General features: G+C 41.0%; 1 protein-coding gene across 1 annotated transcript; it reads left to right on the forward strand.

The window, feature by feature from the left end:
* Positions 1-19,230: 19,230 nt before the first annotated feature.
* SLC27A2 (solute carrier family 27 member 2) lies at positions 19,231-58,169 on the forward strand. The gene is made up of 10 exons (XM_010965297.2): positions 19,231-19,919; positions 31,597-31,806; positions 35,358-35,516; positions 37,718-37,842; positions 49,145-49,339; positions 50,066-50,156; positions 50,799-50,997; positions 52,519-52,616; positions 56,519-56,649; positions 57,700-58,169. Exons 1-10 carry the CDS (start codon positions 19,442-19,444, stop codon positions 57,874-57,876), a joined length of 1,863 nt encoding a protein of 620 aa, XP_010963599.2. The 5' UTR covers positions 19,231-19,441; the 3' UTR covers positions 57,877-58,169.
* The last annotated feature ends 2,779 nt before the right edge of the window (positions 58,170-60,948 follow it).

Here is a 60,948-nt window from a genome sequence, read left to right on the forward strand (position 1 = left end):
GAAGAAATGGACAAATTCCTAGAAATGTACAATCTCCCAAGACTGAATCAAGAAGAAGTAGAAAACATGAACAGATCCATTACCAATACTGAAACTAAATCAGTGATTTTAAAAAACTCCCAGCAAACAAAAGTCCAGGACCAAATGGCTTCACAGGTAAATTTTACCAAACATCTAGAGAAGAGTTAACACCTATCAATCCCAACTATTCCAAAAAATTGCAGTGGAAAGAATGCTTCCAAACTCATTCTACAAGGCCAGCATCACCCTGACACCAAAACTCAACAAAGATACAAAAAAATTACAGGTCAATATCCCTAATGAACATAGATGTAAAAATCCTCAACAAAATATTAGCACATTGACTCCAACATACACCAGGATCATATACCATGAATAAGTGGGATTTATCCCAGAGATACAAGATTTGCTCAATATCTACAAATCAATCAACATGATACACCACATTAACAAACTGAAAAATAAAAATCATGTGATCATCTCAACAGATGCAAAAAATCTTTTGAAAAAAATTCAACATTCATTTATGATGAAAAACTCTCAACAAGGTGGGTATACAGGGAACATATCTTAGTGTAATAAAGGCCATATATGATAAGCACACAGCTAACATCATATTCAACAGTAAAAAGCTGACAGCATTTTCTCTAAGATCAGAAACAGGACAAGAATGCACATTCTCTCTACTTTTATTCAACATGGTAATGTAAGTCCTAGCCACAGCACTTAGACAAAGAAATAAAAAGAAACCAAATTGGAAAAGAAGTAAAACTGTCACTGTTTGCAGATGATGTAATACTATGCATAGAAAATCCTAATGATGCTGTCAAAAAAACTACTAGCACTCATCAATGAGCATGGTAAAGTTGCAGGACACAAAATTAATATACAGAAATCTATTGCATTTCTATACACTAACAACAAGCTGTCAGAAAGAGAAATTAAAGAAACAATCCCATTTACCATCACATCAGAAAGAATAGAATACCTAAAAGTAAGCCTATCTAAGGCTGTAAAAGACCTATACTCAGAAAAGTATAAGATGCTGATGAAAGAAATTGAAGGTGACACAAACAGATGGAAAGTATACTGTGTTCTCAGACTGGAAGAATTAATCCTGTTAAAATGATCATACTACTCAAGGAAATCTACAGATTCAATGCAATCCCTATCAAATTTCCAATGGCATTTTTCACAGAACTAGAATAAATAATTTATAATAAATTATAATAAATTATAAATAAATAATAAAAATTTGCACAGAAATGCAAAAGATCCTGAATAGCCAAAATAATTTTGAGAAAGAAGAATGCAGCTGGAGGAATCATGCTTCCTGATTTCACACTATATTACAAAACTAAAGTAATCAAAATAGTGTGCTACTGGCACAAAAACAGACACACAGATCACTGAAACAGAACAGAGTCCAGAAATAAACCCTCAAACTTCTGGTTAATTAATTTACGACAAAGGAGGCAAGAATATATACAATGTAGAAAAGACAGTTTCTTCAAAAAGTGCTGCTGGGAAAATGGGAAAGCTATAAGCAAAAGAATGAAATTAGAGTATTTTCTCACACCATATACAAAAACTCAAAATAGGTTAAGGACCTAAATGTAAAACAAGATACTATAAAACTCCTAGAGGAAAACATAGGCAGAATACTCTTTGACATAAACTGCAGCAATATTTTTTGAATCATTCTCCTAAAGCAAAGGAAATAAAAGCAAAAATAAACAAATAGGACTTAAACTTGAAAGCTTTTGTACAAAAAAAAAAATCGACGAAATAAAAAGACAACCTACTGAATGAAAAATATTTGCAAATGACATGACAATAAAGGATTACTATCCAACATATGTAAACAGCTCATACAACTCAAAATTAAAAAACAAATTACCCAATTAAAAAAATGGAGACATAGTAAACAATCTTATGGTTACTGGGGAAAGAGGGTAGGAAGGGATAAATTTGGGAGTTTGAGATTTGCAAATGTTAACCACTATATATTAAAATAGATTTTAAAAATATAAATTTCTTCTGTATATTACAGGGAACTGTATTCAACATCTTGTAATAACCTTTAATGAAAAAGAATATGAAAACAAATATAGTATATATGTGCATGGCTGGGACACTGTGCTGTACACCCAAAATTGACACACTGTAACTGACTGTACTTCAATTTTTTTTTTAATGAGCAGAAAATCTGAATAGACACCTCTACAAGAAAGACATAAAGATGGCCAAGAGGCACATGAAAAAATGCTCATCATTAATTACCAGAGAAATGCAAAATAAACCACAATAGGTATCACCTCATACCTGTCAGAATGACTATCATTAAAAAGAATACAAATAACAAATGTTGGTGAGGATGTGGAGAAAGAGAACCCTCATATACTACAGGCGGGAATGTAAACTGGTGCAGCAACTATGGGAAACAGTATAGATACTCCTCAAAAAACTAAAAATAGAGCTACCACATGATGCAGCAATTCTACTCCTGAGATACATATTTCCCCCAAAATGAACACACTAATTCAAAAAGATATGGGCACTCCAACATTCATAGCATCATTATTTACAATTGCCAAGCTATAGAAGCAACCTAAATGTCCATCAACAGATGAATGGACAAATAAGATATGATGCACACACACACAATGGAATACTACTCAGCCATAAAAAAGAATGCGGGTTTTGCCATGAGCAACAACATGGATAGACTTAGAGGATGCTGAGTGAAATTAAGCCAAATACTGTATGATATCACTTATATGTAGTATCTAAAAAATAAACAAACTGGTGAATTTAACAAAAAAGAAACACACTTATGGAGAACAAACTAGTGGTTACCAGTGGGGAGAGGGGATGGGAAAGGCACAATATAGAGGTAGGGATTAAGAGGTACAGACTACTATGCATAAAACAAGCTACAAGGAAAGATACGTTGTAGAATACAAGAAATGTAGCCAATATTTTACAATAACTATAAATGTAATATAACCTTTAAAACTGTGAATTACTGTCGTGTGCCCGTAACATATAATATTGTACATCAACTATATCTCAATAAACAGATTCATGCACTCCCCAACATTGATAGCAACGTTATGTGTGATAGCCAAGATATGGAAGCAACATAAGTGTCATCGATAGATGAATGAATAAAGATGTAGTATATACATACAATGGAATACTGCTCAGCCATAAAAAAGAATGATATTTTGCCATTTGCAACAATATAGATAGACCTGGAGGGTATTATGCTCAGCAAGATAAGTCAGACACGGAACAAATACTGTGTGTTATCACTTAAACATGCAATCTAAAAAATAAATGAGTGAATATAACAAAATAGAAACAGACTCACAAGTATAGAGAAATAACTAGTGTTTACCAGTGGGGAGAGGGCAGAGGGGAGGGACAAGGGCAAAGGATTAAGAAATACAAACTACTATATATATATAAAATAAATAAGCTAAAAGGATATGTTGTACAACACAGGGAATATAGCCAATATTTTATCACTTTAAATGAGGATAACCTATAAACATTTTGAATCACTACGTTCTACATCTGAAACTAATATATTAATGTAAATCAACTATATCTCTTAAAAAAAAAAAAAAAGTCTTTGTATGGCTAAACTGTCCACCATGTCAGAGAAATCGAAGACATTTCAGACATGCAAGGTCTAAGAGAAATTAACTCCCATGTTCCCTTTCTCAGAAAAATAAAACAACAATAAAGTTCCTAAGGCGATTCTAGTGTGCAGGCAGCTTCGGGAAGTACTAACTGAGGTCTTATCTCTCTCAGGTAATTACTAGACTGTTCTCAAAGAGCAAAAAAGCCACCAGTACCTTCTAGAACTCCACCATGGAAGGGGTCAGAAATCCCCACCGCGGGATACTCTCGGCTCACAGCGCCTCCCTGGGCCACATCCTCTATTTCTCTTTTCCCTTTCTCCAAAAGCTGCCTCCCTCTACCCCAACATTTGGGTTCTGCCTCCCCTCACCCCAAAACCAACTGCAGCAAAGGCAGCCACCTCCTTTCCCTCTTCATGCTCTGCTGCCCCTGTAGGTAATAAGCACGCGGGCCCTTTTCCTTTTAAGGGATGTCAACAGACAATTACTACAAAGTAGAGGGAAAACGAAAGTGGGGAGAGAGAAAGCGTCCAGGCTCTCTAGGTTCTTACCGCCACAATCCTGGTCCATGGTTCTTGGTTCCCATCAGAAAGCTTGAGCCAGGCGGGAATTTTCATGGTAAAGAGCTGCGGGGAAGGTTCTGGTTCAAGATGGCGACATAGGAGTCTCTTCGGTTCTCCTCCTCCCAGGAGGAGTGAACCTGCACTACATGTGAAACAACTTCCTCAGGAAAAAGGAAGCAAACAAACAAAACAAAACAACACCCCCCCCCCAAAACTGTCTAACAACGCCCACAAACCAGGCAAACCAGGGAAGGCAAGCATGGAGAGTCGGGCACAAGCCCCAGCCCTGACGCGGCCGCCCACGGTCAGGAGGGAACGCAAACCCTGGGCTTCTCCCTGAGGAGTGACGGGTTTCAACCCCATTATCAGGCACCACACCTTGTAAGACTTGCGCCTGAGAGACGGGCCCCCAACCACCACGGCTTTAAAACCGAGAGACGCCACGCCACGTCCAGGAATCCCACAAGGCCGCGGGGCACAGGGCGCAACTCTTAAAGGGCCCGTGGACTCAGACTCACCTGGAAACCACCATCCATCAGGAGGCGCCTGGACCGTAGGTGAATGAGGCTCAGGTGCTAACACTAAAGCGTGGGCCTGAGGGGTAGCCATCTAATTTAGCACACCTGAGGGGCCTCCTGGCTGGGCCGCATCATCCTTAGGCTCTCTTTCCACCTCACTCTAGCCAGCAAGCGCCATCTTTTTTTTTTTTTTTCTCTTTCTTTTTCCCACCAGGCGCCATCTATACTCTCTCCCTCTGCCTCACTGCGGCTGGTGGGTGCCATCTTCCCGCTGCCCCTGCCACGCTCCAGAGTACCAGTATTTCCTGGAGGGGAGATTTTACATACATCTGATGGCCCAGTTTTTGTGGCTGCCACCCAGGGGATTCTGCTTGATCACCTGACCCCGAAGGGTAGGGGAATTGAGATCCTGAGTCCCGTGAGAGAGTTCTTAGTGTTGAACCACAGAAGAGGGAGTTCTTAGTAGGCTACCACCCCCAGGGCACTGGGCGGCCAGCCAGCTGAACCCCTCCCCACCCCACCACGTCTTCCTGTGAAGGCGGTGTATTGGCTTGTCCAGGAGCTTTGCCCTGGGGGGCAGGCTTCTGGTCTGACACACAACTACAAGCCAAGAGAGGTGCTCGCAGGGAACGTAGACCAGTGGAAACCATCTTTGCGCTCTCCTTCCGCCTCGCTCCAATTCTCTGATATCTCCCAGAAAGGAGTTTATACCCTTGTATAATTTTGTAGCTGCCACCAGGGTACACCTCTAGATCACTTGGCTCTGGTGGCCAATTGGCTTATAACTGTAGGTCCCAAAGGTCTATAACCAACCAAAGAAAAGTTCTTAAATGGCTACCGCAAGAGGAAACAGACCCAGAGCTCAGTCTTTTCTGTGAAAGTGGCCTATTACTTTCTCATCATAAATGCAGCCTGAAGGGCAGGCTTCTAATTAAACACACATCTGAGGGCTGACTGCAATCCTTTGCAGAGACCTGGGAGGCGGGCACCATCTTCAGGCTCTCCCCAGCAGCGCTCTAGAGGACCAGTATCTCTGAGACAGATTTTACATGCATCTGGTGCCCCAGTTTTTCTGTCTGGTGCTCAGGTTTTTGCAGCAAGGGGCACACGGTAAAGATAATGGATTCATCACATATAAAGCTAATAGGAAAGTCTACAGCATGATTTTGGTGGTAGAAACACAAAGGGGGAAAGTGAAAGACATTATCAAATAATTCTAGTGAACATTATAGGTTTTTGCATTTGCAATTAAGCCATGTTTTTCTTTATTTTGTCATGGAAGAATGCTGTAATATGGTGTGATTTGCAGTTACCTGTGTTTTTTACATCTTTCCTCCCATTCACATTGACCACCTTTCCCCAACCAATAACTCATATCTACTATTTCCTTCAGCATTTTTTTCAAAGTTCACCTACTCCTGGAAGACTGACTAGTCCCAGCTGATGGAATCCCTCCTCCCCTCTATACTTATGCAAATAGTTGGTTCCATATCATAACACACTAATGACTACTGTGCTTGGCTTTGCTAGGTCACTTCTGGGGATTGTATTGTCACTTCCTCAAATTAGGATCCCGCATGCCCCAGCCCAATCCAGGGCTATCATGAATCCATGTGTGCACCTCAGAAGCCAGCTAGGAAGTGGGAAGCAGTGAAAAGAACAGAATGAAGAGTAGGGGAACCCTGCAGCTTGGCACCTAGCCTGCAGATCCCAGGCCTGTTCCTAAGCCCTCAAATATGTGGCTTTTGGCAGTAAAACTAATTCTACACCTGCCTGACTACTGAGATGAGCCCGCAAGTGGTCGACGCTTAGTTCCTCTAGCCCAGCAGGGCCACAAAAGTCCATGACTGATATTAAATAGTACATTTTGCAAGGTCTGCTGAACTAATCAGGGGTGTGACATTACCTCTATAATTCCTGAAAACAGTTGCCAGTTCCTAATCCAAGTTAGAGTGAATCTTGCTAATTAGTTTACTTCTCAATTTTATCTTTTTTTTAATTGTTTTTAAAATCAGGATCAAACAAAAGCTGAACTAAGGATAAAGGGGTTAAGATACTTTCAACAAAGAAATTTCAATTAACTTTAGGTTTAAAATACATTTTATTGAATCTTAAAATTATTTTTAATATTTGCTGTTGATAGCATCTTGTCTGATTTAAGACCATCTATAGATTGATTCAGAGTCATAGTCTCTTTTTTTCAGTAACATACTAAATTACTGAGAGGTGAACAGGATTGAGGATGAGTGTTTTTTGTTTTTGTTTTTGTTTTTAAGTTAAATTGGTATGATCTGAAGAGTGAATCCATGTAAAAGATGTCTGCACTGGAGGACTCCACCAGACATGCTCCACAATCCCTTCCAAGTAGGTTTATCCCCTTTCCCAGAACACTCAGAAACCTTATTCCTGGGGTGTTACTGTCACCTAGTGGAAATTTCAGTAAATGCTTTCTCAAGGTATATTTTCCTCCCTACTTTCTCCCTCACCACTCTCACCAACTATTCTTTTCTCCGCCTCTCTCTATGTCATAGGTGCCCTCACTTAGACCCAGAAGAGAAAACGTTTGTCTAGTCATGGGAACATCCTTGAAATCCGGGGCCTTGTGCTAGCAGGACAGCAGTATTTCTATACAGCCAAAAGTGATCTGACAGAACCACATGTAAGAGAAAACTGAAATTAAGATACATTTGTGTGAATAAACAAAAAAAAATTTTAAGTGAAAAATGAAAAGTATATATGGTATGCTACCTTTTGTAAGAAAGAAGGTAAAATTTTAAAATATATACTTGCAATGTTGTATGTCAATTGTAAACATACTTGGGGGAAGTATATTTGCTTATTTTTGCAAAACAAAATGCAGAAATGATAAACCAGAAACTAATGGGATTGGTTACCTAAAAAGATAAGATAGGAATGAGTGGAAAAGATAGAGAAAACAATGAAACAACTCTGACTACATTTTTATAGTTTAGATTTTTGAACCTTGTAAATGTTTATATTTTCAAAATATAAAATGAAATCAACAGTTTGGAGGGACTCTAAACTGTACAGAAACAGAAACAAATCAACCTAAGTACAATTACAGCAATAACATGACTCCTTGAAAGGAGGAAAAAAAAACTATTGCAAGTAATTTTTTAGTGCAAAACTAACTTTCCACCATCATGGGTAAAGGGTAATAAGAACTGCAAGAAAACCTTGAACTTCACCTGGTAAGTTTGTTGTAGGTAGCAATTTTAATGTAGTAATTCTGAAACTATTTTTGTGTATATTTTAGAATGGCAAATAAATATATTGATGTTGGAAATCAGTTTTCCTGGTTCGGGAGTTGTTTTTGTTTTGTTTTGTTTTTTTTTTTTTCTTAAGACATGGAATGTGGGAAGAAGATGCAAACCCTAAAGAATTAGATTAAGAAATTAGGGGTATTATTACAAATTCATGGTTTTTAAAGTTATATATTTCTTAGCTTTGTCCATTGAAAGAGCCTAGAAGCAATGACTGTCCTGTAGCAAGAAGTACACCTTGTACCCTGATCTCAGTATCTTAATACCATAGTCCAATGGAAGGAAGCAGTGTTCTGTGATAAAACTGCTGATTCCAAGTGAGTCAGGGAAAGTACAAGGTGATCCTGGATCACATTCTCATTTCAGTGTATAAAAATGTGCTCAAAGGTGGATGAGGACCTGCAAGAGGACATAGGGGCCAGCCAAGATAAATAATAGAAAACAATTACATGTTGAACTCTAAAAATCTGTGAGTCTATACCTATTCTTAAAAAGAGAGCAAAAGAAAAAGGATGCCAATGAGCATGTAGAAGAAATGATAGAAATGAAAAATCATTATTTTAGAACCATCATAGGAATAATAGATTCAGGCAAAAATCATCAAAAGGTGCTAAAATCATTCAGTGAAAAACTGGGACATAAAGGAACATTTATTGAGTCTGAAAGTATCACTGCACAGAATATGTATTAATTACAAAGAAAAATATACCTTTACAATAAACCTGGCAGGGAGCACTTTGACTCAGGGAAGAAACTTACTGTGAATGATAACAGGACAAATCAGCAGTGGACACCTCTTGCTACGACACACTGAGAAGGATGCAACCTCACTTCTGTGATATTCCTGCCAAAACTGCATGATCGGAGTCAAAGCTTGAGGAACCATCAAATAAATTCAATTGAAAACATTTTACAAAATAACTGGCCTGGACTCCTAAAATATCAATGTCATGAAAGACTGAAAAAGACTGGAGAACTGATCTTGATTGAAGGAGACAAAAAAGACAGATAATTAAATACAATGTGTAATCCTTGATTGGCTCTTGGATGATTAAAAAATACTATAAAAGACATTATAGAAATAACTGGTGACTTTTGAATAAGGACTCCTAAATACATCAGATAATAGAGTTGTATCAATTTTTAAATTCCCAAGTGTTATAACTCTACTGTAGCTAAATTATGCTCTTGTTTCCTTTTTCTTTTTTCTTAGGTTTATTTTTAAGTTTACATCAAGTGAAAAACATCTATTGGTTTTGACAAATGCATAGAGTCCTGTAACCACTACCTCCAGAGATAGAACCCAGTCATATTTCCTGATAGAGCAAGTGCACACCACCTGTGGGCCAACGAACCCCGATCTGTTCCCTTGACCCTGGGGTCTGATTCAGATGCCAGGTAAATGGAGCCTCTCCAGTCTAGCTTCCTTCATTTACATAATGCCTCGAGATTCCTCCGTGCTATCACCCTATCAATAGCTTGTTCCTTTTTTGTGTGGAGTAGGATTCCTTTCTACAAATGTCCCACCATTAGTTTATCCATTCACTGGCTGAAGGACATCTGGGTTGTTGTTAGTTCTGAGTGATTACAAACAAAGTACCTGCAAATATTCATGTACAGGACTGTGTGTCAAAATATGCTTCCATTTCTCTTGAGTAAACACTTAGAAGTCAGATTTGTGGGTCATGTAGGAAGTGTATTTAATGTCACAGGAAATTGCCAGATCTTTCCAAAGTGAATGTGCCTTTTTTTTGGTTTGTTTTTATTTTTTAAATTTTTATGCAATTTTGAAAACTTACTTTCTATTTACAGTTATTATAAAATATTGGCTATATTCCCCATGTTGTACAATACATCCTATTTTATACCCAATTATTTGTACCTCTCACTCCTCCACCTTCATATTGCCCCTTCCTAACCGTCCCACTGGTAACCACTAGTTTGTTCCCTATATCTGGGTATCTGCTTATTTTTTGTTATATTCACTAGTTTGATGTGTTTTTTAGAGTCCACATATAAGTGATATTATACAGTATTTGTCTTTCTCTGTCTGACTTATTTCACTTAGCATAATGCCCTCCAAGTACATCCATGTTGCTGCAAATGGCAAAATTGTATGCTTTTTATGACTGAGTAGTATTCCATTGTGTATGTATACCACATCTTCTTTATACATTCATCTGCTGATGGACATTTAGGTTGCTTCCATATCTTGGCAATTGTAAATAATGTTGCTATGAACATTGGGGTGCACATATCTTTTTGAATTCATTTTGGGGGGAAGGGGGGATATACCCAGGAGTGGAATTGCTGGGTCAAATGGTATTTTTAGTTTTTAGAGAAACCCCCATACTGTTTTCCACAGTGGCTGCACCAATTCATATTCCCACCAACAGCATACAAGGGTTCCCTTTTCTCCACTCCCTCACCAACATTTGTTACTTGTGTCCTTGTTGATGATAATCATTCTGACAGGTGTGAGGTGATACCTCATTGTGGTTTTAATTTGCATTTCCCTGACGATTAGTGATGTTGAGCATCTTTTCACGTGCCTGTTGAGAGAATGCTTTTGTTTTTAGGTGATACATGCTGAAGTTTTTAGGAAATGTCACAACGTCTATAACTATCTCTCAAATGGTTTAAGATATGTTAATATGTATCTCAGAAATATAAGAATGCCTTTAAAAATAACAATTATGACATACTATTTTTAAAGCATCTTTGGTAATTGTATTGTCCAACCATAGATCAATACTGCAAAGATGATAAGTAAAACTAATCTCAGAGATCAAATCTGATAATTTGGTGGTGGTGGCTAAGAGCACCGCGTTAAGGATAATTCTAATATATGATTAGGCTCAGCCCGAGAGAATGCCATGATTCGTTGGCTAGGTCTTCCATGGTGCCCAGAAGTTCCCTATATGTTATCTGGATCATATCACAAGCATAAAACAGGGTAACATGAGACAGCAAGCTATAAGCTAGAAGATAAAAAGGAGATCCCAGCATCACTAGTCAAAGTCTGAACTTTTCTTCAATAGCTGACCTCCTCCCTTTCAAAGAAATCAGGACAGACCTAGTTTTCTAGCTATTATGAGTAACAGTATAATGAAACAAAAGGCAAGTGTGTGGCGGTGTATGCGTATATGCATTTAAACTTTGAAGAACTCTTTGATCATGCCAGAGTCCACTCATGTGCATAAGAGACAACTGTACAGAAGAGCTCTTTAGAGTAACAGCCACTTTTTTAAAAATGCATGAGCAGATGGAGAATATCAGCAAAGATTGAAACTACAAGAGTCAAATGGAAATCCTAGAAATAAAAACATAATGTCAGAAATGAAAAATTATTTAGCTAGGCTGTCACAGCTGAGGAAAAAACTCAGTACATGAAGATAGACCAAGGAATTCCCCAAACTGAAACACAAGGAATTAAAAAAGAGTGAACAAAAAACCATGCATCCAAAAACAGACAATATCAAATTGCCCAACATATGAATAATTGAAGCCATAGAGGGGAAACAGAGAGAAAATAGGGCAGAAGAAATATTTGAAGAGATAATGACCAAGAAACTTTCCAAAATTATGAAAGACATTGCACTATAGATCAGAAGCTCACAGAACCCCAAACAGGACAAATTAAATACCATACCCATGCACACACACCCTAGACTAACTGCTGAAAACCAAAGATAAGGAGAAAATCTTGAAGATAATCATTAAAAAGTTAATTACATTCAAAAAGCAAAGATAAGAAACAAAGCAGTCAGAAACTGTACAAGCCAAAAGACAACAGAGTAATATCGTGAAAGTACCAGAAAAATAAAACTATTCCTACCAGAATTCTTTACCCAGTGAAAATACCACTCAAAAGTGAACGTTAAATAATATTTTTTCAGAAAAACAAAAGCTGTAAGAATCTATTGCCAGGAGAGCTACAGTTCAAGAAATGTTAAAGGAATTTTTCAGACAGAGGACTTGGATCTACACAAATAATCTTGCCACATAAGTAATCACTAAAGCATGGTATTATAATTCATTAGTGACTAGAAGTTAGTTATCCATGACTGCTGTATGTAGTAGTCAGAGAGAATTCAATGGAGACATTACAATCTGAAAGAAACAGAAGAGAATGATGACAAGCTAACTAATGTGTTTTACCATGGCCGTAGTCCCTTTAGAGGAAAACTGCAAAGTCTCTACCAGTGAGTATCTTATGTACGGTAACCAAGTTTTGAATTGGAAGACTCCATCCCCCTCTCTCTTCCAACCTCCATGCATCTCCACAGATACACACAGCTGATCGCACCAGGACCATGCACCCTAACTGCAGTAATCTATAGGCTGGACAGCAGCCTGTGGATATTTGTTTTAAGAATTCCATACAATCATGTATATGTGTGCTTTGTTTGAACTATCAGATTTGTTATTTTAAGAATATAAGCTAGAAGCTAGAACACTGCCTTACACCATACACAAAAATAAACTCAAAATGGATCAAAGACTTAAACATAAGACAAGATACAATAAACCTCCTAGAAGAAAATATAGGAAAAACATTAGCTGACATACATCTCAAAAATGTTCTCCTAGAACAGTCTACCCAAGCAATAGAAATAAAAGCAAGAATAAACAAATGGGACCTAATGAAACTTACAAGCTTATGCACAGCAAAGGAAACCATAAGTAAAACAAAACGACAACCTACAGAACGGGAGAAAATTTTTGCAAATGAAACCGACAAAGGCTTGATCTCCAGAATATACAAGCAGCTCATACGACTTAAGAAAAAAAAACAAACTCAATCCAAAAACGGGCAGAAGACCTAAACAAGCAATTCTCCGAGGAAGAAATACAAATGATCAATAGGCACATGAAAAAATGCCCAATATCACTAATTATCAGAGAAATGCAAATCAAAACTATAATGAGGTATCACCTCACACCAGTCAGAATGGCCATCATTCAAAAGTCCACAATGACAAATGCTGGAGAGGCTGTGGAGAAAAGGGAACCCTCCTACACAGCTGGTGGGAATGCAGTTTGGTGCAGCCACTGTGGAAAACACTATGGAGATTCCTCAAAAGACTAGGAATAGACTTACCATATGACCCAGGAATCCCACTCCTGGGCTTGTATCCAGAAGGAAATCTACTTCAGGATGACACCTGCACCCCAATGTTCATAGCAGCACTATTTACAATAGCCAAGACATGGAAACAGCCTAAATGTCCATCAACAGATGACTGGATAAAGAAGAGGTGGTATATTTATACAATGGAATATTATTCAGCCATAAAAACCGACAACATAACGCCATTTGCAGCAACATGGATGTTCCTGGAGAATGTCATTCTAAGTGAAGTAAGCCAGAAAGAGAAAGAAAAATACCATATGAGATCGCTCATATGCGGAATCTAAAAAACAAAAAACAAAAAAGTACAAAACAGAAACAGAAACAGAAACAGACTCATAGACATAGAATACAAACTTGAGATTGCCAGGGGGACAGAGGGTGGGAAGGGACTGGGATTTCAAAATGTAGACTAGATAAACAAGATTATACTGTGTAGCACAGGGAAATATACACAGGGTCTTGTGGTGGCTCACAGAGAAAGAGAAGGTGACGATGAATGTATGTATGTTCATGTATAACTGAAAAATTGTGCTCTACACTGGAATTTGACACAACATTGTAAAATGACTATAACTCAATAAAAAAAGTTTTTTACCATAAAAAAGGAATGTAAGCTAGAAAATTGGGAATATAATTAAGCAAGGAGGGAGCCAAAGCTGAAAGATTAGCAGGGAGAGGAAGTAATCACATGCCATAAGGTAAAAGAAGACATGATTTTAAGCAGAACATATGAACTGGGCAGGGGGAAATGGTTTACAGAACTGAGGGTATATGTGGCTGGAGCTACACGACAGTGATAGAGAAAAGGTGAATCACCACAACAGTGAATGATCAATGAGTTTTAGGTTCTGGGATCAACAAGATGACCCTAAACTTCATGGAAAACCTCAGATTCACAGATTATAATTTTACTCTCCATGAGATCTATTACCTGAGGAGTCTTATTGTTCCAATGAAATTGGTGGAGCTTACTTCAGATCTCTGTCTTTTTTTCTCTTTTGTCAACTTCTGGACTTTTTGGTCCACTATGCATCCCAGTCTTGAAGTAGGAATCCTAATTTATTTGAAACACCATGTGGCTTAGTGTATTTATTTCCTAGGGCTAGGGTAACAAATTACCACAAACTCATTGGCTTAAAACAGCAGAAATGTATTCTGTCACAGTTCTAGGGGGCAGAAGTCTAAAATAAAGGTGTTGGCAAGACTGGTTCTTTCTGGAGGTTCTCAGAGAGAATCTGTTCCAGGCCTCTCCCCTACCCTCAGCAATCTTTCACCTTCCTTGGCTTGCAGAGGTATCACTCCAATCTCTGCCTTCATCTCCATATTGCCTTCTTTTCCATGTGTCTTCTAATCCAGGGTGATCTCATCTGGAGATCCTTAGCTTAGTTACATTCAAAAGACCTTTCTTTCCAAATAAGATCACGTTCACAGATTTGAGGTGAAGATATCCTTTCAGGGGAGGAGGAGGCACCATTCAACTCACAACACTTTGTACACCAGTACCTAACTAGGAATCAGAAAACTTGGGTTACAGTCCCTGTTCCACAATTTACTTGCTGTGTCTGACCTTCAGCACATTGGTTTAACTTCCTGGATCTCAATTCACTGATCTGAAAATGAGGATAATAATACCTGCCCTTCCTTCTTCACTGTGAAGTAGTGTGCACCCAATACTCTTTAAATAAATGCTAAATGAATAAATTAATAAGTGAGTGACTGAATAAATGAACTCATGTGGAGGTATTAGGGACACCACATCAAGTCAGATCTGGAACTCAGGAGAAGGTTAGGGCTGAATATTTAGACTTGGGAGTCCTTGACATCAATAGAAATAAATGAGGCTACCTAGAGAGAGAAACAGAAGAAAGTTGAAAACACAGCCCAAAGAAACAGTTACATGTAGAGTCACTCTGGAGCAAGAGTAGGGCCCCAGAGCCCCCTTTCCATGTTCTGCGATGAACTGTCCTCAGTAGCTCTTCAGAAGCCCCAGGCTATGCTGAGCCATTGGGAAACCAGTGTCTGGGCTCAATCAGTAGTTCTCAAAGTGTAGTCCCTGGAACAGCAGCTGCAGCATTATCTGATAACTTCTTAGAAGTGTGAATTCTCTGGCCCCACTCAATACTTATTAAATCAGAAATTCTGGAGGTGGGGCTTAGCAAGCTGTGTTTCAGCACATTCTCCAAGTAACTTTGTTGCCCATAAAGTTTGAGAACTTTATGTAGTGGGCCACTTCATCTCCATAAAGTTGGAGGGGAGACCACCCACCTTCAAAGACCACTTGAGGTTGGGACTGGGGACACTGAAAGGAGCTGGGAACTGCCACTGGGAGCCTCTTCTAAGACACCAGCAGAGATGGATGAATGGGGGTGAAGCAGCAGGGAAGGCAGGACCAAGGCTAGCAGGTGTCAATATGCACTCCAGTTATCACATCTATGCCCTGAACTCCTCCTGCGATGCCTCAGAATAGGTGCTTGCAGTAACTAGTGATCTGGGTAGAAGGTTTAAGGAAAAGAGGAGTCTAGGAGGTTGTGTTGAAGTGACTGGCAAGGAAGGGATTAGAATCTTGATGAATGTAACAAGTCAGCTCAGTGGATGTGGGGGCATGGGAGAGGTGGAGACTGGGCAGCTTCACTAAGGGTATGGGGGTGAGGAAGCTCCATGTTTGAAATCTCAGTGAGGAAACAGTCCTAAGTTATACCAAAGCCCAAGAGATTCGGTTCTACTTCAGACTTCACTATTGAATTTATACTTCTAAATGGACAAACTTACACAGAAACAATATGTATATGTTATAATAAACCAAATAAAATTTATATGTTTCTGCATTCAAAAATATTTTAATTTCTATATTTTTATATGTTGGTATAATGTTGTCTTCATCATTCTTTGAAAAGGACTGTATTTTCCTTTTTGTGTGGATTTTCCCTTTTTTGTGTGTATATTTTTGTGGTAAAATATGCATAACATAAAATTAACTATTTTAACCATTTTAAAGTGTACAGTACAGTTATACTTTCCTTTGTAGTGCAAAAAAATGTCATTCTTGTATGAAATAATAAGAACAGACTGTAGTTGGTTGGAGGGAGCTGAATTTCCTTAAAAAATTAAAAAGTTGATACTTTATTTTGAAATGCTGTTGGACTGAGAAAACCAGAAATCTGTGAACCACTGCCTTAAAGATGAGCTGGGATTTAGAGAGGTGGCGAATTCAGGGGTAGAAAAAGGCAAAAACAAAGTCATATAGGGAGGAACGTGCAGGGCATTTTTAGAAGAGTGTATATCAAACCCATTAAAACAAAGTGTTCTTGAAAAGGAGTAGTTGAAATTAAGTTTTGATTCATTTTTGAATACTTAGTGCCTAATGATGTTCTGCTCATAGTAGAAACTCAATAAATATTTGTCAATTGAGTACAGTGAAAGTTCAAGTCAGCATCAGAAGAGCCAGAAAATAAAGTTTGAACTTTATTTTCTAAACCATAGCTTCCCAGCAGATGTTTCTAGAACAGATAACCAATGTGCTAAACTACTAATTTTCTCCCTCCTGAAGGGTGCCAGGCAGAACCAGGGCATCTGGTCAGCTCCAGCCCAGATGTGTTCTAATATTCTGTACAAATATGACAATTATCTTTAGATGCCATGACTGGAAGAGGATGGGAGGCAATGAGGGGGTCACTGAAGATAACTAAGTGCTGGAGATGTAAGATGATAGCAATATTTACCACAAAAACTATTAGCCTGGTGGCAGAGGACAATGTGGAGCCCAGATTTGAAGATAGAATCATTGGGAAGAAGAGTTCCAAGATATGTATAACAAATATTTTCAAACTGCCTCCCCAAATTCATTGTTTCTCCCCAACTCCCCTTTGTAATAAGACCCTGATATTTTCCACAACATGATATAGGTGGAATTGACCTACACCGTGGGTGAGCCCTGATTGACTTAAACCAATCAGCATTTGTCTTCCCCCAGCCCACAAATATGGGCACACAACCCAGGGATGAGCACATAATCCAGTAAGAGGTTGCTTTTCTTTTTTCTTTTTCTATTTTTTCCTTTTTAATGAGGACTCCTAAAGAAAAGATTCTGATATTTCTGTTCAAAATTGACATGGGAAGATGTAACCCTAAGGGGTTGGCAGCCATCTTTGGACCGTGAGGGGATAGCCTACATGAGAGGGGAGGAGGTGGAGCAGAGAAATGGTGAAAGGGAAACTGGGCCCAGGTCCCAGCACCTAAGCCATACTTGAAGGCTTACCTGAAGCCTATCCTACCACTAGGTTCCGAGTCTTAAACGCCTGTGTCTGTTTAAGCCAATTTGGGTCTCGTTCTCTTTCATTTGCAACTGAAAAACTGGGATGCACAAGGCTAAAGTGGTCCTTAGAATAAGAGAGGAAAAAGTGGGCATTCACGGCATTCCAGCACTCTGGAGAAAGAGTAGCTGTTAAAGGACAAGACAAAAGGGGCCTAAGATGCTATACTGAAGTGATTAGTCATGAAGGGACTGGGTGGCATTGGGAAAGAAAAGGACAGCTGGTTCTAGGCTCGACAGGAAAAAAGAGGTGAGCACCAAAATGGTTTCTGTCCTGACCGCTACTTTAACACTACAGCCTTCGCTTCAGGGATAACGAAGGCCCCTGGTTCCTCCCCAGGGAAATGATGCAACCAGTCACTAGAGAGTAGCTGGATTAGCCAAGAAAAAGTCAGGAAAAGGGAAAGGAGCAGGTCCCAGGGATAAAAAGAGGGGCATTAAAAAATGGGGGAAGGAGAGATTGGAAGTCGAAGCGGGGGCGGGATTGCTAAAGAAAAAAGGGGAACATGAATGGAAACCTAGAGACTAGGAGAGCAACAGAACATGTTGCTTAAAGAGTGGGCCCCGGGGCCAGATACCAATTCCAAAATTCCATGCCTCACTTACTAGCTGTCTTAATTCACCTCTCTAAGCGTCCCGTTCCTGTCTATAAATTAACATCAAAGTGCCATCTTTCAATGACTGTAAGGCTCCAAAAACAGACAGGGAAGCCCCTAACAGAGCTTTTGGCAGGGGTAAAAATCCATTACTTGTGGTAATCTCACAAGAGTAAGACGGACGAAAGCAGGAAGACAGAAGAGGAAGAAAGTAAAACGCTGATTTTCTTAAATCCTGAGCCTCCTCAGTAGCAAGTAGCCAGCATTCACTCTATAGCAGCAGCACTAAGGGAAATTAAAAGAAAGACTCACACTAAAAGAAATGGCTTCTGAGAAATGCCAGTAACGTTTGCTTAATTTCCTCCTATTCTCTCACAGAGCACCTTAGTACGTGTGTGTTGAACTGGACTGACAATACTTGGGAATTCTCAACATACAAGGGGAGGAATCACTTAAACAACAAAATACTAAAACAAGTCAAAACCTCGCCGGAGCTTGATTTCAAGTGACAAAGGGTGGCGCTAGCGCACACCTAATCTAGGCTAGCTGGCGAACTGGGATTAGCCCGTCCTGTCATGCATTCCTCGGGGGCTGGGATGAAGTGGAGGCGGCAGTCGCTGGCGCTTTTGTTTACTCGAATTCTTTGTCACAAGAGTTCGCTGGGCAATTAGGTTGGAATTGGGCGGGGGCCGGTTGGCTGGGAAGGTGGAGGAGAACAAACGTGAGAAACAAAGAGGGACTAGTCGGAACCCCCCTGGGACCAGAAAGGAGAGATGGGATTCTGGTCTATCAGTGGCACCTGTTACCCGCTCCCAATAAATAAATAGTCTCCCATCTATAAGGCACTTTATTGATACTGACAGTCATCTCTATAAGGCACTCTATTCGTGTAGCAATAAGTAACAATAGCCCTACACCTGCATTATCTCCTCTAATCTTCTCAACATCCACTAAGTCGTCTTAAGGTCATCATTTTGATAAGGTCACAATGCCAGGGAGCCCAACCTTGTCCGCAGACCTCCGTACTCCGGCGGAGCGGTTGCCCAGCCCTGGGAGAGCCGCGGAGCCGCCTTCCCGGCCTGGGAGGGCCGCAGGGGCGGGCCGGGAGCGCAGGTGGCTGCACCCCCACGAGGGGGCGGGCTCAGAGGGGGGACGCACCCGGAACCGCCGGCAGCCCAGACACTACTCCACCTGCTAGAGCCCGCGGCGCACTCTGCAGCCCAGGCGCTCCGCCGTCGCCCCTGCCTCGCCGTGCGCCCCCGCGCAGCCCGCCCGTCGTCCGCCCGGAGCCAGCCCAGCCGCCGCGCTGCACGCCCACAGTGCACCCTCTGCCCTCGAGGGGACTGGGGGCCCCGCCGCCATCATGCTGCCCGTCATCTACGCCATCCTGGCGGGAGTGCTGCTCCTGCCGTTGCTGATGAACCTCTGCTGCCCCTACTTCTTCCAGGATCTGAACTACTTCCTGCGGCTGGCCAGGGTGGCCCGGCAGGTGCGCGGCCACGGGCAGCGCCGGCCGGTGCACACCATCCTCAGTGCCTTCCTGGACAAAGTGCGCCAGATCCCGAACAAGCCTTTCGTGCTCTTTCGCGATGAGACGCTCACCTACGCGCAGGTGGACCGGCGCAGCAACCAAGTGGCGCGGGCGCTGCGCGACCACCTTGGCCTCCGGCAGGGAGATTGCGTGGCGATCTTCATGGGCAATGAGCCGGCTTACGTGTGGCTGTGGCTGGGGCTGGTCAAGCTGGGCTGTGCCATGGCGTGCCTCAACCACAACATCCGCGCAAAGTCCCTGTTGCACTGCTTCCAGTGCTGCGGGGCGAAGGTGCTACTGGCCTCGCCAGGTGAGCCTGGGGACCGCCTCGCCCTGGGGCTGGGCTCCTCCGCGCCTTGAGGAATCCGCCACAGCGTGGCTTCGGGATTAAGAGAGGGAGGTTCTGATCCGAACTAGAGGTGTAAGAGAGGGGATGGCAACCCTTCCTCAAAATTTTAAGTAATGATCCTTAGAAGCATTTGTTGTGGAAATTGACCGGGCCAGACACTCGGCTAAACATTGTATCTACAGTGTTGCTGTTAATGTTCACAACAGGTAGGGTTGACTGTTAGACTTTATAGACGGGACCAAGCGGGCCAGAGAGTTGAAGCCTTATGCCTCAGGTCACAGAGTTGGGAAGAGGGGGTTAACCAGGTCTGTGTACCTCCAGAATCCAAGCTCTTACCCAGTGCTGACAACATATGCATTAAAATGCAGAGGGTCTTGAGTGTAAACTCCAGAGGATCCAGAGAGACGTTCTCTGCCACTTGATTGGCTATGTGGTCATGGGAAAGTCACTTCTCTCTGTACCTGAGGTTCCTCCTCTGTAATAGACCTTCAAGGCTGCTTCCAGCTCTCACTGCAGAGAGAAGGTGACCCCACCTGATCCCCAAGGAGAAGAATTTGGGCATCTGCTATGGTGCCCCATTACATATATAGCAACAGTGACCTTTAGTTCTGTAGTTACCTCCTGCCATATTTCAACATGAAATGACAACTTCATGCTCCAGTGGTAACCAGGTCAGGAAGAAACTGAGAACCTGTTATCCACAGGGCTGTTGTTTTCCCTTCCTAGAAAGCTTGTTCCTGCACTTGAATAGGACCAGGGGATGCTTCTCACTCTATCTGCAGGAGGAGGCCTAACCAAGTGTAGGCTAAAAGACATGGAGGAATAGGGAGCCAGGAAATCGCACCTCTCTGGGATGTCTTTCTGTGCTAAGCCCTATGCTGGATGCTTTTACTAACTTGAACTAACGTATCATTACCCCCTGTCATACAGCTGAAGAAACTGAGGCTTCAAATTCCAACCTAGGTCAGTCCAGTTTCAGAGCCCATGACTTTCCCTACATCATGCGACCTTCCTTTACAGAATGGAAACTGTTAGAGCTGGAAGAAACTACACATCCCTCTGCTCAACCCACTTCATTTCAGAGCTCAGGAAATGAAAGCAAGCTAAGGATTTTGCCTAGTATCACAGAAAGATGAGATGTCTGTTCACTTGTGGGAAACCAGGAAACCTGCACACCTGTTCACCTGTTCCATGTGGTGCAAAATAAATAATCCCGGAGGGAAAGTGAAGGCTTTGTATAAAAGTTTAAAAGCAGGGAAACAATCTTAAAGGCAGCCAAGTTATTTGAAGGGGTCAGTTCTTTCAAGAAAATCCCCAACAATTTCTAGTTGCCTGAGAAAAGAGAAAACGTCACCATTTAGTAACTGGAAAGCTCTCTTAAACCTATTACTTCACCAGTTGATTCAGAAGGAAGTTATTAGCAAAGTGATCTTTGTACCACTTCAGGAGGGATTTAAATACTTTTTACCTGCATATTATCCCAGGCCCCCTGGTGAGGGAGGTCAAGGACTGGGTGCTTTATTAACAAAGAAGCTTGGCTTTAAATGAGTATCATAGAATTTGGTTCTGGAATCAAATCAGAAATACAGCCAGATATCTCCTTTCCTGCCTGGGCAACAGTCCTCAGCCATTGAGCATTATACTTTGGTCAATATACTTGGAGAATACAATGAAATCTCGACATTCAGATCAAATTTGAACTTTCCAGGGGACCTATGGCACTCTCTGGAAGTAAACTGACCTTTGAGAGAGGACACACATCTGAAAAACATTCTGTTTTTCCATATCACTGAGAGACCATTACACACCATGCAGAATTACACTCTGATCTGAAACAGTTACTGCTAAAGTTGCATGCTTATTAGTAACTGTACCCATGCGTAAATGTGTTGAATGGACTAATTCTTAGAATTCTTTAAAGTTTTAAGGAAATGTTAGAGCTATTCTAAGCCTATAATCCGCCAACTCTTAACGAGTGTGTTATACTTCAATAAAAACTTTAGAAGAGAAACTTTAATGAACATAAGAATCACCTGGGAAGCTTATTTTAAAAAGCAGATTCCTGAGCCTCATCCCCAAAAAACATTGATTCAGTAGGACTGTGGCAGGGCCCAGGAATGTGTATTTTATAGCAAGCACCATCCTACCCCTAGACGATATTAAAGCAAATGGTCTGAGGACTAGGCCTTTGAGAAACAATCAGCCTGGTGCCCACTTGTTTTATAGTTGAATAAAAAAAGGCCCAGAGGGGTAATATCAATTGCCCAGGGTCAGAGAGAGCAGAATCCAATTTTTTTTCTCACTTCCAGGAGACTTTATATTCTGTTACACCATCTGAACATGGTACACAAAGGTGAGAAATTTTAGAAATCTTGGAGGGGTGACAATTCAAAAGGGTTTGATTCTTTACTTCAAATTTCTGCCTCAGCGCTCATGGGCTAGTAAGAGCTCTTAAGTTCCAACTGTGAAGGAAAAGCCGGACTGGTCTAACAAGATAACTCACAAATCTAAGTATTGGAATACTGATCTGAGTTCTGCTGGACTAACTTGTAAATCTAAGTTAATTAGTGTTGGTTTGCTGTTCATGATTTTTTGCTAGCCAGCTGGATTTTCAAAGAGATATATTTGGCTTTGGAATGTTGGTTTGCTGCCTCCCTGCCCCCACTTTTGTGATAATGATGCTGCTAAAGCTGTTCCATGCCTATTGGCGAAATACCCCAAGCTTGTACTTTACCCTATAAAACCTCATAAGCACGTCTTGGAGGTGCTCAGAGCTTCGGAGCAGAAGCCCCTCTGAGCCTGCCGGCGTAATACATCTGAGTACTCCAACCCTCCGAGTGGTGCTTGTTTCTTGGCTGGCCTGTCATTTCCGTAACACAACTGTCTGTCAAATTCTGGAGCCTAGGCAAAAGAACAGTACAGTGGTATTTATCATGAAGATTGATCCACTTGTCATGAATTTGGGGGACTCTTCACAAAGCTTAACAGGTCTCAACCCTATTGGGAATTTCAGTAACCATTTTTTTAAACTGTGAGGTGGTGAATCTTTATTTTCTGATTCTTTGCAAAGAATAAAGCATTTAACTTTTCCCCTAGGTCATTTTTCCTACCACTAAAATTGAAAGCGTGATATTTGCCTTACCTAACCTCCAATGGAGAATTTCCAGAGGTCTAGAGCATGCTGTAAAATTATCTCCAAAGCAAGAAAAAAGATGAGTTGTACCTTTAAAATGCCTGATGGTTCATTTTGGATTTTAGAGGCAGAATGTATGACAGTTACGTGTTTCACACTAAATCTTTCAAAGGATAATTCTAAAAACTGCCATTTTTGTATGTGAGTAACCAACTTTTTTGGTCAGAATTTACTATATGTAGAGAAAAAAGACTCACAAATACTTCCCTGACTCAAACAGTAGCACCCATCTCCCAGAGAACATAATTTTCTCTCTGTAGTACATTTCAGGATCCTTCTCCATAGAAGGGTGTGACATAAGCAATCACATGGAAGAACTGCCTTCAGCTACTACCTGCATCAACATTGTAGTTGATAGAAACCAATTTGTTGGGCTGGTAGTTTTTCTAACAACTTCCCAAACATAGAATATGGGTAAGTTAGGAAACCATATTTAATTTCACACAACATAGGCTGTTTTGTAAGAACACCCAAACGAGGCCCTGAAATAGTAAATTTGCTTTGTTTCCATTTATGAGAGCATTAAGATTGTTGCTAAACTAGCTCTTCTTGGAAGGGTAACTCCTTCCTCAGCTCACTGTCCAGGTCTACGTTGCATGGCTCCACTTAACTGTGCATGGCTCCCGTGATGTGGGTACTGCTCTTGTACAAGGCTTTAGTAACAGTTAAAGATACTCTGTATTTCAAGGCTGAGACCCAGAGAGGTTATAAAACATTCCAGATTATCTTTGACCTGTTTTTACAAGGTTGTAAAAAATAAAATTGGACACTCGAACCACCTTTAAATAACACGATAAGAGAAAATGCTTCCGTTAGCTTTCAAAAGTACTGCATCACTGAAAGTTTAAAACAGGAGGACTTCTTTATAAAACTAGTGTCAGGATCAAGGAGAACTCTTGTCAAATAAACTTTTAAGGTTAGATGGAGAAAAGCAGATGGTACAACAATTTGATTTCACATCAGGAAACACTGAGAGAGTCCCCATGAGATCCAAGCTAGTTGTCATGATGGGTTGGGGAGAGAAGAAGCTAAATTAGTTCAAGGACCTTAGAGTCCAGCAGAAAAACTAAGCCTCTTACACAAATGGTTGTGACACCCAGAAGAACATGGTAAGTATTCTGGTAGAGCTAATAAAGCACCGTGGGGGAAAACAGCAGAGGGTGAAGCCTTCTTGGGGGCGTCCACAACTGAGCTGGGCAAATGCAGTTGGGGAGGGGGCATTCCAGGTAAGAGGAGCCCAGAGGAAGTTTTCATCAGGTCCCCAACACAGTGAGATGAGTGAGATGCTTCATTTAAGAGCTTTACTATGTAAGGACAACAGCAGGCTGACCTTAAAGAATAGTAATTTTTTAAAGCTGTTTACTGAAGAAACTCTACTGTAGAGAAAATAGGGACTCAGAGAATCCAAGGAATGGCCAACAGTAGCGGCCTCACTTCCATGCAAGCAGGTAATTTTCAAATGCCAACTTTAGTCAAGGATCAGGGCATAGAAATATCTTATCTCCACTCCTCTCATCTCTCTGAGCCGGCCAAGGAGTCACTTTGATATGTCATTTCAATATGTTGTTTGATTGTCTCAAAGGCTTACAAGTCTCTCATATATCTTTGAGTAATGCCATAGTAATACCTAGCACATGGTCGTCACTCAGTAGATGTTTGTTGCATTAACGAGTCCCACCATTCTGGTTGGTTGTAATAGGCTTTCTTTCTCTGAAGTTTAAGAACCGTAGGAATGGGTGTGAGGGCGTGAAAAATGATGTTTAAAAAAATCCACTATATCCTGATTTGAGAAAATACATTTAGACCCAATCTTCCTGACCCCAGGCCCAGCCTCTCCCTCCTACAGACTTGTTTTACCTTCCAGTTTACCTCTGGCAGTGGGCTAGGGGAGACAAGTGTTCTCTCTGGGTCTCATTGCCAGAGAGGGAACTGGTGATGAACACAGGATGGGCTGGGGAGAGTCTGTGCCTAGGATGGCAGAGGACGGAAACCCAGACATCAGATGAGTAGTGTATTCAAGGATCCCAGACAAGTAGCCCAAGGTCTGAATAGAGAGCTCGCTTAAAGATATTCTCTAAAATTTTTCTTCTTGCCCTGCTCAGAACTAAAGGTTGCAAGGAGGGTAGTTGCACATCTCCTTTCAAAAACAAACTAGCACTTTACTAGCATATTGGGAATGTTTACCAGTTCATTTTCTTTAGAAACAAGAAGGGAGTGAAGAGGTTAAAAACAAAATAAACTCTAAATCAGCTATTAACATTATTGAATCCTAAGAAGGACAGAGTTTGGATTATTCTGAATAATGAGTGTAAGTGGCCAGTATTTGAAAAGGACTGTCCACAGGGTCCTTTTCTACAGAGAAACAGGGAAGTAGGTAGTTGGTAGATAAGTCCCATGGTTGCTTGTGGATATCAAATGATAATTATGTAAGGCCTGGTATGAATTGGTAACCTCATGACAAGGAATTTCCCTTGATTCCAGGGCTACTTAGAAAGCAAGATACTTTAACTGAGCAAGAACTTTGAGAGAAATGAAAAATAATAATATTAAGAAATTGTGTAATTATATAATTGTAAGATGAGTATCTCCCTGTTAAAGATTTACTACTCCTGGTGAGACTTAACGTTGACTAAACATCTTTCTGACCTCAGGGTGATTTGTGTTGTGGGGTGAGGGGAAGAGGTATGCATGACTACCTAAAGGATGTTCTTACCACATCTAGTCTGATATACAGACTAGACAATGGGTTATTAATTAGTATAATTCCAAACTGCCTGTGATAGATACAAAATCAGTTATAATTTAAAACAATTTTTTAAAACAATTTTCAGACTGTCTCCAAGAGCTGTGTTAGAACCAGTTTGTTTCAGTTGCCTTTCTGAATAAAGAAGAGATAAGTCTTCAATCCTGCTTGTTTATCCACCAACCATTTCACATCATCCTGAAATTCTGATCAAAACTCATTTCCTTTCACTGCTCTCTTTTCAGATCTTACTTCATTGGTAAACATTTCTGGGTTGATTTATTTAACCAACTCGGTAAGCTACTCATTCAATGAAGCAATCTAATAGCAGAACAAGATATTAGATTAAATGCTTTTCCTATTAAAAAGCTACAAGTTTAGCCAGTAGCATCTTGCCACCTTGTTGATGCAGACTGATTCAGCTCAACACCCGCCCTCTCTCCCTGCTTTCTAGGAATGGGTCTGTGTACTCAGAAATTTCTCTTCTTTCTTTCTTAAAAAAAGGCTTGTGGGATGTAGGAGGGTAGGAAACCTCATATGCTACCCTAATTTTTTTTTTATTTTCCTTTTAACAAAACGGATTTTCAAGGGGAGCAGGGATTTTGTAATCAGTCTATTTTCCATCACCCAAATATGTACTGCTTTCTCTGAGGTTCTATTTCCAACCATAACTCAAACCCAGACTAATGAATTGACAGATCTACACTCTTCAGGTAACTTTCCATCCATACTATTTCTCATACCCAAGCTATTCACAAAGCTTGAGGCTGGGCTCTTCATCAAAAAGATGAAGAAGAGAGCATTCATATTACCATTCTTAAAGGCAGATCCACTGAGCAGGTCAAGTAGACAGCATCTTCCAAAAAATCATTGCATACCAAAACCTGAAACTGAATGTCTGGAACAAGATGGTGGGAATCCCAGAAGCCTGCTATAACTCTTTTCATTTTGTATGTAGCCTTCCATACATAGATTCACTGAGTCTCTGTCCTCACTTATAGAAACAGGGTTGCCATTATCTATAACGCAGGGTCATTGTGAAAATTACATCAAGTATGCAAAGCTACTATACAATTTTTTTAATACAAATGAGATTTGTAAATATTTATTATCAGTAAGAACAAAAGGTGTGGTGAATGCTGTGATGTGCTGCCTAAATCCCCACTCCAGGACCAAGATACTCATTCCTCAGCTGCTGGAAGCAGTGGCAGCTGACAGCGGTCAGCCAAGAGGATTTGTCCTCTGTTAAGACAGCTCTGCCCAACATCGAGCACTACCACCCCTAACCTGTACCCAAAGGCTGGTTGGTGGGCAAGCATGAAGGTAGAAGCCACTTTGCTTCATTTGGGATAATGTGAAGGGCCATCCCAGGCCCAGAGTCCCCATAGGATCAACTGAGGGAGGCCACCGTGTGACTACAACACAGTGCAGCTCTCCCTCTGTCTAACCTACCTCCCTGGAAACCCCACAGGCGTCGTTCCCAAGAAGACTCCTGCACACAAACCCCGGAGTCCCAGGGAGCTCAACCTGTGACAAGTAGAATTATTGGACATTACGTGTCCCAGTTGATTGCCACTTTTATCTTAAGGAGGCAGACTTTACAATAAGAATTACCAAAAAAAAAAAAAAAATCCATGTGTGAAGCAGAAAACACGGGGCCCAATCACATTTATGAAAGAATGAAGAAAAGACACTAAATATCAAATCCAGAGTTAGTGAGTTTCATTCACATCTATAATTTCCCTTCAAATTTCAGTTTATAAGTGTGTGGATTGATTTATTGATTAATTGATTTAAACATCAGCGTCTTTAGTTTAAGGGAAGAGAGGCTGCTACCATAGGACATATGAGGTGTGCCCTGGAACCTCAAGTCAATGTCCAAATGCAGATCCTACACCAACAGCCCAGATGACATGGAGTGACATTGTGTTGTGCAGGGACAATGGCCTTCTCTTCAGATGAGATGACCTCTCTGAAAGGTCAGGGATCATAAACAAAAAGCCTGCAGAGGGCCAGGTGGGAACATGAGAGAAATAGAAGACAGAACTCGCCAAATTGCTTGAACTGTGAACCAGCATGACGCCTGCTTAACTACATTTCCTTTTCCTGTCATTACTACTGTTACTAATTTTAGATTTCTCACTAATGGCTGAGCATATTTTCTTTTAAAAAATTAGAGAAAAAAGTAAAGTCCCTTTTGACCTATAATATTTCTCTCTTCAAGACTGTTAACCAAAATCTGTGTATTCTACATCCCAAACATCTCCTAAATACTTCTCTTTACCCTCTGCTGTACTTAAAGAACTGAGAAATCTCTCTCGTTGGTGCAAACAAACTTAAGCTACCAAATAGTCTCCCTACCTCTATCTGGTTTTACCCCCTCCAACCCATTTACCTGACTTAAGCTGGGGACCTGGTCCCTACCTACATCCCAGCCTCTTCTCCCAAACTTTGTCCCCTCCCACTCTACCCTCCTGTCAGCGTTAGCCTCCTTTATTTACTTTGGCACCATGCTGTTTGCCTCTGGGTCTTTGCAAAAGCTTCTCCCTCTGCTATAAACAGGCAGTCAATCTCTGTGGATCTTTATCTTGCCAACTCCCGCTTTCAGATTTCAGTTTAGATATCATTCCTCTAGGTTGTGTTTGTGCCCATCCCACGTGCCTCCAAATCGCCACCTCCTTCTTCTGTTGTGCCACCTATGACAGCTTATTTTAATGGATTATTTCTTTGTCTGTTTCCTCCCCCATTAGACCTGGGCTTTATGAAAACAAGGACAGTAGCTGGTTTGCCCACTTTTGTATCCAGTGTTTAGAACCATGCCTGGCACATAGGGACACTCTTGAAATAGATGTTGAATAAATGTCGGGAGAGACAGGAGGGGAGGAAGAGCTAATCCAGGTAATTTATGAACACACCATTTAACTATACAGCCTCAGTCTCAGGTGCAAGGGAGGGAAGGAGAGAGATTTCTTAATTCTTTAAGTTGTAATAGTAGTTTTGTTTTGCTTTGTCTTTAATTTACTTCCGTGGGCCCTTACTTGTATGCAAGGCAGACCTGTATCACAGATATGATTTCATTCTGCATTTTATTTTATTAGAGGTTTATTAACTCACAGTATTGCAATACCTAAATCCTTTAAAATCCTCTTCCACACTGACTAATACAATACTTTGTGCAGGTTCCTTCAATTAGATACATTCACTGAGCACTACTGGTGAGGATGGGGGATTACTAAAATGATCAAGTTATAAATCCCTTAATCTCAGTTTTCACTGTCTAATATAGGAGAAAAAGAACTGAAGCCTGTCACACTACATACTAAATACCCTGATAGCAGCATGTGCAGGCTTCTTTGGGAAGACCACAGAGAGAAGTGTCATGGAGGCTGAGTCTTGAAAGATGAGCAGTTTTCCCGGTGACCGGGGGGCTGGAGAGCCTTCCAAACAGACAAAACCACCTGGACAAAGGTTGGAAGATGTGAGACACATGGGTACATTCACTTCACGTAGACCAGTGTGGGGAGAGGAAAAGGGGACGAGAGTCGATAGTAGGAGTGGACGTCAGAAAAGCCAGCAGGGGTGGACTAAACGACCCCAGGACCTCACATGCTGCATAAGCAGAGTGGATTCTATCACAAGGGATGAGCAGCCATTGAAGGATTTTAATCAGGGCAGGAACAAGAAGTCGGGCAGTGGCATAGCTGATAAACTGGAAGCACGGAGAGGTTAGAGGCAAGATCAGTCAGGAGGCAACAGCGATGATCTAGGCAGGAAATAATGACCCAAACTAAGACACTGGCCAGGGATCGGACATTAGCACTCCAGTTACTGTTTTTACAACAGTATTTTTTTTTTAAACCAAAGGAGGTATTGGGGATTGAACCCAGGATCTCATGCATGCTAAGCAGGCACTCTGCCACTGAACTATACCCTTCCCAACAACAGTAATGTTTTTGATGATCTTCCCAAAATGCTGAAGAACTGGAGAGCAACCAATCAAAGAGTAGAGGAAAGATAAAAAGAGAGAGAGAAGCTGATCTAATGGAGGTTGAAAATGAATTGAGGCAAGCAGTACATTAAGGAATGAGAGCCAATAGAAACTCCAGGAGAAAACTGTTCAAGAAAGGAATGATGATTACAGTGTGTTACTTGGCTCTACAGTCATATCTACAGATAATTACACTGTCACAATCTCGTGGATCCTGGTATTGATTCTCGAGCTTCTATAGCCAACACACAGACAAAGCTCAGAAGACAGAATTGTGGTCTCAGAATAGATGCAAATGTCATTAACCCAGACAACATAAAGTGAAGATCATAACCATTGGGGGTGGTCAGGGGTAAAATGGGGGTGGGATCAAAAATGATAGGTCAAGACATAGCAGGAAAAACACACAATTTGGTGACGGAGAGGCGATTGCTAGAAGAAACAGCTAAAAAACAACTGAAAGTCATTGCCTTTAGGTAGCATGTTTAGTTGTGAGGTAAGGGGCTGTGGATTTTCATTATAATTTTATTTCTTTTGTCCTATTTGATTTATACTGATCAGGTGCATGAGTTCTTTGGTTAAATGTTTTAAAACTTTTTATATGCATCTATCCAGATTTTATCTCTTGTCTTGATGGAGACATTATACATAAATATCTGAAAAACAAAGCATATAAGATGAATCAGGTATAGCCTCCCCAAGGTAATTCCCTGGGCTACTGAGTCACCTTCCTATTAAGAATGTCTGTTCACTTCAGTTATCACAATTCAAGACAAGGAAGCCTAAAGACCATCTCATCTTTTGGATGGACACAAAAATCCAAGCAGCAAAGCTGAAATGTGGTTTGCATAGTAAATCAATGCCTTTAAAATTTTTTGACCTTGACCCACTGTAAAAATTACATTTGTGCATAATCCAGTACCCACATACTCACATAACTGAAACAAAACTTTAAAAAATAATACTTACAATACATACCTTTAAAGAAAAACTTTTAAAAAATATGTTATGTGTGATATGCTCTAAAAAAATTCTATTTCATTCTATTTGTTTAGACTGATGGTCAGTTTAAATGAATTTAACAATCCACTACTGTGTTGTGACCCACAGTTTGAAAAACATGCTAATCAGCCCTTTTTTTCTTAGACCAGAGAGTGTAATTATGAAATTTGGAGCTCATTTCTCAGCTAAACCTTCCTAGTGGGACTATTTGTTACTGATATGTAAAAAAATGTGTTATATCAAGTTGGCTTCTATCATCTTTGTCAACATAGCTCCCTTCTTTTCATTTCTCTTCTTCCTTAAAATTTTTTTTAACACTAGTCCTATGGGGCACATATTAGGAATAACTAAATTCATTTCTGGAGTATTGTGAGACATATATATCAGAGATGCATATGTCATATATTTATATAATCTTGGTTTTTACCCATATGTCCATTTGTTTGCACTTGCCATGGAAAGTACAGATTTCAACCAAACATCTGCTGCTTATGAAACCATCAAAACCCAACCTTCCCTCAAATACTGGGATCCTGTGATATTTTCAAATGTGGTAAATCCCATGTTAAAAATGCTAACTAACTATAGGCATCACTGTGTCTACACGTTTTAGCAAAAAGTTCAGTGGAAGCAAAATCACTGTGAAATTTACCACACAAATAGAACTTGAATGGGCTAATTTAGTTTGTTTGGATTTTTTTTTCTTATTAAGAACTACAAGAGGCTGTTGAAGAGGTGCTGCCAAGCCTGAAAAAAGATGACGTGGCCGTCTATTACATGAGCAGGAGTTCTAACACAGATGGGGTCGACTCTTTCCTAGACAAAGTGGATGAGATGTCAGCTGAACCTACCCCAGAGTCCTGGAGGTCCGAAGTTACCTTTTCCACTCCTGCCTTATACATTTATACTTCTGGAACCACAGGTAAAAATAAAAAGAGAATTCTCAAAGAAGCAGATCTATCATGAAGAAGTTAAATCTTGGGTTATGTTTTCAAATGCTCTCTTTCTTTGGCAAAACTTATCAGATAACTAATAGTTTAGGGGATTTATTTAGCTCTTTGCCTGTGGAAACTGATCTTATTTCACAGCATATGATCCCATTTGGGTTTCTCTAAGCTACACGCATTTCCCCCTAGTTGGTAAACAAAACAGATAAAGAGGTTAACCAAGAACTACAAAAATAGTTACGATAATGGATAAGACTGGGCACTGAATAGGTTGTTGGAATTTTTTTAAATGATGGTGTATTTTGATTATATAATATCCACAGTCCATCTATAATGTATAACCAATTATAAATGGACCGCCAAAGAAAACTGCAGGACAATAATGGGTTGTATTTATACAAATGTTTTGATCGCTATCTTCCCATGCAACACTGACTTGGAGCTGTTTGGTGCTGTGGGTGTAGGATGGCTTTTGGCTTAGAGCATAAAATAGTATATTTCATCAAATCTAGGATGCCTTCAACTGTAAGCTGTACCATTATTTTATAAGCCACTAAGAGAAAACACTGCCAATTAATAATGTTATTGGAACACTGCACATGGAACAGACAATCTTAAAGGTCAGATGTGCTCAGTGCTCTTCTTGAAGCTTCTTGGCTTTTGTTCGTACAATTCTCGCACCTTAACACGGGTACTATTCTTATTCCTATTTTCCGGATTCAGAAGCTGATGCTTCCCAAGCTAGGAAGTAGAAGTGTCAGAATGCACCTTGGTAGGCTGACTCCACAGTTCATACAGCTGACCACTCTGCCACAATACCTCCTAGTTCGTCCATTTCACAGCTGTTTAGTGTCTGCCCACTCCAGCCCAGGGAAAACGTTACCAAAGTGTCATAACATGCAGCCTGAGAGATATATTTAAGAGGAGGGCAGGGAGCTAGCCCCAGCATTCTAATTATTCCTATTCATATTGGGAAACTGAATTTGCGAATAGTTTCCCTCTTTTGGTTAAAATGTTCATTTAAGCAGGTAACATGCACACATTCTCCCTGTAAAATAATCAACATTATAGATAAGGGTAAAGGTCCCTGTCAGCCTTTCATGTCAACACCAGCCTATAGGTACCCACTCTCTCCACCTCGAAAGGCCCTTGGCACCACCTGATCTCCCAGTCCCTGGACCTGATTTTTATTTGTGGAAAAGTTATATATCACCTTGCCGACAGAATGGCAGGATGATGTAGTTAACCAAATGCTTCACTACATCAAGATGCTACCTTAATATATGGAACTTTTACCCTCATTTCTTAATAGAAGAGTAAAACTAAATTATAAACTTTGACATGGGAAATAATTGAGATAAAACAAGCCCTTGGTTAGTGACAAGGAGTTCTAGTCTTAATACTAAATAGACAAGTGTGGAGCTTCTTCACAATGTGGGCTTTGGCAGTCAAATATAAAACCCATTTTAGGAAGAAGAGAACAAGCACTCCTTAATTTAATCCTATAATTCAGAATTTAGATTTAATTGGAATATAATTGGGTTGATGTTTATTTTACTTTTCTCCTTATCTTTGAATAAAATATTTGCCAGGTGACTCATATAAACATTAACTAAAATAATTCATTTAAGCAATCAGAGAACAAAACGTTCTCCCTGTTCCTCAAAGGCAGTCATTAGCACAAAATTATATAATAGTTACCAAATATTCTTATTTCTTCATCAAAGTTTGAATTAGGAAGTTTTCTGAAAGTACTTCAAAGCAGCAAAGGAGGTGCATTTCTTTTTTTAAAATACAACTTGGAGATTTTACTACCCAGACAATTCTTTTCCAACGTGAATACAATTTATTTGTTGATGTTTTCTTTTATTTCTTAGTATTAGTATAGAATGGGGCATTAATACTAACACAACATCAAAGAACATGAATTTTGAATTGTGTTTACAAAATTTGCCAGTTACACTGCTTTGCCTTATAACAAATTGCTATTATTTAGGGAATACCTGGCTAAGGTACCTTTAAGTATTGAAGCATCTGAGTCTACAAAGAATTGCCTTCCTCTTCACAAAGCCAGTTTACCCTCTCAGGTCTTAAACTCTAGCCCCAGCCCCTTAGTAATGACATCATGCCCTCCCCAACTAAACTGACTTCCATGGGAAACAATGTAAGTATACCCTTTCAATAGAGTCTTACAAAAACCTACATAAATTATAGTTAAGAAAATGCAAATGCACTTAGTATACTAAAACTACACTGAAATGCCGCTTTTCACCTTTCAGATTGGTAAAAATCACAACATTTGAAATCATACCTTGGCTATGAGGAAATGGTACACTCATGCCTCGGTGACAGGAGAGTGAATGCGGACAGCCCTTATAACTGGCAATGTGACAGTATCTATCAAAATTACAAAGACTTATTATATCTTTTGACCAGCAGTCTCAAATCAGCAAATTTACCCTACAGATAGAGCATCATTCACAGTGTGAGATGCCATGTGGACCAGGTTATTCACTGCAGCATCATTTGAAATAGCAAAACAGTGGAAATAAATTGATACACACACAAAGGACTTGATGCACCTGAGAGAATAAGTGAATGAAAAATAAGAGAAATTTCTACACGGACAGAACTCCAAAACACATTGTTAAGGCAAGGGAGGAAAGTGCAGAAAAGTGTGCTTTCTTTAAGTGGGGAAAAGGCAAGAATATGTGAGCAAATGAGCTTGTGTTTGTATAAAGAAACTCTAGAAAAGTACATAAGAAATTCATAAAAGTGGTTACAAAGGAAGGCGACGGGATGGATAGGCTATTTAATCTCTCTGAATCTCAGACTTCTCATCTGAATTAGAGGATACAATTCTACTTATCTAAATAATTATGAGAATTAAGTGAAATTTTGAAAACACAGTTGACCCTTGAACAATATGGGAGTTGGGGGTACCAACCCTCTGTGCAGTTGAAGATCCCCATGTGACTTAGAGGGGGCCCTCCATGGATTCAACCAACCATGAATGTGTTTACTGTTTAAGAAGGTCCACATATAAATAGACCCAAGCAGTTCAAACTCCATTATTCAAGGGTCAACTGATCTGGCAAGGTGGTAGGCTCAGAGCAGACATTCATTCCTTTCTCTCCAACTCACTACTGCAATAAGCATCTAACTCAGGGGTCAGCAAACTATGGCCTGTGGGCCACAAACAGCCCCCACCTGTTTCTGTAAATAAAGTTGTATGGGAACACAGCCAAGTTCGTTCCTTTATGTGTTTGGCTTCTTTCAGCAAAACAGCAAAAGTTGAGTAGCTGCAGTAGAGAATTAGGACCCTGCAAAACCTAAAACATTTACCATCTGGTCCCTTTGCAGAAAAAAATTGCCAGCTGTTGGTCTTACCAATCATAGTCCCTCCCCATGCAATTCTCTAATCACTAGATGATGAATCTTCCCAAACCAGATCTCTCTCCCAGACCATGTGTCTGTGAATGACTACTCTTGATTTCACTCATGCCTTCTCCATGTGTTTACAAAGGTCTCCCGAAAGCTGCAGTGATCAATCATCAACGCATATGGTATGGAACCCGCCTTGCTGTTTTCACCGGGATTAAGGAGGAGGATGTAATGTATACCACCCTACCCCTGTACCACAGTGCTGCGCTTATGATTGGCTTACATGGATGTATCCTAGCTGGTAAGCTTTTTCTCTCAACAAGGCATTGTAGCCCAGTGCTCATTCACATGTGCTCATAAGGAACAGTAATACAAAGTTTGCAACTTCCCTGTGTGCCCGGAAGAGTGTTTATTTCCCTGTTAATAACAGGGCTGTTGGGCTCACACATAGCAAGCAAGTATGTAAAAGAATCTGTATTTTCTCATGCCTGCTTGTCTAGAATATAATGCTATAATTGTTCAGTATATCAAAGAGGAAACGTCTTTAAAATATTTTAGGTCTTTGCCCAGGTTAAGACACTTGATCCTTAGATTCCATAAATAATTCTCCTGTGTTACGTCTGTCTTCAGAAATCTGCGTGTTGATCTGCATCAGCATCTGATTTAAACTTCTACAGTTGTCCCATCTTATTTCATTGCTCCCAGCTTCCCCAGGTCCTCAGCTCCGGTCAGAATACTTGGCTTTCTGTCTCTCCTCTTTCCTTCTGGAATTTTACCATGTAAATTAGAACTGCCATCTTTTCTCCTTTCAATAGAATTTCTGTCCCTTGTATACATTAAGGCTCAGTCCAATATCCATCTCTTCCAGGAGCCATCTCTAACTTTCTAACTAAGCTAAATAACTTAATTTTTCTCCCATGTTACATTTCATTTTAAATAATTATATATGTATACAGAGTAACATATATGTATATACAAATACATATATGATTGTCCAAGCCTCTGCTCCTTTCCCTCATCAATTTATTGACTAGCTATAAAACAAGTAGCCCAGCATCAGTCCCAGACCCCAAATCAGCAAGGAGCGCTGGGCCTGGTCATACTGCGGGGCCCTTCAAGGACAGGGTGACTCTGAACCCCTCACAGGGACAAATCAATCACTGACACATTTGCTTAAGCACCAGAGATATATGCTTAGAAAGAAAATATAGCATTTTTTAAAATTTCTCATAAAACATTGGTCCTTTGTATATTTAGGAGTAAAAATAAACTAATAACATGAAAAAATACTTGGGACTTTCCAAATTTCACTTTACTACATTTCATGCCTATCATTAGGTTGGCTATAATAGATACATTATTTTTACCCATTGTATTAGCTCCCTATTCCTACTGTAACAAATTACCACAAACTTAGTGGTTTAAAACAACACAGATTTTTATTCTCTTACTGCTCTGAAAGTCAGAAGTCCTAAAATCAAGATGTCAGCAGGGCTGCATTCCTTCCAGAGCTCGAGGGAAGAATCCATTTTCTGGCCTTTTCTATCTTCTGGAGGCTGCCTGCCCTGCATTCCTTAGCTCATGGCCCCTTCTTTCATCTTCCAAGCATATCACCCCAAACTCTTGTTTCTGTCATCCTATCTCCTTCTGCTCTTGACCTTCTTGACTTCCTCTTATAAGGACCCTCGTGATCACTTTGGGCTCACCCAGATCATCCAGGATAATCTTCCCATTTGAGGATCCTTAACTTAATCACATCTAGTAGTCCCTTCTGTCATGTAAAGTAGCATATTCACAGGTTCTAGGGATTAGGACATGGGCATCTTTGGGAACCATGATTCTGTCTACCTCTCCCATCGAATAAGAATATCTCCTCCTTGCTCAAGACCCTGGCTCTCCATTGCCTACAAAATTAAGTCTGGCTCCTCCACCTGGCACTTACAAACTCTCAGGATTGCACCCCTAGCTGCTGCTTCAGGTCCATCTCCCTTGACCCACCCACCCTTTCCCATTCTAGTCACAGGCCAGCTGAGTCTTGGCCATCACTCAACCTTCTGGACAGTCCTGGCTCTATGTCCATGCTTTTTCCTCTTCCAGGAATTCTCTCATCTTTCTACACACTCATTTCTCAAGACCTAATTCAATTCCTACCTCTTTTACAATATGACTTTCTAAACCCTTGCCCCCAAGCAGAATTAATCTTCACACACACACTCAAATTTCTTTAGGGTTTCATGGAACCTCTTGTTTATTGCACACTGACTTTTATTAGCAAGATGTGTGCATGTTCTCCCCCACTAGACTGGAAGCTCCTATAGGACAAAAACATGTCTTACTGTGTGTGGTTTTTTTTTTTTTTTCTTGTATTGAACATAATTGATACCTAATACTTGTTTGTGAATATAATTCATATTTAAATTTCTACAGTTCAAAAATGACAACTATAAATGGGAATCTTTTGGGCAGCATTTTTTATTAGTATTTTCTATGCCTTCTCTGTAGGTGCCACTTTTGTTTTACGGAGCAAATTTTCAGCCAGCCAGTTTTGGGATGATTGCAGAAAATACAACGTCACTATCATTCAGTATATTGGTGAACTGCTTCGGTATTTATGCAATACTCCTGAGGTAACAATCCCCATGTTTCATTATCTTTTTGAAATAGATAAGATGGAAATTCGAGTCACTTTGGGTCATGCTAGGTTTCACCTGCTTCATATATATCAGTTTTCAGTTTACCCTACACTTGTTTTTTCATGATAAAAGGCTTAGCACCTTACCTGTCATAGAAAGGGGGTTTACTAGATAGCAGTTGCTGTTAATAACATTGATCCCTACTGACTCTGTTTTTATATCTTACCCTTTACCTACCATATCCTCTGCTTCCCTCTCTGCCTGTTTAAAGCCTACACTCTGTGAAAGCCCAGTTCAAATGATACCTCATATATTAAACCTATTTGGGCCACCCCAGCAGGAGTCGTTACTCCTTTCCCCTACCTCATTTGATTTCTCCTCCCCTGTGGTCCTTGTCACATTGCTGGTCTTTGTCTTCCTGCTCCCATCCTCCCTAGGCTGTAAATCTTTGATGGCAGGGACCACATCTTATCTCCTTGCCCTCTCTTCCCACAGGGGTGCAGGAAACTTTTCCTAATGTTGCTTAATGAATAAACCCCTATGTGGCTCTGAAACCATCTGACAGAGTCTGTCCCCAGGCTTAGAATAGATGTCCCAACATAAGTAAATCCAAGGGCCTTGGATCAACCTTGTTTCAGGTATCTGGATGTCTTGATCAGGTTGTTTGAAAGAGCTCCTTCTGCCCAGGCTCTCATCAAAAATGGCAGCCCCCCTGGGGACCAGATCAAGGTTTCTCAACAGTGGCACTGCTGACATTTGGGGCCCATTCATCCTCTGCTGTCGGAACTTATCCCGTGCACTGCAGGATGTTCAGTAGCATCTTTGGTCTTTATCCAGGACGTGACAGTAGTGCCCACCCTCTCCCCGGCTAGGTCATAATAATCAAATTGTCTTCAGACATTGCCAGATGTACCCTGGCAGGCAAAATCAACCTCGGATGGGCACCACTAGACTAGATAATGTAGTCAATTCACCAGATCCTACTTTCTTTAATCCTTTCACTTACCATAAGAAAACAAACTTAAAGGATCACTAAGTTGATAAACTGCTATTTATAAGCACCTGTTATGTTCAATTTATATACAGGCAGACCTCAGAGACATTGCGGGTTCAGTACCAGACCACAGCAATAAAGTGAGTCCCATGACTGTTTTCGTTTTGCAGGACACATAAAAGTTATGTTATGTAGCCTATCAAGTGTGCAATAGCACTGCATCTGAAAAACAAAACAAAACAAGAGTGTACATACCTTAATTTTAAAATATTTTAATTTTAAAATACATTTTTATACTAAAAAATGCTAACCATCATCTGACAATGCCAGTTTGCCACAAACTATCAATTTGTTTAAAAAAAAAAAAAAGGAAATGCATTATCTGCAAAACGAGATAAAGTGAAATAAAACTGAGGTGTGCCTGTAACAGATGCAGTGAGACTTAAAGTTAAGTATAAGATGCTCTTGCCCCCCGTTGTTTCTCTCCTCACTTCCTTTAGTCCCTGCCCACACGTCATCTCATCGGAGAAGCCGCGCCCACTAATTCTCAAACACGCCCCGCTACCCGTTACTGTTCATCTCGTGGGTTACTGCTTTCCTCGGCAGTATCACTCGGTTGTCTGTCTCCTCCAGTTAAATGAACGCTCCGTGCCCCAGGGGCATTGTTGGTTGCCAGATCCCCAGCACCGAGATCTATATCTGGTACAATCTAGGCATCAACAAGTTTTGCTGAATGAATCTCTAAATTCTTGCCCCTGAAAGATGTATAATTGACTTAAGGGAGGTAGTCTCTTCCCCCAAAATGTTTGGGCTTTGGACATATTATTCTGATTAGAGGGGCAGAATTCAACAGATTGATGTCATAATTAGCTGTGAGGTGGGTGAGGACCTTTTCCACAGCAATTTCGGTTAGTGTCATTATTGAATTTTTTTCACATTAGTATTCCATCTGGTCCTAAAGATTGCATGCCTCCCTATTAAAACTCTGAAGTCTATATAGGGCCCTTCTGTTTGGCTTTTCTCCTCTGTCTTAAAGGCAGTCCCTTGTCAGAAGTCTCCTAGGGAGGGCATGTTATTTCTATTAGTTCTAATGGGAGCCACCTTGGACTTGAAGAAAATAAGTATGCTTGTGTATAGTTCTTTTAGGCTTACTCACACATACAGACACTTCCACCTTTCCTTTTTATTAATGTTGTCTTGGATGCTGGAAAACAAAGACAGTTTGATTGGGGTTTTATATTGTCAAAATATTTTATGATGTGGTGTATAGTTCATGGATAACCTCTAATCTAGCAGTGGATTTGGAGTTTCTGTTGGCCCTTGCTTTACCCCATCCCTGAATTCTGGTTTGTCTGGAAAATACGTATAAGTATTTGTAGTAAATGCTCAAAGTCTCAAAAAACCTAAAGATTTTTTTAAATGATATAATCTTAAGTATAGAAAATGCTAAGGATAAAAAATCTGTTAAAAGTAATCAATGAATTGAGCGAAGTGTTAGGATACCAAGCCAACACACAAAAATCATTTCCATTTCTATTCACTAATAATGAACAATCTGAAAAGGAAATTACAAAAAAAAATCCATTTACAATAGCATAAAAAAGAATGAAATACTTAGGAATTAACTTAAGCAAGGAGGGAAAGGCTTGTATAATGAAAACTACAAAACATTGCTGAAAGAAATTAAGGAAGACATAAATAAGTGGAAACACATCCCTTGTTCATCGTTTGGAAGAATTAACATTGTTTAAAGGTCACTACTACCCAAGGCAATCTACAGATTCAATACAATCTCTATCAAAACCACAATGATGGTTTTAGCAATAATAGAAAAACCCATCCTAAAGTTCATATGGAATCTCAAGGGACCCCAGATAGCCAAATCAATCTTGAAAGAGAGGAACAAAATAGGAGGACTTAACAATTCCTAATTTTAAAATTTATTATAAAGCTTTACACAAAACAATGTGGTACCAACATAAAGTACCAATTGAATAGAATGGACAGCCCAGGGAAAAAACCTTGCATATGTGGGCAAATGATTTTTGACAAGGATGCCAAGACCATTCAATAGGGAAAGGATAGTCTTTTCAACAAATGGTTCTGGGAAATCTGAATATCCACATACAAATGAATGAAGCTGGATCCTTACCTAACACCATATATGAAAGTTAACTCAAGATAGATCAAAGACCTAAATTTAATACCTAAAACAATACAATGTTTGGAAGAAAACATAGGCTAAAACTACACACTGGATTTGGCAATGATTTCTTTAATATTGACACTGAAGGCAGAGGCAACAAGAGAAAAAAACGGACAAAGTGTACTTTATGAAAATTTTAAAATTCTGTCCCTCAAAAGACACTATCAACAGAGTAAAATGGAAACTACAGAATGGGAGAAAATATTTTCAAATCACATATCTGATAAGGGTTTAATATCTGGAATATGTAGAGAACTCCTAAAACTCAACAACAACAACAACAAAATAAACAACTGATTCAAAAATTGGCAAAGGACTTGAATAGGCATTTCCCCAAAGAAGATACACAAATGGCCAATAAGTACATGAAAAGATTCTCAGCCTCACTAATCATTAGGAAAATGCAAATCAAACTACAAACTACAACCACTTCATACCCATTAGAATGATTACTATCAAAAAAAAAAAAAAAACAGGATAGCACATTGTAATGAGGATGTAGAGAAATTGAAACCCTTGTGCACTGTTGGTGTGAAGGTAAATTGGTACAGCTGCTGTGCAAAACAGTATGGCAATTCCTTAAAAATTTTAAAATAAAATTACCATACAATTCAGCAATCTCACTTCTGGGTATATACCCTAAAGAATTGAAAGCAAGTTTTCAAAGAGATATTTGTATATCCATGTTCATAGCAGCATTATTCACAATAGCTAAAATGTGGATGGGTGAATGGATAAGCAAAGTGTGTTATATACATGCAATGGAATATTATACAGCCTTAAAAAGGAAAGAAATTCTGCAGTACACTACAACATGGGTGAACCTTGAGGACATCATGTTAAGTGAAATAGTCAATCACAAAAAGACAAATACTGTATGATTCCACTTATATGAGGTACTTAGAGTAGTCAAAATCATAGAGACAGAAAGTAGAATGGTGGTTGCTGGGGGCTAGGGGAAGGGTTGGTTAGGGAGTTCAATGGGTATAGAGTTTCAGTTTTACAAGATGAAAAGATTATGGATATGGTGATGGTTGCACAACATGATGTATGTACTTAGTACCACTGAACTGCATAGATAAAATAGTTACAATAGTAGATTTTACTTTATGTATATTTTAAGCACAATTTTTTAAAAAATCACAATAGGAAACTCAGATTCTACAGATTTAAAGGGAGCTTAAAGAAAGATTGTATCAAAAGGACTTCTCAAAAGTGGATATAAACTAGAACCAATGGTGGGAGTCTCTGAGTCAATGTAATCAGAAATTCTCCCACCCTTAGAGCTGCTGAAATAGTCTGGTCCTGGAGCGGCTGACACTACCAGCAGCCCCCAGGCACTGGGTGTCAGGGAGGCAACTCCTGCCCTAGCTGAGCATATGAACCAAATGCACCCATTCACAGACATGGCAGGGTTCATCACGAGAATCTGGGGCAATGCCGAGAAGGTGGAGGCCACTATGCTTCTCCTCCCTCGTCTTAACTACATTCCACAGCTCCCTTGGTAGAGCAGAGGACTAGGGAGGAATGCGCCCAGCCACCTTAGGGCAGGAGTTCAGCTCAAGGGACTTCATGGAGTACTTAAGAGCAAGGACTCTGGAGGCAGCAGGCCTGAACTATGACTCCACCAGTTGAGCAGGATGGTAAGTCACTCTAAATCTCAATTTCCCATTAACTGACCAGGGAAGCAATAGGACCTACTTCATAGGAGGCTGCGAAGACAAAATGATGTATGTAAAGCTTATAGCAAAGTACCTGACATTTAGTAAATAACCAACAAACAGTAGCCAATATTATCATTTTTAGGGCCTTAGAATGTGTGGTTCATAGTAAGTGCTCCATACATATCACTGAATGAATCAATGGAATGCATGAAGGAAGAAAAAAAAATTCAAATTAGTTAATCACCCTCATCTAAGCTTGAGTGGGAGATCGACAGCAAAGCTACTGGCTTGGGCGATTTTACAGTATTATTGGGGAATATTCTTTACTCAATTTACTTGTCTTCCATTGTTATATTTGGGCCTTAGCATCCAGAGGACCTATTTATAATGAAAGGCCAGTCTGGTTCATTCCCTGCAGTGTACAGTTATCAACCCCAATTTTGTGTAATTGCCCAAGAAACAATGTCATTCAGGAAAAAAAGCATTTATTGGGACAAGATATTGCTACAGCTGAATGTTTCTCTACTGTAGTCAGGGAGTGAAGCTAAAGAAAGCAGTCTAAATGAGGCTTTGTACTGCTTGCAGGGAGTGTGACCTGGGTGGGGGGCAGAGAAGGAGAAAAAGGGAATCAGAAAAGTTCCAGGTGCCATACCTAGGAGTCATGATATTTGGAGGGGGAAATAAGATAGATAAGAATCTTGAGACAGCTGAACACTCAACTTGCCTCCCTAGTGTGGTCTGCCTTCCCTCCAAAATTAGATAACCTCTGTGGTCCTACCCTAGCCTAAAATTTCTGTCTCTGCATCACCCCTATTCTAAAAGCAAGCAGCACAGAAGAAAGAGTGACCAGTTTGACCTGTGGGGGCCAGAACAGGGGTAGGCCAGGGGAAAGAGGGACAGAGAGCATAATCAGGGAAGGTTTGCCAGAGAAGGTGAGTTTTGAAGGATGCAGAGTTGTTTTCCAGCCATAGAGGGAAACAAAGGCTTAATGGTTAGCTGCAACAGCATGTACAGAGCTGTGGAATGAAGGATCTGACACACTGGAAACTGCAAACAGTGTGGCAGGAGGTGAGACTGATTAGCTGAGCCAGGGAGCAAGAATTTTACTGTGCTGGGACTCAGATGTGAATGTGATAAAGTACCATGAAAGGGCCTGAGAGTGATGTGGGGGTTTTTGAGGTAGTTTTGAGATAGTGATGTGGTTTTTAAGATAGTTCCTTGGACTACACTGGAGGCAGAAAGACCTCTTCTGTAAAGCAGAGAGGTTAAGTTTCACCCTTTCACTCCTATCAGTGGGTGCTTTCTTTTCTCCTTGGGGAGCCAAGCAGAGGTATAGCATATTAGATGTTAAGAACATGGACTCAGGAATTACCCTAAGATGATGAATAGCTTCTGCCCTTTCACCTCTTACAAGTCTCCCAAAAACAAGGAGGACAAGAAGAAGATACGCAAGTTCCATTGCCTTGGAAACTGAGACACTGCAGCCATACATGCTGAAGGGTAAAGGCCACCGCCAGAGCAGGGCTGACGGGCATGAAACGTGAGAGGCAGTTAACAAGAAGGAAGCCAAATGACTTCTTGATAGCTGAGAAGCTGGAGGCGCCAGATACAACTGAAGATGGGATGAGGTGCTAGGCTTCAAAACAGGAGGATTTTTGGAAGTCTGTGTATGAAACAGGTAGATCTGCTGTACCTCTCTCCCACTCCTGTAACAGGAGACAGGAGGCTTATTCTCTGGAGAAGACCTAGAGAAACTTTGAACTCAAGGACCCCAAGAGGGCAGGTTGGGAGGGGTGAAGCACTGAGAGCAGAGATTGAGTAACTGTGTACTTACCAGAGAGACTTCCCAGCTCCCCTCCCCTGCACAGTTTTCAGAACTCCAATAGCCATTTTATGCTCACAGGCAAGAGATCGGAGAAGGGTTACTCTTAGGAAGACCTAAACTTTCGCAGAAAAGAGACTACACTGCCGCATCATGAGACATTGCAGTCCACCTGGTCACAGCCCTTCCCCACCATACAAAGCTGCTCAAACATCTTTGTGTTGCCTTAATCCTAAATATGAACAGACACCTAAAGAAAGCCTCTAACAGGAAAGATCATTTTTTAAAAAGAAGCAGAATTCCAGAAAACTAAAGTTAATATTCTCAGAGATAATAGAGGAGATATTATATCCATAAAACAGAAATAGTATGCTACCTCTCCCTCAAAAAACAGAATTAGACCTCCAGAAAAATAAACATATGATTTAAAAATTACTTAATCCATAGAAAGGTTGGAAGATAAAGTTGAGAAATCTTACAGAAAGTTGGAGAAAAGTTAAAGCAGTGGACATGAAAGGAGACAAAATAAGGAAATCAGAGGATCAATCCAAAAGATCTGGTATCTGATTAACAGGAAATTGGGGAAAGAACAGTGAAAATGGAGACGAGAAAATTATTAAAAAACTAATACAAGAAAACTTGCCAGAACTGAAGGGCCATACTGAAAGGGCCAATTGAGTACCCAATGAAATGAGTGTAATTTTTTTTTTAATTTTTAGCTAGGCTATGATGTGATTTAAGGCTACCAAAAAGAGAAAGAGAAAGAAAAGATTCTATAAGAATAACATTTGACTTGCCAACAGCAACATTCAAGATGGAAGACACAAGGAGCAGTGCCTTCAAAATCTAAGTAGACATTATTGCCTAGCTAGAATTTTAATATCCAACCAAATTATCAATCAAGTATATTATAAGAATATTTTCAGACATTCAAAGTTTCAAAAAAAACTTACCTCCTGTATACCCTCCTTAAGGAATTTCCTAGAGAAAGTACTCCATCCAAACAGGAGAGTAAAAAAAGAAAGAGGAAGACACAGGATCCAGGAAAGAGAAGTGAAGGGTATTTCCAGGCCTGGAGAACAAACAGTCCAGACTGGAGCAAAAGGATATAAGGAAGAAAAATGAAAAAAGGAAATTATACCACCCGACAAATTTCACCATGAGGAACATTGTATTTAGAGGCCGTCGGAAGGTGAGGAAAGAACTGCAAATAGAAACTATGAAAATGAAGCAAATGGCCAGGGAGGCAGTTGATCCCAAGAAAAACAAACAATTGTTCAAGAATTTGTTCATAGTATATTACTTAGCTCATTAGTGGGGGATTAGGTGCAAAATAATGTGAACACAGAATGTTGGCTTAACCAAAAATTGTGATGTTGGGAAAATGGAAAAGAGCTTAATCCCTAGCCAGCACAACAGGAAATTAATAAATAATGTCTAAAAATGATTAATCAAAAGATAGTGATATAAGCATTTAATTGAGAAATAGATAAGAAGAAACAGCTGCAAGGGTTAAGTGTCTGCCTCGGGTGGTAGGCTGGAGGCAAAGGATGTAGACAAATACGTGGAATAACAGCTTTCGTCATTTAAAAGCTTTCAGGACTATTTGATTCTTAAACTGCATGTGTCATCTTTTTAACTAAAGAAAAATGTGCTCTCTGAAGTCACGTAGATTTGGATTTGAATTCTGGAGCCGCTGTGTTGCTACCTGTGATCTTGGATAAATTATTTCAAGCCTCTCAAGGCTCTGTTTCCTCAACTGATTACCTCTCACATTTTGGTAGGGTTCCTTAGGACCTTAAGTAAGATAATGCAAGGCAATTGCCTGATACAGCAAAGCCCTCAATAAAAGTCCTTCTGCTGACTCTGATTAGCTGGTGCCCTGTACCCTCTCTGGACATCCTGACCTCTCACCCTTCATCAGTCCTTCAGTCCTGGTGTGGATTAAAGTCCCCTAGGTGTGTTTGCATATTGCACCTCACCTCTAATGTGGAATAGAATGTTCGATCTTTGTTAAAGAAAACTGAGCAGGTCACCCTTGACCTAAAATACAGCTCCTTTGAGGAGTGGCTTTGATGAGGAGGAAACACTGTTTTTCCTTTTGGAAAACACCAGTACTTTCAGCCTCTGGTGAGCAAAAGCTTAGGTGAGAACCAGACATCTCAGACGGCTCCAGGATCTCCCAGTTTGTGTCCAGAAACATTTCCAGCCTAGAGCCTTAATCCCTTCTGCTGGTATAATAAGATCCCTCAGTTCATGATGAAAACTGAGCCAATGATATCATAACTCTGAGCCCAGCTCCCTGCCACCCACAGGTGACAGCTGCACCTGTGAGGCTGGCCCGCCTCCCACACACCCAGGGCACTGCAGCCTCCTTCACCCTAGAGTCCTGCGCTGCTGTTGATGTGCTGGCCATTAACGGTTGAACCAGGACATTGATGGTTTCCTGGTGGAAGTTATTTCTTCTCTTAGTGCAGGGTTTGCACTCTATGTAAAGCACAGGTCCAGGCACCGTGGATGATACAGAGAGAGATGTGGCCTCAAAGAGTTTATAGTCTAATGGGAGAGACAGATGTTCAGCACCCATTAGACCAGTAAATGAACTGAGAGGGTAATTACAGGCTGTGTATAGAAGAGGCAAGGTCTTGGGTTTACGCACTGGAATGCTCTTCAGAGCTTCACATGCAGGCCTGAGAAAGGTTAGCCCTGGGTTGCTTTTAAGCAAGAGTAATCATTCCACAAATACGCGTGATGTTTTATTCTCAGAGTGGCAGTGAGGGACAGCAGTGTTAGGGCGAGGATGATCTCTAGAAAGCCGACAATCCTTGCTAAGGAGAGCAGTGTCTTGTGGACAGCATGACCCTTTAAATCATTATCCAAACAGAGACATTTGAGAGTGAAAGAAGTGTAGTTAATAAGCACATCAGGCCAAAGGGCATAAACCAGGACCAGCCCAGGCAAAGCAGCTATATGGTCTCCTGACCTATAGGTATTTGGTAATCATAAAAGGGAATCGATTCAGCGACCTAACAACCGACGAAGCTGATAAATAGGTTCCCACTCAGAATGAATAGGTTCATGCAGGTCAGAAAGGCTTCTCAGATAAGTCTCCCGAGCACTCTGGTTAAGAACCATTGGCATGAAGCCCCTATTCTCTCTCTCTACACATTTTTTCCTCAAAAAGACTTGCAGAAGGGGCAGTTTTTCCTAGTGATAAATATCTGTCCACCCCTCTGGTTCAGACTCCTGAAAGAACGTCACTATCTCAGTTTTGACCAAGGAGCTACTTCAAAATCTTAAAAATAAATGCATACACACTGTCCACCCCTCTTGGCTCCTCCCACTTGGAAAGCGAGTCAAGGCTTGTTTGGTTTGGTCTTTAACTACAGTATCAAAGGTCCTCCCCTTGTCAGAGAACCGCCAGCCTTTCTCTGAAACTCAGTTGTTTTCTTGCTGCTGTTGCTTTTCCAAAATCACTTACTCCAAGATCACTTCACAGTGATTTCACAGAGTAGGAAACAATGTAGAAAATGTTATTTAGAGCATTTGTTTTTTTAAGCAAATTGCTATTCCAGCAAAAAAAAAAAAAAAAAAAAAAAAATTTCACATTTCCCAGGAGAGGCAATTCCTAGTTACCTGGCACCTCTACCCCGTTCCTGTCTTCTGTTAGAGTAAAGGTCATCAAGGCACAGATTTTGCGAGTTAAAATTATACTTATTTACCTGCACCTCCCACCAGGCTGTGACCTCCTAATGTCACATCAATTGCCTTATTAATATAAAATATTGTTAAAATCACCCTAGGTTTGGACATATTTGGACGTATAGGTAGGGCCTCATAAATGTGGTTGAATGGAAAGTGGCCGGTCCTCATCCACCTCTCTTGGTGATATGAGCTCTCCTTTCAGTTCTTCTACTCAAAACAGTTTTTCCTTTGTGATTTTTATTTATAGCAAAGCATAGTCCTCCCAGGCCACCTGAGGCAACTGGGAGTCAGCTTCCTCCCTCTCTTCCCCCTCCCAGCCCACTGGGACAGTTCTCCCTGGTCTTGTGGCCTCTGGGTCTGTCTGTTAAATGAATGCGTGATCCAGAGTCTTCTTCCCCAGTCCCGCCAGGCCCTAATGTGAATGCTCTTCAGTGACGCTGTGGAAAATGATTCTCTCTCTCTCCCTGGACTGTGATCCCATTTTCCTGTTCATTGTCAAAGGAAGATGGTTACTTCCAATTGCACAGTCTCAGACAGACTTTCCTGTGGGGCCCTCCTTTCTGGCAACTCACTCGGATGCACCAGCCTCATCAAGAAAACAATACATGATTCAAGCTTCAGGCTGGCTATGGAGTCAATGTTGGCGTCACTGAGTTCCATCAAACTGTCTCACCTTGCCTCTTAAAATTCAAAATGGGAGAATCCAAGTCTTTCAGCTGTTAGATCAGAGTTCCTGCTGTCAGCCCATATTGTGTGTGTCGGGATGTGTGTGGGTGACAGAAAAGGCATGCACTAAGGTGAAATCATCACCAACATAAATACGTAGAAACATAAAGGACATTGTTAATACGTAAGTACGGGCTCCCAAGATGTTTCAATTTGGTCTCTTCTCCCTCCTGCTACAGAGACCAAACGATCGTGACCATAAAGTGAGAGCGGCATTGGGGAATGGCTTGCGAGGAGATGTGTGGAGAGAATTCATCAAGAGGTTTGGAGACATCCATGTGTATGAGTTCTATGCTTCCACTGAAGGCAATATCGGATTTATAAATTACACGAGAAAAATTGGTGCTATTGGAAGAGTAAACTACCTTCAGAGAGTAAGTACATTCAAAATGAGGGCACCTTGGCCAGCTTTGCAGATTTCTTAAAAGCTATATCCTGATGATGTCATTATCAGAATTTCAAGCTGCCTCAGAGCCATGGACCGGCCATATCGCTGAGAGAGGTTTTGCTCATTCTCTATGACAGCGACCTAAAAATGACAGGGTCCTCTACTTTTAAAATCTTAACTTCTATTAATCACAACCCATGATGCCTCTGCCATGTATGAGAACATGCGTAACAGCTTTATTTTTAAGTCTAAAACGAGAAACAATCCAAATGTCCATGAATAGGAGAGTAGATAAATAAACCATGGTATATGCATGCCAGGAAAGTTAAGCAGCAATCTAAAGTAAACCACTGACACAAGCACCAACGTGGAGGGAAAGGAGATCACAGACATTATGCTGAGTGAAAGCAACAGATACAAAGGCATGTATGTATTTCATTTATTTGATGCTTAAGGCTACTTGATGGTGACAAAAGTCAGAATACTGGTTAACTTGACAGAAAGGGACAAAAGGAGTCTTCTTAAGGTAATAAAAATGTCTAACGTCTTGATCTGGAGAGTAGTTACCTAGGCATATGTGTGTGTAAAAATTCATCAAGCTGTACACTTAAGATATGTGCACTTTATATACTGTATGAATGCTACACCATAACAAAAAAGAAAAATTTGTGAAAGAATGTGTGCTCACAATGATCTATTTTAATTTTGCTAGAAAATCATAACGTATGAACTAATTAAATATGATGTGGAGAAAGATGAGCCCGTCCGAGATGGAAATGGATATTGTATCAAAGTTCCAAAAGGTACAGTGGATTTTTGTTCAGTTAGCCTGTCCCTTTTCTTACCCTGACAAAATGACTCTTAAGAACTAGCATATCATTGCTAAAGTGAACACATGGTACAGTTGATCAGAGTGCGGGGTGGAGGGTAGGTGTGGTGTGTGGGGAAGAAGTTTATTATCTCACTCTTGGAAATAGTTACAGAAATCCCAAGAGGTAATAATTTACCACTGCATGTAATATAATTATCATTTGAAACCTAACTTAACAACTTCTTGATTGGGAGGTAAGCATTATACAGAAAGGGATGTGTAATTATAGTTGCAAAACTGTAGTTAGCCATCAAGGGTCTTTACCTTTAAGCTTAAACTACTACGCATTTGTCTAATTTTGTGTCTAAACCATTATTCAGTAAAATATTAGTACTAAAAGAATTACAAATGTGCGGTCATAGAGAATAATGTACCGTGTGTGTGCATGGTGTATATATGTGTGTGTATATATATGAAATGTATATAGAAATACATGTACATATGCATGAAAATGACACTTCCTGCAGCCAGCTTGTTGCCAGTCGGTTGTATGGCATCCGTTTTAAGGAAGGTTAACAAAAAAATCTGTCTACTTCTAGCACATAAAATAACAATTTACCTTCTTCTGTCATAGGGGAAGCCGGACTCCTGGTCTGCAAAATCACACAACTTACACCATTTGCTGGGTATGCTGGAGGAAAGACTCAGACAGAGAAGAAAAAACTGAGAGATGTCTTTGAGAAAGGAGACATCTATTTCAACACTGGAGACCTCTTAATAATTGACCATGAAAATTTTGTCTACTTCCACGACAGAGTTGGAGATACATTCCGGTTGGTTTCTCTGAATTACTGAGCCAAAAACAAACACATGCACAATTTGGCTTACTCCTAAATTAGAATCTCATTCCACTTTAGTTATGGTGCTCCATTCCTTCTCTCTATTTGGCATGTCAATTCAACCTCCTGTATTCCCAGAAAATAAGGAGCCAAATACATGGGGTGTCACTCGGCAATGCACAGTTAACTTGGTTGAACAATACCAGATGAGAACAGGAGAGAAACCCTGTGCCTGATTTGGGGCACCTCCGTAACTCAGTCTGTCCAATTCCTCTCATTTACCTTCAGTTAGTAGCCGTCACTCAGGACAGCCAGGGATTTTCACACTGCTTCCAATCATGAGGCTTTTCTTCAGATAAAATCAAATGCAAATTAATGTGAAACTGATCTAGTTGAAGAGGAGGCGAGGGGTTCTGAGCCCCACCTGCTCCCCTCCCTCCCATTCTCCATCCCCAGCCAGATGGTTCCCCACAGCACTCCCACGTCAGCACAATGGAGTTTGAAAGCCATTGCAAAAGACCGTGAAATTAATTCTCAGCAACAGCAGGGTCATCTAGCCTCATGACCTTTTGTTTAATCAGCTTCCTTCCTTGTAAACTCCCCGAGGCCAGGCCCTGTGTCTGCTGTTCACCGCCCCCTCCAGCACCTAGCACGGTGCCTGACGCACAGGAGTGCTTTTGGCGTGCATGAGCAAGGAAGAGATGGAAGGATGGAAGTTGTCTGGCTGTAGTAGAAAAAGCATAGATATGAATGTGAGAACTGAGCTTCCAGGCCAGCCTCTCCCCTTAAGCCGCTGTGTTACCAAGGCAGGTACCCTTTTTCCACCTCTATCCCTTCACCCATGAAACTATGGGTCCCGATGACCCTCAGGGTTCCTTCCAACTCTAATATTTCATGACTCAGGATCCATATCATTATTTTATGCCACCTTCATGTTACTGAAAAGATACTTCTGGGAGATCTAAAAAAAATTGTCAATGTAACACAAAATTTAACACTATTAAGTGGAAAAGTATCACCTAGTTGGACACTGACATTAGTTTCCCTGCAAATAAAGTATAGTATTTTTTGATTTAAAGTTTTTTCCTTGCCCTGAGACCCTGAAATACAAGTATGAAGTTCTATTTAATAGAAATTCACTAACTGAATTAAATAGCAACCAAAGTTAGTGAATGAGGGAAGTGAGAGACCTAAACACAGCAAAAAGTCATTGAGATGTATTTTTGATTTCCAGTGCCTTTCTTAGGCCAAGCCTGTATTTCAAACATCACTTTGTGTATGATGTTTCACATAGTGAGATTAAAATTCCACATATTATTTAGGTCCATGCCTTTGTCTTTTATGCCTCAAGCAGGATGCCTCTCCCATGACTAAGTTGGAGAGTTTGGGGGCCAAAAGTAAGGAAGCAGAGTGCAGCCACGCGATAGAGGAAATTTCTGGAGGAAATATCTGCAGTCAGTACAGCCTGGGCCAGAGACCACCAGTGACCTCTGCTAACCTTGCCTTTTCTTCTAGGTGGAAAGGGGAAAATGTGGCCACCACTGAAGTCGCTGACATAGTAGGACTGGTTGATTTTGTGGAAGAAGTGAATGTTTATGGAGTGTCAGTGCCAGGTATGCACAAGATATTATAAATCAGTGCCAAAACTCACATGGTAACCGAACAGAATTTCAACCGCAAGGCAAAGTTTGTCATCGCTTTCTCCTGCCAGCTGGAAAAGCAAACCACTCTTTCCCAGCCACCTGGGAGCAAGGGGCTTATGTCTGGTCTGTGTGCCATTATAAATTAGCCAAGTCAGTACATCTGAACCCGGCCTTCCTCTGTGGTTCAGTTCTCCAGCTGTTTGGGGCTCTCAAGCAAGCCAGATCTCTCTGAGATGCAGGGTCCATGCTGCGTTTGGCATGCCTCAAGGAAAGATTTGTCACACTTGGTAGCTTGGAAATGGTATCCTGGCCTCTGAACTGGGAGGCACCATTAAGAGCTGGTGCAGTTGCTAGGAGAAAAAGCCAGGAAGGAGCTGATTTTTTCCAGACTCTTCTTTTAAAGCAGCTCCCTGACCCTAGCACACCACGCTGAGTTTCAGAATCATCCCACAGAGAGATGGCATCCAGCCTTCATCTGCAGATCTGCTCCTGCCAGCAGAGTGCAGAGCGTGAGGTCTGACTTTGGGTACTGGCTCCAGCATCTGCTGGCTGTTTGACTTCAGGCAAGTCACTCAGTTAGCGAGTCACTCACTTCACCCTGCAGTGAAGATTGTCAAGAGAACGAATTCATTTTCATTACATAAGTGCTAAGTGTATAGTTACCAGATATAGACATGAGGGTTGTCCTGAAAAGAAATCATTTTAATTAGAGATGCCAGAGAGGATTAAAACCCACAAATCACTGTCCAAATATAAGTTACTAGGGATGTTAACATTCCCGAGAACTCAGCATCTGGGATTCTCATCTATATTCAAAATGGAAATCCAAAAGTCTCTTTGTTGTGAGCTATGATGATTTCAGATGACCATGTGCTGTCCTTTTGTTTTTTTAAAGACTATTTGAGGCTTCTTCCTCTCCCACCCTGTGACCATGACAGGAGAGGCAGTGTAGCCACATCTCAGGTCTGAGTCTGAGGGGTGCAGAATACTTCTCATGTTGGACTTAGGCAGAACCTTGTCGTGGCTGTCAGCCATCGCGCCATGATGGGCTCTCACAGACCCCACTTAGAATGTGCATGCACTTCTAAATTTTAAACAGGTAACAATACAAAAGAATGCGTAGGAGAAGGTAAGAGAATCTGGGAGATGGAATGGAAAGACCTAATCCAGTGCTGTTCAAACTGGGGCCCCTGCACCAGCACTGGCATCATCCCCTGGGAGCTTGTTAAAAATTTGGTATTTTTCTGTTAGAAATGCCCACCCCAGACCAACAAAATCAGAATCTTCTGGGGTGGAGCCCAGGGAGCTGTTAACAAGCCCTCCAATGATTCTTAAAAACACTGAAGTCTGGTTTGCTGGTGATGAAAATGTTCTTGAACTAAATAGTGGTGATAGTTGCACAACACTGTGAATGCCACTGAATTGTACACTTTAAAACAGTTGAAATGATGAATTGCATGTTTTGCCACAATTTTTTAAAAACACTATAGTTTGAGAAGCACGGAGGCCTAGTGGTTCTGAAAATCTAGCCAACTATCAGAATCTTCTGGGAAACTTTTTAAAGCCCAGATGGTTCTAGTGGATCAGAACCTCTGGGGTTTGGGACTCAATCTTTGTGGGTTTTTTTAAATTTCCAAGTGGATCTAACAACCAGTAAAGTTTAGGAGCCACTGATACAGAACAAAGAAGAAGAGATTAATGAGTTTCAGATGATTGGAAGACTGTCAGGTAGAACAGGGAGCAGGCGTGCTCATGTCGCTCTAGTGAGCAGAATGAAAACGGAATGGTTGAAATGACCAAGTTGCAAATGTTAGCCTGAGAACTCCCCTGTAACCAGAGGGACCAACAACAGAATGAGCTGTCTCCTGAGGCAGACAATGTCCCACCGACTGGGGCGTGTACAGAGGCTGGATGTCCACCTAGGACCTTGTGAGAATTCTTGAAGAGACGCACTGTAAAGTCTCTCCTAGCTTTCAGGTTCTGTGACTCTCAGTGGCACACTTACTGATGGCTAGCTTCCCATGCCCAGAGACCAGACCCATTTCAGCCTAGAAGCGCAGCAAGTCTACCTGGAATAAGGCGTCAGTGCACCGGGGTGATTCTCAGTTCCAGAGAGCTGAGTAAGGTCTTCACAGATCTCAGCTTTGGGCCAAGAGGGAACTTCTAGGTTTGGGCCTAGAATAGAGATGACTTTTTCTGGGTGTCACACCAGAACTGCCCAACCACTCCGTAGAATTTTATATTATCAATAGAACTATCTGCAGTGATGGAAATGTTCTGTATCTGCATTCTCCAGTAGGGTAACTGATAGCCACCATATGGCTACTGAGCACTCAAAATGTGGATAGTCCGACTGAGAAATTGAATTTTTCATTTTATTTAATTATAATTAATTTTAATAGTTACACGTGATTGGTTGGCCACCCTACTGGACACTGCAGGTCTGGAGAACCCCTGGCTGGAACTGCTGCAGACAGAAACCTTCCCCCAGGAGCTGAGCTACCCCCAAACCAACCTCTGGGAGCCAGGGCAAGGGCCTGAGACCCAACAGCCCCATTCGCCTCTCAGCTGGGCATTGCCTCTGCCAGAGCGAGAAGCAAGGAGCCAGTTGATGCCAAAGATTTCTGTTGCATCAGCCACTGCCTTAACTCCAAAAGGAGCTTATTGGAGACATTCACGATTCCTGAGACAGGTGCCCCTGAGACAGCTACCAGGGGCCCCTAGAGAAAGAGGGTTGGTGCCCTACCCCAACTCCTTCAGCTAAGAGGCAAATCAAATGAGGACAGCTTTCCTTTCTTAAAATGTTTCCTCTTGTTTTCTGCTGCCTTTAAAGTTATGGGTAAACACACAATCACCATGGGAGAGATTTTGAAAGCTGGGGCCCAGGTGACAACGGGCGGCTCCTTCCCCATCTCTGATTACAGTTAAGTAGGTCAGGGAAGTAGACCTGGACTCCCACTGGGTCTGTTAGATCAGGTAGAAGCTATATTGATACACGTAATTACCACTGTCCCCACAAGAAAACAATGGTAATTGTCCTAAGCACATCTCCACTTACAGCCCTGCCTGCTGGGGAGGAAATGGCTGTTAGGATGTTTTCTGTGTGGAGAGCACAACCTCTCGGGACCAGCTGGGGAGGGCACACACAGCTCACCCCAGATCTCGCCTGCACCCTCCCGTCACGCAGCTTCTCTGAAATGCAGCGAGGCAAAGCTACTAGGAACCATGATTAAATAAGAAAGTCTCAAAGGTGATGTTTCTGCCTGGAAGTGCAACAGACCTAACACAGCAGCCCAAAGAACAACCTAAGGTCAGTTATTTGTGACAGTGGATCAAGGATGGTTCACTGAAGTAAAAAAAAAATTTTTTTTCCCTTTACCCACAAGTTCAACCTGTTTCCCATTCGGGTATTTACAGCTAGGCTGCCAAGAAGGATGATAGCGACACACACAGGACCTGCAGCCAGCCTGCTTCGCTTCCGTTTCTGTCCCCACCTAGTATCTGCTGCTTGAACTTGAACCAGTCTTTTAGCGTCTCTAAGCCTCAGTTTCGTCATCTGTAAAATGGAGATAACATTTGTACCTCTTCATAAGGTCGTTGTGAGGGTTAAATGAGATAGCACGGGAAAAAAAAAACACAATTAGTTAAGGGCCTGGCGTATAAAAAAGATTCACTAGCCTAAAACTGCTGTTGTGTTGTTGTGGTCATACTCACTCTAGAATAACTTCAACATTTATTTAAAATAGAAATTCCAGCTATCCAAAAGAAACCCATGCCGAAATATTGTCCCAGTTCACTGTTCTTTGAACTAGCAAAGTATCATAAATAAATAGCTACAACACATCTAATTTTTTTTCTCACTTGATCTCTAGGTCACGAGGGTCGAATTGGCATGGCCTCAATCAAGATGAAGGAAGGTCATGAATTTGATGGAAGGAAACTCTTTAAGCATGTGGCTGATTACCTGCCCAGTTATGCAAGACCCCGGTTTCTAAGAATACAGGTGAGACCTCTCGTTATCAAGCTCAGTTATCCTCTCTCCAAGATCCCTGCCTTTTAGGGAACAACACTCCTTCTACCACAGCAACCACATGAGTCAAATTTTCAGTACCGTTTTCAGGTAGCTCAATAGGGAAGCAGAAATATCAGAAAATATAGCTAACTAAAACCAAATCCTAATTCCTTTCTCCATAAAATGACAGGCAGTTCATTCAGCAACAGTGTTAGCAAATAACTCACAAAGTCTGTTTAATGAGGTATAACAGACACATAAATTAGAAATGCTCCGACCCTCTTACTTGTTGTTTCCAGTCTTAAAGAATGGAAAAATCCACTGAAGTCCTGCACCTTTCGATGGCATGAAATTTAATTGGGCATCATTAGCCAGTAAGAACCACAAAAGGCTCAGCTATCACCACTAGAGGGATTTTTGTTTTTCCTTCTGAAGCATCAACTCCTTAGTTTAACATGCTCAATTTTGGGCTTTGAGCTCTGTGATTCTGTAGCTAAAGACCTGATAAAATAGATGTTACATTACCAGATATTGCTGAGGTTATAGGGTTATTTCTGTTGATGTCCATCAGGCACCGACATTTGCTTTACTGTGAGATGGTTGAGAGACACGAAAATTGAAATATCCTCAGATTATCACCTATTAATTGAAGAAGAAACAAGTCTTTAGTTGAATGAACAAACAGCCTGAAAAAAAAAGTTGTCTGTGTGTAGCCCCACACCACCATCAATCAGGATTTTCCAGGAATACCTGAAACTCACCAGGCAACATACTCTTCTCCATATTCCACTGTCAGCAGCCCCTCTCATCCTGCAGGGGATCTCATGTCTAGGGATGGAAAATATTTCCACAAAGGGCCCCCTAGTGGAAATTTTGAGAACAGCATGTGTTGGTTTCACAGAACTTGCTTTCCAACAGCTCTCAAATGAGCCAGAGATGCCAGTGGGTTGCCAGTCCCGCAGCCCCACACCTACCCCTTGCCCTGCACCCTAATGCATTTGCAAAATGCCACAACAATGTGGATTGTCTGGTGTTTTTCAGGACGCCATTGAGATCACTGGAACTTTTAAACACCGAAAAGTGACCCTCGTAGAGGAGGGATTTAACCCTGCCGTTATCAAAGATGCCTTGTATTTCTTGGATGACAAAGCAGAAATGTATGTGCCTATGACTGAGGACATTTACAACGCCATAAATAATAAAACTCTGAAACTCTAAATATCCCCAGGAGGATAACTTATAATGTATTTCCAGAAAGAAACCGAATGGACCTAGTAACCGCCACTTGATATAATCCAACTTTAATCTGATTGAAGATTGTGAGGTGTAGGTTTTTTATGCATACCAGTAAGGGAGACTTTAAAAAAATGACACCTGAATCTTTGCAAGTGAAAAAGATGTAGAGATAATTATTTTTCAGTTTGTACCTACTGTTTGTATTTGCAAACTAAGCTTGTTTGGGGAAGGACGTTATGTTTTTAAATATGAAATAAAATAGATGAACACCAGCATATGAGACGACACTGTCTTTTTCCTGACTTGATTCAAAATGCAAACCCTGAGGCTGACAGCCTCACTGGTAACTTTTCACAGGTGTCCCACTTATAATGATAATGGCAAAGAGTTGGGAGGTGAGGGGGTATAGGTCACCAATGAACAACCCAATGGAAATTCAGCTCCAGTGTAAGGCCAACCCTCCCCACCTAAAAGCATCCTGCCCAGCGTCTACAGACGGCATTATCCAACAAGTGATAATGCCATCTGTAGTCTTTGAAGGAGCCTAAGTCTAGAGTTCAGAGTTAGATATATAAAAGGTGTTCAGTAAATATTTTTTAGCTATATCAAGGGTTGCAAACTCAAGTGTTTTCAGGATTCATGTTGGTAATGTGGCTGAGAAAAGCAGATCACAAATGAATGTGGAAAACTTGGGGACAGCCACTACACAGCTTCAGTCAGCTGACTACTGTCATGTGGCTATGTAGTCCAGGTACTTCTGAGATCATCTGATTATTCAGAAAACAGAAATCCAGATACTTATGTGACTCTCCCAATTTTTCACATGGAAAGTCTCAATTTTTTGATAATTTCCATGCACCTCAAACAAAATGTATCTGTGCACCAGAGAAGTCCCAGCTGTCCAGCTAGCACCCTCAGTCCCACCTGCTCCTCAGGCCTGAGCCGGGTTCACTCCACAGCCAGGCTCTGGCCAGACAGCAGGGCCTTTGGTGTGGCACCGGAGGCCTGGGGAGTCTGCGGGGCTCTCTCAGACAGGCTCTTTGTCCTTCCACTCAGCTGCCACCCTTCCTGAGCAGGACCCCATGAGCTCTGTGTGGGTCAGTTACACGCAGAGTTCCAGGAGCAGGTCCTTGGTGGTGGCCCTCCAGACGACGTGTTCCTTCCTAGAGCTTGTCCTAGGCCACAGGCGCAGCATCATGGTCACTAAGCCCACATCCAGAAAGTGTGACTCAAATTCACCCCAGCCTCCCAAAAAGAGGACACCCTCAGATGACCAGGAGCTGGAAAGGAGCCCTAATTCTCCCTCAACTGTGTTCCCCAAAAGCCCCAGGCAAACATATCCAGGGGTCCTCGATGACCTATGATGAGAACGGTGGTCTTCCCCAACCCCAAGACACTACTAGAAATAGTTTTTAAACTCCATTCTTTTAGGTGACTCCTAAAAAGACTCATAAGGAGAATCCCTGCCCCTGCTCATTATGGCCAACAATTAACATTTCCTGAGCACTTAATTTGCATAAAGGGCTCAGGGATGGCCTCAGGAAAACTCTGGATATCACTGCATCTTGGTGAATTTTGCCAATAATTTAGAATGGTTGTTGCTTGTGGGTCAGCATTTGGGAATTTTTGCAAAATTCTAGGTATCTCTTGCCTTTGCTTCATTAATCTCCCTATGAGAATTGCAACCCAGGTGATAGGAGATAGCACAGCCTTTTTTTTTTTTTTTTTTTTTTTTGAGAGTACAACATTGTACAATTGTGTTTCTTGGAGTCTTGTTCAAGTGAATCGGGAAGTAAGCTGAGATTGTGTTAAAGCAGTGATGTTATTCTGTGTCACAAGGGTTATCTTTTCAGGGGAAAAGTCAGCACTTACATCATTAGCCAGAATATCAGAGTTCCAGTAAACAAAGACTGCTGGGGCCTGTCTACCTCGGACACCCATCTTAGACTTCCCAGTTAGAAACTCAGAAACTCTCCCTCCCAGCCTGATGGCTTCCTCAGTCTCCTGCTTCCCCAAACCTCCGTGATTCAGGCCAGGAACCACAGCTTCATCAAGATGGCTAGAGGCACGGGCACCATCTTCTCAAGACCCGAGTTTGCATATATGGAAACAAAAATAAGCCATTACCTGTGACAGATAATCAACTCTAAAAACTGATTTTTCTTTTAAAAGGGTCAGAAATTGTGCCCATAAAAACATCTGTTCAAATCATTTGAAAGTAAAAACAGATATTTTTTAAAATACGCTCATATCCATGTAAATCATTCACTAGGTCTCTGATTTCAAGCGTATTATGTGGGAACATATGATGAGCACATAGAATGCTACAAGCACCAAAATAATTTGGGGGTAAAACTAGGAAATGTCAGCATCTGCAATGGAAGCTAACGAGCATCAGAATAAAGATGGATCAGATTAGTCAGATGCTGTGACCGTTCCTAAGAGAGGAGCTGTTAAATATGTTGCTTGTTCATGCATCAGCTCCACAAGCATTTAGGGGGGCCCTGCTACAGAACGAGAGGTGAGCTCGGCACCAGTGTGCTGGAGTTTTCCAAGCCTCTATCTAAGAAGTCAGGTCAGGCCTTCAGGGGAAGCTGACTGCAAAGCCCCCTAGAAAGAGAGCCAGAGTCCTCTCTTTGTGTTTTAACTTTTTGAAAATAATTACTTTGTCATTACAGCTGGTGGAGCTGCATGAAGTCTGTAAATAAGCAGCTAACAGGAAAGGTGTCACTCAGCATCACTGTAGCACTGTTCAAGGGGAGGTGGGCTGACCGGCCAACACAGGCCTTCCAGTTGGCGTGGGTGCTGTCTCCCCAGAGCGCACAGAGCAACACAGTGTAATATGTACGTATAGCTGACGGTCCATTACATTATGATCATCAATTTCCCTCTGCACAGATGTCCTGCTTCTGTGAAGCTGTACACTCCGTGAGAGCAGAGATTCTTTTTTTTAAATAATAGTCTATGTAAAATAGTATAATTTTACCACACTATTTATTCTTTTTCAAACAGGAATGCTTGAATTGTTCTAAGCTACACGAGTACATGTATGTA

Source organism: Camelus bactrianus, chromosome 6 (assembly GCF_048773025.1).
Source record: "Camelus bactrianus isolate YW-2024 breed Bactrian camel chromosome 6, ASM4877302v1, whole genome shotgun sequence".
Classification (NCBI taxonomy): Eukaryota; Metazoa; Chordata; class Mammalia; order Artiodactyla; family Camelidae; genus Camelus; species Camelus bactrianus.

Bases quoted from the DNA above. Each gene is read 5' to 3' on its own strand.
- SLC27A2 (XM_010965297.2), top strand. From the start codon at position 19,442: ATGCTGCCCGTCATCTACGCCATCCTGGCGGGAGTGCTGCTCCTGCCG. The intron at 49,340-50,065 runs GTAAGTACATTC...TAATTTTGCTAG, and splicing joins GAGTAAACTACCTTCAGAGA to AAAATCATAACGTATGAACT. The intron at 50,157-50,798 runs GTACAGTGGATT...CTTCTGTCATAG, and splicing joins TTGTATCAAAGTTCCAAAAG to GGGAAGCCGGACTCCTGGTC.